The following is a 70,723-nucleotide window of genomic DNA, read 5'->3' on the forward strand; positions in this document are numbered from 1 at the left end:
GATCATACAAATTACACAATTACTATTTAGTTCTAGATGTGTATGATCTACTCGAACTTTAAGATAAATTGTCTTGATAAATTTGCTAAATATTTTTATTAAAAATTCGATCTAAATATTTAAATTAATGTCTTAAACAAACCCCTTACTATTTAACGTTTCACACGATCCCTCACATGAATCATCATCAATAGCTCCGTCTGAAAAACATTATGGTAGCCTTCTTAGTATTGCATTTTTAAAAGGAGCTGTGGAGACAAAACAACAACATGGATTGTTCCTATCTTAAGACGAGTTTACATAGCGAGTACCAGAATTTAGAGTTTCAAAGACAATAAAAATTCACGGGCATAACTGTTTACCCTTTATGATTATAATCTATACTGCACTTAAGTTACAAGTGAAAATTGATAGACCCCCTATGAAGGGCCTCCAGTTTCCTTTTTTTCGGTTGTTTCTATTAGTCGAGTTGAACGATATCTCTCTCCAGGGTCTATCGAGTCAATATTTTATCACCGTTGTAACTCAACGCAAGTAAAATAAAAGAGACGATTATTGATTTTATAAGACTGATGGAGTGAAATAAACCGGAAGTTTTTTTATCAAATTCTTTTGCAACTGAAAAATATAGCATAGCCACCATGAATGGCGCAATATCAGAACATATTCTACATGCTCAATTATTTTCAATAGAGAAAACCGATGTACATGAAAACAGAGAATAAGATGGTCAAATAAAAAGGGAAACATGCAAGTTTCTCGTCCACTTGAATGTTACATAAAGACTGTTATGTTACAGTGCTATGGTCCATAAACGGGCGTCAGATAATGTAGGTCATAAAATGCTTAAATTGAAGACCAAAGCGTGTTTTTAATTGAAGAGGTACGCGAACATGAGGCTGGGATCCCATCTATAAATAGATTGTTTTTCTAATTTTAGAATCATAACACTGCAGACGACGAAGTGGCATTTCCCAGTTATAAACATACGATAATTGAAGTATTTCATATTAATATGGATATTTTTAAAGCGAGTTGCATGTTAATAATAAAAACCTATTTCAATGTAAAGTTAGTGTGGCACAGATTGTACTTACTAAGTCCAGTTTCAATTCCTCCATCAATTCCTTGGAAGGATTCGTTGTCCTGGTTAAGATCAATAATCTCCTTAAAAACACCTTGTGGAGATTGAACTGGCGGACCTCCACCTGTCTGTGTCAGAGATTTCTTGAAGGTTTGATTTTGAGCCTTTGATTTCCTTGGCAAGTTTTCCCATTTAGTTTTTACTTCCTTCACAGTCCTATAGGCATTACCCACTTCAGACACTCTGTGGGCAATACCTACCCACAGATCATTTTTCATGCTATTTGAGAGTGTTGTGCCCTCAAGCCCACTTCTTACTTTTTGTATTCCTCAAGAAGAGTAATTATTTCACTTGGAGAGAAGTTATTGCTTCTGTTTCTCTTAATTTTTGTTTCAGCTGTATCAATGCACTTACTGTCAGCCATTTTGGTTTTTTTTGCTAACAGGAAATATGAATATGGCCTTATGGGATACATTGCACTGATTTTTTATTGTTAAAAAGTTAACGTTTCGTTTAGGGATTTAACGATTCGTTAACTAACAAAAGTTTTAACAATGCTTTTAACAACTGAAAATTTAACGATTCGTTACCTAACGAAAAAGTCAAAATTTAACGCAATTTATGCTAACGATTCGTTAAATTTAACGAAAGTTTTGAACAACTGGGCCACTGTCTTGTCACAGAAATCTCTGTGAACTACGTTACCATTTTGAGCTGAACATTTAAAAATCAATGCGTATGTTGTTACGTACTATGATCAGTCTCGAAGACAGTCAAAACATAGAAAGGGTACAATAAGAAATTATTTCGTTCGTGTCTTGATAAATCTAAAACAAAATATTCCCTTAAAATAGATACGGAGTTAGTTTTACATTATTTTGTGAACTACGTTACCATACATTACTGCTTTATGCAATATAAACAAAGGTATGCCTATTTCTCAATTAATGCATATTAGTAAACAGTATAATATTAAAGCAAAAAAAGTTTTACTGTGCATCATATTTATTAAGTCAGACAGACTTAACCTATTTTTTTATGAACTATGTTACCGTGAACTACGTTACTATCAAATAAACAAAATGTGTAATATTTAAATCTAGGACTAATATCTTGGGGAGCAATACACATGGGGACTGACTACACTTCACGGTGTTCTGTTTAAACAAGGATGCTGCATCCCAGGTGTGATTTCATCAAATAAAAGTAACTCAAACAAACATATATTAACCAGTCGTTGTTTCGTAATAGATCAAGTAAGTTAAACAACTGATATATATCAATTTTCATCATTTTTAGCTCACCTGAGCACAAAGTGCTCGGGGTGAGCTATTGTGATCGCTCACCGTCCGGCGTCCGTCCGTCGTCCGTCCGTCCGTCCACACTTTCCTTTAAACAACATCTCCTCATAAACCACTAAGCCAATTTCATCCAAACTTCACAGGAATGTTCCTGGGGTAAAGCTCTACAAAATTGTTCAAAGAACTGAATTCCATGCAGAACACTGGTTGCCATGGCAACCAAAAGGAAAAAACTTTAAAAATCTTCTTCTCAAAAACCAAAAGCCCTAGAGCTAAGTATTTGGTGTGAAGCATTGCCTAGTGGACCTCTACCAAATTTGTTCAAATCATGACCCAAGGGTCAAAATTGACCCCGCCCCAGGGGTCACTTGATTTTACATAGGAAAATCTTAAAAAATCTTCTTCTCAAAAACCAGAAACCCTAGAGCTTAGATATTTCACAGCAGCATTGCCTAGTGGACCTCTACTAAAGTTGTTCAAATCATGACCCTGGGATCAAAATTGACCCCGCCCCAGGGGTCACTTGATTTAACATAGGAAAATCTTCAAAAAATTTCTAAAAATAAACCAGAAGGCCTAGAGCTTAGATATTTCACATGTAGCATTGCCTAGTAGACCTCTACAAAGTTTGTTCAAATCATGACCCAAGGGTCAAAATTGACCCCGCCCCAGGGGTCACTTGATTTTACTTAGGAAAATCTTCAAAAATTTTCTAAACAATAAACCAGACAGCCTACAGCTTAGATATTTCACATGTAGCATTGCTTAATGAACCTCTACAAAATTTATTCAAATCATGACCCTCGGGGTCAAAATTGACCCCACCCCAGGGATCACTTTATTTTACATAGGAAAATCTTCAAAAATTTTCTGAAAATAAACCAGATGGCATATCTCTTAGATATTTCACATGAAGCATTGCCAAGTAGACTTCTACAAAATTTGTTCAAATCATGACCCCTGGGGTCAAATTGGTCCCGCCCCATGGGGTTACTTGATTGTACATAGAAAAATCTTCAAATTTTCTAAAAATAAAACAGAATACCTAGAGCTAAGATTTTTCACATGTAGCATTGCCTAATGGACCTCTACAAAATTTATTCAAATCATGACCCCTTGGGTCAAAATTGACCCCGCCTCAGGGGTCACTTGATTTTACATAGGAAAATCTTCAAAATTTTCTAAAAATAAACCAGAAGGCCTAGAGCTTAAATATTTCACATATAGCATTGCCTAGCGAACCTCTACAAATTTTGTTCAAATCATGACCCCGGGGTCAAAATTGACCCCGCCCCAGGGGTCACTTGATTTTACATAATTTTTTCAAAAAAATTCCAGAAGGCCTAGATCTTAGATATTTGACATGTAGCATTGCCTAGTAGACTTCTACAAAATTTGTTCAAATCATGACCCCGGGGTAAAATTGGCCCCGCCCAAGTTTGTTTGATTGTACATCAGAAAATCTTCCAAAAAAAATTCTAAAAATCATCAGTTTGACATTTGAAACATGTAGCTCATATTACTCTGGTGAGCGATCCAGGGTCATCATGACCCTCTTGTTGGTGGCAATATGATGACTTTTTGGTGTGTTACTGCTACATTAAATGCAAGCGTATCGATAATACATGGAGAGCATGCTAGAGATGGTAACGTAGTTCACAAAATGGTAACGTAGTTAACATCAATTGATTTCTGATCAGAATTGTTTTATCATTTTAGAAAATGACGTTGCATTGTTGTTTCATAGACTTAAACAGACTTAAACATTATGTCACATGTTTAACTTATTTGTATTAACTTTAACGTATTGCATTTCTATCATAAGCAAGAATACAAATATTACAAATAAGCATTTTAGTTAACTACGTTACCAAATACATGTACTAGTCCGCATTAACTTTATGTCCTTTTCGTTCCCTGTTCTTTAAATTGAGTTACATCTAGTTCACATTCTTTACGTTAACTGTCACTACTTTTACTTTTGATATTAAGCGTAAAGCAGCACTTAGCGCACAGCTGATCAAAACACTCTCAACTGAAATCCTTATACATAAATGTTGGTTACACTTCTTACTAGTTATATAGTTAGTATTAGCTATTGCCCCATACATTCCTCTTTTTATTGTGGTCCCTAGTCAATATTCGTTAACTGTGGTGAATTTATGTCTATTTTGAATAAATATGGCAGGATTCTTTACATCGCAGCTAGTCCAGTTACGTTAACTCATAAATTTCATAATCCACTATTCTTAAAGTACTCTAAAATAAGAATTTTGTGAAAATATAAAATGTATAAAATTACTGTATTGCAATATAAAATTGTGAAGAAGGTATTTGGCTTTAGTTATAAAAAGTTATACAACATAAATTAACGGCAACGTCATATCTATAGCCTTCAAATTATAGAATGGCGAACTACGTTACCAAACACCATTTGTTTTTGTATAGCGGATTTCGCTTCTTCTAAATTCCAGTACTGGATTATTCATAACGTGAAGTCATAATACCTGTAACTAAATGTATTGTCCTGTATTGAAACATTATTATGATATCCACAGTTAAATTTCAAAATACGATATTTAGAAAATGGTGTAAAACAGAGATATTTTAATCAGACACCTTTTAAAAGGCAAAAATCTGACAAAAATATATGTCTGTGGTAAATACATTCTGTTAAAAAGTTTTTTTATTGTTTCAGCAAAATGTTTGAAGAAAGAATCGTGTTTTTAATGTGATTCTAGTTGTCATACAGGTATAATGAATGTATACACTCACTATCAGGGATGTGCCTAATTATTTTCAAAAATAATTAATTAATTCCAATTACATTGAGAAGATTGCTAATTAAATTAAATTAAATTACAAGCTATTTTCAAAAAGTAATTAATTAATTTCAATTATTTTGCCAAAAGTATTTAATTATAATTAATTATTTTATCTCTAACAATTCAGTCATTTGCAAAACCATTTTTATTATTCAACATAATTATTTACAATTCCAACCTTTGACAAAATGTGCATAAAAGCAGCCAATCAAATCATTTACTTAATGCATGCATGTTAAATAATTTGAAGACTGTAGACTGCACTTGTATTCCCTTGAGCAGTGTCTGCATGTTGCTTGAAAATTTCCACTAGTATCATTTGGATGGATAAAATGTTTGAGAGCTGATGAATTCATGATGTGCACTATGTGTAATACCACGACAGAATGACAAGTTTCAATACCAGTTTTTCAGTACTTTCCTAATTATTAGGTTTAGTGACTAAAATGTTCATCCAGTGATCAAACTTAATAGAACTGAATAGGGATTAACACCTCTAACACCTGATTGTTGATACAACAATACCTGTCAGCTATTTACTGTCACTGTGAAAATTAAACACGCCCTTTGATCAGTAAAATGTAAGATTTAATTTACAATTACTACTCAATTCTAAGTCAGTAATTAATTAATTTCAATTACTATAATTTAGTTTGTGCTTAATTATTCATTATTTTCAATTAGATCAAAATTTGTAATTAATTATAATTAATTAATTACAATTATAATTAGGCACATCCCTGCTCACTATGTAACGTAGTTCACATAACGAAATTGGTATGTATAATGTTGTTTCCAAAGAAAAAATATTTTGCCAGTATTTGCAATTTTTTTTAAATGTTGAAATGGTTAGCAACAAGGATGATCTGACGAAATTAAACGAAAAAATATCTGATTTATGTAATTATTTTCTCAAAAATTGTTTTCATTTCTGGTGTTTTGATGCTTTATCAAGACGAAAAGGCAGTCCAAGAACAATGGCCTATTAGGCCAAGCGCATGCAGGGGAATGGCACGACCAAGAGGAGCATACCATGCGTTTCCTAGTAATGTCTCTGGGCAGCGACAACAGAGAAACAGAGACAGGCTGTACTCAGACACTGGCGATGCAGAGATATACCCGCCACTCAAACCGATCGTTTTACATGGAACATGCAAACGCCAGCATTTCTAGAAAGAAATATGGAGCCTGTAGATCTGCGTGAGATTTTCTTCGACAATGAGGTGTGTTCAATGATAAGGAATCATACGATCACTTACGTCCAGCAAAATGGTAACCATACTTTTAGATTGACTGTAGAAGAAATGCGCTTGTTCTTGGCCGTTCCTCTGGTCAACGGTCAACGAACGATGCCTTTTTTCTACCCGGGTAGCAAAATTTGTCAGTTGATGAATCAACGATACCATACTTCGGAAGACACAGTGTGAAACAGTTTATTAGAGGAAAGCCAACACGATTTAGTTACAAAACATGGTGTCTGAACACGTGACTCGGGTACCTCGTGCAATTTGAGCCATACATAGGCGCTGGTGCTGGTCAGCATGAAATGGGATTAGATGGGGGCGTCGTGCTTGACCTTATTTCCGAGCTGCCACCAAATCAGCATTGTCTCTTATACTTTGACAATCTCTTCACAAGTATTCTTCTATTGGACAGGCTGTATGAAATGGGAATTGGTGGGACAGGAACAGTGAGATCAAACATAATTGAAAAGTGCTCCTTACGTCCTCTGAAGGGATTACCACGTGGAACGCTTAACTACAAATATGACAATCATTTCCTGTTAGTCGAATGGAATGATAATGATACTGTTTACATCGGGCCAAACTGTTTTCCAGTTGAGCCAACCCACAAGAAAGGAGGTTCATTGACATCGAACACCCAAGACTTATTATATAATCGCTGCATGGAAGGTGTTGACAGAATGGACTTAAACATACCGAATTTCCATCAGGCCAAAGAAATGTTGCCATTCTTTACTTTTATACCAGATATGGTAATGCAGAACGCTTGGAATTTATATAGACTATGCCCAAATTACCATAATATCGTATGCAAATGAGGTATTCGCAGAGAGCAACTGCTGGAAGACCCTTGGGGAGACCAGCAGCTTTGAAGAAGAGAGTGTCAGACGCGGTCAGGCGAGACGGATTTAACCATTTCATTGTACCAGGGCTGACGCAAAGAGTTTGACAGCAAAACAAAATCAACACGCTATAACTGTGAACATTATAGATCATACAAAATCGTTCATTGATAGAAATTAATTATATCATTTTATTCAGTTTAGTGGTCTCAGAATTGTATTCGTTCTTTGTGGCACTGGTTCATTTTATACAAACTAGCTAAGCACACCTAGTTTCGAGTTTAAAAAAATACCATAAGAGTAACAAAATAATATTTTAGAAAATACTGAGAGACTTTAAGACCAGATCAAAACTGATTGGTACATTTGAATTGATTTAAAACATATTTTTAACAAGATTTTATCATTTTGTAATATTCTCATTAATATTCATGAATATGTAAATTAGGTAATTAGCATAAAAAATGCTGCTAAAGACCAATGTCTTAGCTCCATTTTGTCACCATTGTTATTGTTTTATCACCAAAACTTACCAAGATATGGCTAATTATCGTCTATATGGTTGTCCTTTTCCAAACAAAAGAACAATTGCCATGGAAACAGTGAAATCATATATAGTTCAATAGAGTATTTTTGTGCCAGGGAACATCTTTTTTTAAAGAGCTGGTGTAGCCGTACAATTTGGTACTTTAAAAAAGTCTAGGGAGGGGTGCATGTAGATATTATGGGCCCCCATACTTATATGATCTCGTATTTTGTCACTAATGTTGAAGCCTTTCTCTGCGGAGACTGATTTACACTGTCTTGTCTAACATGTTGAAAATAAGGTAAGTGCAAGGTTGACATGCCCTGAACGGGTTTAAATCACCAGTTTCCTTTTTATATGTTACTGGCCGTTCCAAAGCGGTGCCCCTATTTTCAAATGGTTTTCTGTCTATCTCGCACTCTGTGTTGTGTATGTTGTCATGTTTGTTTTAGCGTTTCTTTCTTTTTTCTCTTTACTATTCTTAGTACCCCATTCCATCCCGTTCCCTTGCATTTATGCTTCCTTGCATTTTCTGCCACTCATTTTAACCTGAGTAAGTTATCGTGCCCACCACAATTTTGTCCGCCGGCCGTCCTTAGCTGTTTTTACCTGTTTATGTGTGTGTTTATGTGTATCTGTGCATGTTTGTCACATGGTTGTTTTTTCTAACATGTCTGATTGTTTATAAGTTGTGTGTGCACAATCTAGCCTTACCTTTTATCTTTCATAAACTGTGTTGAAAATGCTTACATTTATAAGTCAGTTGAATTGATAGATATAAAAATATTGGTACTGATATTCAAAAATAACCATGTGCGACGAACTTCGCGGGACGTCAGCAGTTTCTCACGAGTCAGTGCGCAGATGTGGCGGTTCGACCTCGTTAATAAATAAATGTGGTTACTCCATAACGTAATAGACGCGACCATCAAAAAATAAAAATAGCGTCAGTTATGTTATGGTAGCCAGAACTAGTAATACAGTAGTTCGTATTGTACAATTCTAAATAGTCATCAGCAGTAATATTATCGGTATGGTGTATCTATCGATTTGATGAATTAATGAATTAATTTGCTGAAATAACAATGCCTGTTTTCCCATTATTAATTATAATAATTCTAAATATTTTACCTGGTTTTTCAAATCTACAAAGCACTTCTCTGCATAACTGGCCTCTATAGTCTTGTGTCTGTATTTTTCAATCTTTTCTGCAAGACTTTTTAGTACGTCTTCGTTACCAGGATCAATGTGTTGATATATTCTCACCAAAGTGTCTTCTACCTTTTTCCAAAATTTCTCAAATTCAACACTTGATAAACAAGTCTTGTTGCGATGTGCAACAATTTTGTTCCGAATCGATCGAAGACGTAGTAGATCAGCAGATATGGAATTGTCTGTTGCTGCTGGTGTCTTGCCCCATCCATTCACAGGCATTGGAAGAATATGAGAAAACAAGGAGCTCACAAGTGTTATCAAGATACTTAAGTCAAAATTGTCGGCATTTTGAGCAGATTTGACAATATAAAACTGGGATTTTTGTAACACTTTCTGTAATTGTTTGGCAACTGTCTTAGAACAATTAGGAAATATAATGATAAGAGGGTCTTTTCGCTGGCAGTAATTAAACACTTCTAAAACCGTTTCCGTTCCTATGTCAACAAAGAAGGCTACGAATCGAAGAAAATTGTCCTTTTCAGTTATGTTTTCCGCCATTTCAATGCCTGTAAACAAATAAACAAGAGAGACATGATGGCAATTATTCACTCACCTGAGCTGCTTGCTTAACAGTTGAGGTGGAGTGCGACCTTTAAAAAAAATTAATAGATCTATGAAAAATTAAGGAGGAAAATTGAGGATATTTCTTATTTCCGTTTAACGTTTGGCTCTTATTAAAGTCACATTAGTTTGGTGCGCTGTCAAACTTGGCCACTAACGGCACTTTTCTGGCGTCATTTCTTGGCGTCTTTCATTGTTTTTCTAAGGTTTTCAGCATGTCTCTGTTTAAGTTGGAAGCGGGCACGAATGAAATTAATACATTTTTTAAAAATTTCAAATGTCTTTCTTGTGATATAAATTTCGTGAATGACCTATGACGTACGTTAAGATAATGACGCATCAAAATGTAAGACTTGCACAAAGCGTAACGTAGAGTTTAGCTGGAAAATTGTCCGTTTCTCGAGTATAACATTCTTCCGGGTCTAGAAATTTTGTTTAAATTTCAATCATAAATGCTCAAATATATTTCCTTGCGTTTGATTAAAAAAACATTGTATGTCACCTAATTCGTTTTTTCAGTACGACCGATTTTGTTTCCCCATCCACTGAGCTAAAATGCGACGTATTTGGTGGTATTTTTCAAATTACGGTAATGTTTAGGAATATTTCGGAAAACTTCTACCGTAACTATGGAACATATTGTCGACATTCTATCGTAAAAATATACGTTCAATGAAAGCATATATTGAAATATAAGAAATAACACATATATAGTAAATCGAATTATAATAGAAAACTAAGTCCCAGCTAGGTTTGAGCTCCGAACTTTTGATTTTTACTTCAATTATAATAAATTTCATTAGCATTCGATTTTGATACGTGAATTTAATGGAATTACTTCTGTCAAAAAGCAAATCATTAAAATCTTTTATTTTTTTCATTATAAGTATTTGATGTAAATATGATATGTGTTATAATGGACTCATGCATGTTACCGTTTCAAAATTTTCTAAAGCACAACGAGACTGCACATACATGGACGACATCAATGTAAAATATTACCACTGTGCGCTTTTAGATATCGGATTGTTGCTATATGTATGAGGAGTATAGAATATCCAACAAGTTGAATTTTTATTGTTAACGGAATTTGTTCACTTTTTCATTTTTAGTTTAAAGAAATATTCTATATTTTTCATCACTGATATTCTGTTTGTTATTCGAGCTCGATTGCTCATTTAACGTTTCTTTCATTACATATTAGAAAGAAAACTTCAAGATATCAAACAATACCTACTTCGTTGTAATCTGAATTCTTGCAGGAGACATATCATGCCCACTGTGATGTCGAAGATGCATATGAACTCTTTAAAGTGTATCAAGCAGAATGGTTTGATCAAACACTCAAGTGTTCAGTTACTGTAACAGTAGAAGATGCGTTGAAGTTCACAATCACAAATAATGTCGCAGAGATCGCGACTGACACTCAGAAATTTGCAGCTCAGCTGATATGTTATGGAACAAAACGTCGTATTAAACAATCAAACAAACAAAAAGAAATGATGGTGAAGCATGAGAATGCGATGGCGAAGTGCTACAGTACTGTTTCGCAATCGTATTGTCGTGCTTCACCATCTTACTGTCACGCTTCGCCATCAAAGTGTCACATTCGCATTGTCATTCTTAACCATTATAGTGTCACCATCGACATCGCACTGTCGCGCGTCACTATCGTACTGTCATTCTTCGCCATCCCAGTGTTACCATCGCTATAGCTCTGTCACGCTTCTCCATTGAAATGTCCTCATCGTACTGTCACGCGTCGCCATCGCTCTGTCTCGCTTCTCAATCGCAGTGTCACCATCGAACTGTCGAGCTTTGCCATCGCACTGTCGTGTTTCGCCCTTATTTTTCTGTTTATATACCTTATTTGCAATGTACTGTTCAATTTTATCAGTTGGTCTATTGTTTTCATGAGGTTTATAAAATAAATATCAACCGGTAGACTGTTGTTCAAACGAATACCACCCGACCGAATGTTATTTGTAAACAAAATATTGTATTCAAAATTAACCTCTCTGCTGGAAAATAAATAATGATACATGTAATTGTAATAACTTGTTTTGTAACAAGATGTTTTTAATCAGCTCTTATATTGCAAGCCATGGAACGTTAAAAATATTTGTTGTCAGGTTAACATCATGAAAACTACACTTGCGACAGTGCGTTAGCGAAACGCGACTGTTCGTTGGTAAACCGCAACACTAGGATGTTGATACTATGATAGTGAATGGTGAATTGCAGATCGCTACACTACGATGAAGCGCGACTGTTGATTCCGAAGAGACTGTCGCCATCGTACTGTCGTGTTATCGCCATTATACTGTCGCGCTTCGCCATCGAACTGTCGTACCTTCGCCCTTCCCATTTACAGGGAGTAGGCGCTGGCCCTAACGGAACACCATAAATCCCACATTTAAATCGAATACTAATAAAGTTGAAAAACATTATTTTTCTTCATATGATGCGCTTTCTGACAGGAGTAATTCAATCATAATCACACATTAAACTCAAATGCTAATTAAGTTAATTAAGTTAAACAAAACGAAAGTTCACAGCTCAAAACTAGCCGGGACTTCTTTTCTGTTATAACTCGAATTATAGTCCTATGTGTTATTTTCTTATATTCCAGTACATGCCATCAGTAAACGTATAAATTAACGAAATCATGTCAACAATAAGCTCCATAGCACAAATTTTCCGAAATCGTCCGAAACTATCAGCGTCACTTTAAAAATACAACCAAATAACATCGCGTTTACTTCATTTTTCTATTATATTTCGATTTACTGTATAGACCTTTTTCAGACAACTACTTCCTTGGCAGCGGGAAACAATTTTCGCGCATGCGCACTCTACGTAGGGCAAAAAGACATGACTGCGCAATATAAATTACATTAGAGTTATATTGTATTTTCATCTATTCGAGCAATAATGAGTTTGTTTTATAGTAAATACCCACCGAAAGACAAAGGAAAATGTATGTAGATCTTTGTAAACCAAAGCTTTAACTTATGCGCATTATCATTGATGATTTTGGATTAATGGACTATTTCTTCGGCATTTTTGATCTCGACAAATTTAGATTAACAAAACTGAAATAGAAATATTTTCCATGAATTATTAAAGTAATAACAAAGATTTTGTTTACTTTCCTAACGTGATCTCACATAACTTAACACGTGTTGCAATTAGCTTACATGATACTTGAAATATATATAAAAGTCGAAGTTGAAAATAAAATGTTCAATTAAGGGGACGCATTCTTTGAAATTAGAAAAAAGTGGGTGGGGTATGATAAAATTTACCTGCAAAAAAGTACAAGATTTTGGTACATGAAATGGATACTGTTTCAACTGTTATAAGTACATAAAGGATTGCTCACTAAAATAAAAATGAGAAAAACTGAAACAAGAAAGTTATTGTTGAATTACATAAGACTTATTGTGTACATTCAAAGTCAACAATTAATACTTTTTTGTGCGAAAATAATAGTGCTTCACCTTGTCCAAACATTTATCAATCTCCTACAGATTCTAATTTAAAGAAAGAATGTGAAATAAATTCACTGTCTTGCTTTTCATTTCGTATATGTAAGCTAAAACACATTATTTAGTTTGTTTACAAAGTAGTGCATAAGAAAAGATACGGTGGTCAAGGAATGCCACATTCCAAAACTTAAAGAGTATATTCCCCTTAATACATTAAACATTTATCGTTACAGAAATCTAGTGGCTTACAATAAGGGCCTAGAAATGTTGCCATTATTAATTTTTAACATGGTATTCATGAACTACAATGCACTTAAATATCAAAACACATTCAACAAACTTTTGAAAATGTATTGTCTTAAAAATCCCTAAAATAAGGTATGGAATTTGGTTGAGAGATCCAATCAATGTGTATATGTGCAAAAGTAACATTCTAATATTGTTCACAAAACTTACTAATACACAGCAGGAATGTCAATGATCAAAACTGGACGAATATACAGTTATCCTCACTTTAATGTCATTTATAATTTGTCCTTGAATTCTCCACCATACTTTTCATAACTGTGTTTGCACGAGTTGCACGAGAATGCTGTCATTCACGTAAATAAACGGGGTCAAATAAGTTGTAAACGCAATATCATCTAAACGTAATTAATGGATTATGCAGTTCAAGATAAACTTTATCTCATAACGTAACGAACATGTATAATGTTGTAACAACAACTATACTTACACTGATTTAAGTAGCAATCGGTTTATAAGTGACTTTATTGATTCATTTTGTGTTTTGTTATTGTTGTCAAAAAGTATAACGGAAGTGCCTCACAACTGAAGCGGAAACCAGTTTGATGCGCAAAGTAGTCCACTGTAAGTAATATTTTTTGATAAATGTCCACAGAAATTAATAATTTTCTAATATTAAAAACGAATATCTGAATAGGATTCATTATTTGATAAGAAATTATAATCATCGACATGTTTTTTTTAAAAATCGTACACATGCTGACACCTAAGTTGTCTCCCGTTGTTTATTAGAGTTACCTTTCGTCCGGCGCAGTAATACATCTGCAGTGAATCGCCGAGAAGTCGTGGGAAAATTAAAAACCATGTAAATAAACTAAAATTAACCACATTTTCAAGATGAATTTCAAGTGATCGGCATTATGCATTTAACCCGCCTGACCTGTGTAGCATCTTAGATATCTGTTCTAAGGTATTCATTGTGTAGAATGTCATGTTATGCCCTTGCAATGCTAATCCCACTCTGATTTTTTTGTTTACATTTTTTATCAATGAGAAATATGGCGTCCATCCCGAGCTGAAATGGCGTGGCGTTAAATTTTTACATGTTTAGGCAAACCTGGTGTGTTAGAAAGAAAATTTCATCCCTTCAACATTATTTGGAACACTGTTATTGTAAAAAAACCTGTTTTTTCCTTATACAAAAGCTTAATATTTTGTGTTGAATGTACTTTCACAAAGACCTCTGTTTTCCTATTACATTCATAGTACCTCATCCTTATCCACAAAGTACTGAATATTACAGGTGTCCATCAGTATTATATCAGTATAGGAATATGTTTTTAATTTTCCCACCATCGATTTCTTGAATAGGCACCCCTTCCGCATTTCTGTATGAACTGTGAATGTAGCAATATGCGTCCCCTTAATAAAGTTCAGCCTTTGGTTTTGTATCCAATTATACTCAAATGGGGATCAATTCATTCAGTATTCAAAAATATTAATAATCATCTTAAAATTGTTATTTTTATTTCTATAGTGTCTTCGAATTTGAAAGTTTTTTATTTGACATTACCAAAGTAGTTCGAACGGTGAATGCAGCGGTCGGATTTAATAGAGGAGGCGGGTAGTGGGGAGGGGTGTTCAACACTAGTCTTACACTCTTTAACTGTTATATTCTTTGCGGAATTCAAGGTTATCCTAATTTTCTATTAAATCACGGATAATGACTTCTGTGCACGATGCATTTTCGATATGAAAATGATCCAGCATGTAAACATAAGAAATAAAAATATAGAGATTTATATCAGGTATTTTCCTTCAGTGTGTGGTTATAGTCCTTGATTCGATTCATATCTTATAATAAGTATTAATATCTTTGTAACTACAGTTTCATCGTTTTAAAAGAAAACGTATATTAAAGTTCCAAAGTATATTCTTATAGATTTTAAAACTACGTCAAATGTTTATTTTTTGATTCACAAAACAGCTCCGTCACGTGCAATAATAATCCGGCATTGATGACCGAAGGCATTAATGTATATCACATCAAAGCCATCTTATTTGCTTCAATAACTTTTATGATCCGCTCTATTAGGGGACACTATCGACATTAAGTTACGGTCTTGATTACTCAGGTGTCCTATGTTTTATCATGCCATTTGTATAATAGTTACGCAATGATTTCCGGTATATCACTTAAAACAGCAACTCCAGTGACAGGGAACCGCGACCCCAAAGTATGTAGATGTCATTCAAGGCGCAGAAAATATAACAACTATTTGAAGTTGTGGGAAAAATAGATATAATGAAACGATATGAAATTTTTAAAGGTAGGGAACAAGTTTTATATTTGTATGATGTGTGGAAAAGACTAGAAATGCTTGTTCTTTTCTGACGAAAATAAGAATGAAGCAAGCGTTTCAGGTAAGATATGTTTAATTAACATGCATGTCTTTAATCAAAATATAATGCATGATAAATTACTTGACTGAAATTATCTTTATAATGACAAAATAATTCGTAATATACTGCTGTTTGCAGATCAACTTGCCCCTTCAACTTTTTTTCAAATCGATAGAGTTGCACGTTTACATCACAAAAACGGTGAAGCTGAAGCTATTTTCGGAGTAACCCTGACAGGTTAACCCCGCCTCATCCACAGTACATTATTCATTTACATTGTGAAACTTTTTTTTCTAAAATATCTTGACGTCACACAAAGCGCGCGCTCTGACTCTATCTTTGAAGTATCGCCGTACTTGCATACATTGTAAAGTGCAATAAGGTGATAATGAATTTGTTTTTAGAATATAGAATATTTCAACTACGTTCAAATGAAAACAGCGTTTTTTTGTTTGTTATGACAATTATTATCGACGTAATTTCCAACCACGCAAGGTATACAAGGTTTTATAGAAAGGTATCAGTGAACCTTCAAGCTACGTAACACTTGTAGATCTAATTGTCATATCCACAAAAACTAAATTTATTTGATATTCAAACTTTTGCAGAGTCTTCCGTAGCTTAACTATCGCAAATCTATCTCCATTATAGATCTAGTTTTTTGGGGTTTTTTTTGTTGGTGGGGTTTACGTGTATGTGAATTTATCTACTATTTATTTGAAGTCGTTTAAACCCTCTTTCAGTTATTTACATACAAGCAGTTGATAAGCCCTGCCTTCGTTCATTGGAAAGAACCAGTTATAGACTCACATAAATCAAAAAAATTCGATATTTAGTTTGCTTTATATTTGTGACAGTCACTCTAAAATGACCAAAATAATTAAGGATAAATAACAGCACACCGTCATGTAAAGTTATTGGTTGTATCACTTGCACTTTATGCGTAACGTTACTCGTGTTAAGGGGAATTATGATAACTTTTACATAAATTAATGAGGACTTCTAACACGATCCTATTCATTTTCCTATTAAACAAAGAAGGCAGAAAGCAGTCAATTATTTTACAACAAATCACTGTTCTGACGTCACAATTATTACGTCATGACGTCAAATGGCATAGCGGCGCGCTGGAAAAGAAACCGATTGAAAACGGGCAAATATTTAATGAATGTCGTCAAGGATGTATTTAAAAAATCCTTTGTAACGTGTTAGAATCGAAATAATATATCGCAATTAGTGATTTGCTATTGAATAAATCATTGTTTGTCGTTCATTATTATATCACTCGGGCTGCGCACTCGTGATAATTCCTTCGCATCTGAACTCCAAACAATGATTTATTCAATAACAAATCACTGGATGAGATATATTATTTCTTATTTCAATCCCCCTTTTGATTAGTCTAAATAATGAGACCTTGGGAAGACCGATTTTACATTTTGATATTTTACGTTGTCTACCTAAAGGGGATATCGACCAGTAGAAAAATAAACGATATTCAACTATTGAGTACAATTATTTGGACTACCTTTTGAAACATGTAAGTTTTATTTGAATTTATCTCAAATTCGCAACAAATTCAGCATTTAAACCCATATCTAGCGATGACAATTTTTTTCGAGTGGAGAAAATAACTCGTAACTGTTTCCTAGAATCGCGTCAAATTAGTTAGACTAAGACTGACATATTCCATAAGAAATTGCCGACGTTTTTTTCAACTAAAGAGTCATGGTCGGTTCCGGGATTCGAACTTATGCCCTTCAATCAATGATGAGCGAATCCAATAACTCGAGTCAGGTACGTTTTATAATTATAGTGAAAACTAAACACGAGATACGTTATTTAAAAGAAAATTCTGCAGCAAAAGATACTGAAATTCAGGCAGAAAAAGGCCTGTAATGTGTAAGAGTGTGTCTTTTTTTTTCACATCCACGCTACCTAAATGTAGTGTGCATTGTGGCAAGATTCAATGAAGATTAGATTTGGTACATCTGTTACAATCCGGTTAAACACCCGTTCCAACAGTATTTAAATCATCATTTCTCGGTGATGCAGTCAATTCAGTACTTTTTACTCGTATCGGAAAGGCGGAGTTACCCGTTTAGACGAGATCCAAAAATAGCTTCAGCATCGCTTCTTTTGTGACGTAAAGGTACAAGTCTATCGATTTAAGAAAAGGCGAAAGGGCAATTTGATCTGCAAACAGTAGTAATGATAATTTTATGTAGGTTTTCTTATTGTTGAGAGTTCTTTTCCACACGTAAACAGCGCATGCGCGTTTAAATAAAAAAAAAATCCGCTGATTAGCATAGCAAACAATAACTTGTGTAAAAACATCTATATGTGCTATTTCTTATATTTCAGTATATGCTTTCATTGAACGTATATTTTTACGATAGACTGTCGACAATTTGTTCAATAGTAAAAGTTTTCCGAAATCGTCCGAAACCGTAGCGCAATTTGAAAAACACCACCAAATAACGTCGCATTTTAGCTCCGAGGGTGGGGAAACAAAATCGGTCGTACTGAAAAAAAAAAACAAATTCGGTAACATGCAAGTTTTTGTTAATCAAACGCAAGTTAATATATTTGCGCATTTATGATTGAAATTTAGACAAAATTTCTCGACCCGAAAAAAATGTTATACTCGAAAAACGGACAATATTCCAGCTACACTCTTCGTTACGCTTTGTGCAAGTCTTATATTTTGATGTGTCATAATCTTAACGTACGTCATAGGTCATTCACGAAATTTATATCACAGGAAAGGAAATTTGATTTTTTTTAAGAATATATTAATTTCATTCGTGCCCGCTTCCAACTAAAACAGGTAAATGTTTTGCCACTGTAAAGATGATTTCAGTCAAGTAATTTGTTCTATTATAGTATGCTTTGATTTAAGACATGTATGATTTTTATCATATCTTACCTGAAAAAGCCTGCTTTATTCTTATTTTCGTCAGAAAAGAATAAGCATTTCCAGTCTAATTCTACACATTATACATATATAAAACTTGTTCCTTGCACTCAAAAATGTCATTTTTCATTACATCTATTTTTTCTACAACTTCAAATAGTTGTATATATTTTTTTCTGACTTGAATGACATGTACAAACTTGAGGATCGCGGCTCCATGTTACTGAAGTTGCTGTTTTAATGATCTACCGGAAATCAATACGTAACTATTATGAAATAATACATGATCAAACATAGCTCACCTACGTTATCAAGATCCTTTCGAGGTCCCCAAAATAGAGCGGATCATAAAATTTACTGAAACCATAAGATGTCTTTGATATGATACAATCTACTGTCTTCGGTCTTCAATGCCACAACGTAAGAACGCACACGGATTAATATATCATGTGGCGGAGCTGTTTTGTGAAACAAAATTAAGATGTCACGAGATACCTAGTATTTTAAAATCTATAAGAATATACTTTGGAACTTTAATGGACATTTTCATTTAAAACGATGAAGTGTAGTTACAAAAATATCTAAATTCATTAGATATGAATCAGAACTTAAACTACATACTGAAGAAAAACACCTAATATGAATTTCTATTTATTTTATTTCTTATATCTCCATGCTGGATCATTTACATATCGAAAATGTATCGTGTGCAGAAGTTATTATTCGTAATTTAATAGAATAATTATGATAAACCTGAATTCTGAAAAAAAAAGAACAAGAATGTAAGTCTAGAACACCATTCCCTGCTACACGCCATCACCCCACCACCTCTTTTAAATCTAACCGCTGCCACTTTCAAATTTTCAAATAAAAAATTTCAAATTCGAAGAATCAAGAGAAATGAAAAATAATACTTTAAATTTAAGATGATTATTATTTTCAATACGGAAGGAACTGATTCCCATTTGAGTATAAGTGGATACAAAATGTAAGGCTGGACTTAATTGAACATTTCATTTTCAACTTCCAATTTTAGTTATATTACAAGTATCGTGCAACCTAATTGCGGCAGGTGGTAAATTCTGCGAGATCACGTTAGGAAATAAGACAAAAAAACATTTGTTTAAATAATTGATCTATAAATGTTCTCCATATATATCTCATGATTATTATCCATTTAGGTAATACAAATCTTAGCCATTTCGGCTATTAAATAATATTCTCCATTTCGTTGTAGTTAATAATTATTATCAATTTTAGTAATAAGTTTTTTAGTTACAGGTACGCATAATATACATTACCTAAGCTTCGCCTGGCCGGTCGTCGACTACCCTGAAATAAATATTTATTTATTTTGTTGGGTTTAACGTCGCACCGACACAATTATAGGTCATATGGCGACTTTCCAGCTTTGATGGTGGAGGAAGACCCCAGGTGCCCCTCCGTGCATTATTTCATCAGGAGCGGGCACCTGGGTAGAACCACCGACCTTCCGTAAGCCAGCTGGATGGCCTCCTCACATGAAGAATTCAACGCCCCGAGTGAGGCTCGAACCCACATCGATGAGGGGCAAGTGATTTGAAGCCAGCGACCTTAACCACTCGGCCACGGAGGCCCCAAAAATAAATGTTATACAATATCTCCATTTCGTTGTAGTTATAAATTATTATCCATTCCAGTAATAAGTTTGTTAGTAACAGGTACACATCATATACATTACCCTGACTTCGCGCAGCCGGTCGTTATTGTTCATTTTAGTAAAAACGTTGTTAGTTACAGGTATGCATGATACATTGTGTATATATTACTGGGGTTTCGCGCGGCCGGTCGTCGGCTTCACAGAAATAAATATTATCCATTTCGTTATAGAAATCATTCTCAAGTTTGTTGTAGTTATAAATTATTATCCATTTCGGTAATAAGTTTATTAGTAACAGGTACGCGTCATATACATTACCCTGACTTCGCGCAGCCTGTCGTTATCTACCCAGAAATAAATATTATCCATTTCGCCAATGAAATGATTCTCCTTTTCGTTGTAGTTATAAATTATTATCCATTTCAGTATAAGTTTGTTACTTAGTAACAGGTATGCATCATATACATTACCGGGACTTCGCGCAACCGGTAGTTGGTTACCCGTAAATAAATATTATTCATTTCGTCAATGAAATAATCTCCATTTTGTTATAGTTATGAATTATTATCCATTTAGTAATATACACTCGTTTAAGAACCCACTGCTGTCTGCAGTAATAAATATTTTATGATCATGCGATGTCATTTCCAATTACACGTAGGTTACTCTGAAAATGTTGTTTATATCGAGGGTTGATCGTGAAACTATTGTATCTGCATTTTGTAAAATTTTCAGGAGGAAGGAAAAACCATTTAATTTGAAGACGTAAATGTTGTATGGAATAAAAGTCATCAACATAATACGAAATACTTCTATAAATATATCCTTTTTGACAAAATGTTAATCTTGAAAGTATTTTTCAAGAAAATTGGAAAAATATCAGATACAATAGTTTCACGTTGAAAATGTTCAAAAATCACCCTTGAAGTTCAGAATGAAACTATTGTATCTGCAGTTTAGTTGATGTTTTCTCTGTAAAATGACTCTAATTTCAGTAGAATCATTAATTTATAAGTCATTATCATAGTTTTTTTTTGTATTTTGTTGCATTTTATACAACTGTTTTTGTTCATTGCGAAACTATTGTATCTGCATGTTATTGTAAAACAGATCAATTTAGTTATGTCTTAGGTCAGAGATGGAATTATTTTCAATTAGTCTAGTTATTGGAATATAATTGGAAGAGAAACTATTTCAAATAGAAACTGCTGCCAAACTTGGTCCTATGGATGGATGGGGGACCCTTAGCATAATTATATTTATAGTAGTCTCTGATTTGTTCTGGTTTTCGCTATAGTAACTTACTAGAGATACAAGTTCTTAAATCATGTCAGTTAGCTTGACTGTTTTAGTAAGTTTAAATGTTAATTATTTCTTTGATTAAGGTATTAGGCATGTAATAGAGTACGTCCTTTTTGAAGAGTATTCAATTCCTACCATAAACCTACTTTGACTGCAATTTTCAGAGGTGCGTAGGTTCAAGTCCCACTAGGACCAACTTTTTTTCCTTATTTTCATTTTTTCTAGTAAGTGTTTACTTCTTTCAAAACTTATTATTGATTTAATATAATTGTACAAGAGTGGAACAAAATCATTTTATAAGCAATATTTTGCTGTATAGAGTGAATTTATCTCTGAAACTGAAACAGAAGGGGTAGAGTTAGACATCTTCAAAAATACTGAGTTACATGCGGTAAAAGTTCTCTATTTTGCATAAACTCTTTGAATTACATATTGTGGAAGAAATGCAGGTAGGTTTTACTTCTGCCCCAAGGTTATTTTGGAATGAAGTTTGCAAAAGTCAAAACAGACCTACAGGATTCGACCCTTATTTTTCAATGATGGAGTTAGAATTTTGTCTCATTAAATCCGTTTACTTAAGTCAACCTAGAAAAAAGTATATTGACAGTTTTATTTTCTGTTTTATAATTGCTTACCAATAGTTTGATGTTTTATTTTATCAAAGCTAATGCCAAAATGAATTCTCTGCGAACGTTTTGGATAGTGGCCATCACTTTGAAATTTGTCTCTACTTGAGCTTGAGGAAATATCCTGAACTATACAAAACTTACAAAAAAAGTTGTATAAAAATTGCAACAAAGTGAGAAACATGGTCAGCTTTAAGAATATACCAAGCAAATGCCATTCTTTAAACATTACTATGAGTGGCCCAATACCTTAACTTAGGTTACATAAACTAAATTCAACTTGTATTTAAGAAATAATAAAATTAATGTTTTCCTGTATTTTCTCATTGAATAAAATATAGTGATGGACTATATTTCATTCAAATATCAGAAATGGAAATATCAATTATTTTGATTCTAATATTTTCTTTAAAAATACCCTGAGCTATGCTGCATGCATAGCATCATTTAATTGTAACTTAAATGAATCGAATGCGATTGGACGCACTTGTTTACATACATCACATTGTTACATCATTTACTACAAGTTAGCCATGCAGACTGAAATGTACTGTACTTTCGTAAAATAATATTAAGGTTGTTTGTATGAGAGGCTGAGTAATGAGCCTTAGTATCCTTCATGGCAAATAGAGTTTTTACAGGAACTCTACTCTTTTCCGGCCTAGCATTTGACAGGACTGATATAAGTACACAGTAAAGGCTTTGTATGACAGAAAATCCTGAAATCGCTTACAATTTATTCTGAACTGCTAATGAGTGGTAACACTTGAGCCACGTCATGCAAAACCCAGTATAGAGCTAGACTTGTGAAGTTTGATCAGAATCCATACTGTTTGCTGGCCATAAAATGATACCTATACTGACTGAAGAGCAGACATTATGGATCCGGATCAGACTACACAGAATGTTTCGGCATGACGCAGCTCACATGGTGCCATTCAACATTGTGTGCAACAGCAATATTGAGAACAATGTGATGTATGTAAACAAGTGCGTCCAATCACATTCCATGCTTTTAAGTTGCAATTAAATGCTTCTATCCATGCAGCATAACTCAGGGATTTTGTAAAGAAAATGTTAGTATCAAAATAACGAATATTTCCATTTCTTATTTTGAATAAAATACAGTCCATCATTTGAATTTTAATAATTCAATGCAATTTTGATTCATTTAGTAACTATGCATCAGAACTCCTCACTATATTTCATTCAATAACAAACAAATACAGGAAAACATTAATTTAATCATTTCTTAAATACAAGTTGAATTTAGTTTATATTACCTAAGTTAATCAGAGAAATAATTAACATTTAAACTTACTAAAACAGTCACGCTAATTGACATGATATAAGAACTTGTATCTCCAATTATATTCCAATAACTAGAGTCTAAAAGTGGAAATAAATCCATCTCGGACTTAAGACATAACTAAATTGATCTGTTTTACAATAACATGCAAATACATTAGTAATGCAATGAAAAAAAATGTTGTATGAAATGAAACAAAATACAAACAAGAGCTCGTCTAACAGGAAATGCCCCCTTGATGCATTCAGTAATTGCACAAGGAACAGAAATTATAAGCTCACTGTAAACAAAAGTTCTACTGTTCTGGTCCAATCTGACCTTGACCTTTAACCTGTTAACCTAACAAGAGTAATCTTGATTTCTGACAACTGAGCCATTTTTTAATGTTCCAAATTTTAAGACTAGCTCAATATCAAAATCAAGGTTAAATTTCATTTCGGTACGAAACACTGTGCATGTGGTCCAAATTTGAAAACTGTGGCTTGAGAAATGTGAAAGTAGGTCACTAGATCATTTTTAAGGTCAAAGTTCATTTCGGTAATCAGAACTATGCATGTGCTTCAAATTTGGAGGCTGTAGCTTGAGAAATGTGAAAGTAGATACTAGGTAAACATCAATGTTAAATTTCAGTTCAGAACACAAAAATATGCATGCATTCCAAATTTCAAGCCTGTAGCTAGGCATTGTAACTGAAAATACAAATTTCAAGTAGGATCTATCTATATTATATATATGTGAAGTTAACTGCATTAGAATACAAGGACTGAAAAAAAATATTGAAATATCATTTCCTGAAAAAGAGTTATTTGAGCTGAAAAAAATGGTCCCGGATGAAATATTTGGAAAAAATGGAGACAACTCCGCAAAGACTTTATGATAGGCTTAGGTGACAATTGACCTAGTACCTCATCCAAACTACCCACTTTTTAACTCTTACCATGAAAAAAGCATGCATATTTGCCATATGGATTAGCAACCTTAATACAAAGCTATGTAAAGATCAAATAATTGATTGCCTTGGGGAAAGTAGGACATTTTTTGTGGTGAAATTTGTCAACAAACAGACGATTTTTTTTTAAAAAGTCAAAACCCACAGAATTTCACAAGGTGAAATATGTTGAAAAGGCTACTGCTGGAAAGAGAACAATCTCAACTACCCATACATATGCGTCAAAGTATGGGAAAAATATCTAGAAATATGAGAAAATCGAAGAAATCAATTTCAAGACTGTTAGATGCATAACTGTGTAATTATACATGGCATTTATCATAGATAGGTTACTTTTCCTTTGCACTGATATAACATGGGCAGGATTAGGATTAAGAAACGGGGTTCACTCAACAATTTCACTATATAATTAGATTGTTTTCCTTGCGTAAAGAAGGCTTAGGGTAAATCTCTACTGTAGCTTCAGAAATACCAAAATAGGTCAATAGGTCAATCTCAAGATCAAAGTTCATTTCGGTACACAAAGCTATGCATGTGGTCCAAATTTAAAAGCTGTGTGTGTGTGGTGTGTGTGCGTGTGCGTTTGCGTGTCTGTGTCTGTGTGCGTGCGTGTGTGCGTGCGTGCGTGCGTGTGTGTGTGTTCGGGTTTAACGTCTTTTTCAACAATTTTTCAGTCATATAAACGACGGTGTCTACTTGTAGCAGAGAGCACAATGCCCAGCTTTATAGTGCTGTCTCACTGGAATAGCACGCCGTAGACACGTGGCATGATATTCCACCCAGTCACATTATACTAACACCGGACTGACCAGTCCTAGCACTATCCTCTTAATGCTTAGCGCCAAGCGAGGAAGCTGCCAGTTTAAACGTCTTTGGTATGACGCGGCCGGGGATCGAACCCACGACCTCCCGCACTCGAAGCGACGCTCTACCTTGAAGGCTGTAGCTTGAAAAATGTGAAAGTAGGTCACTAGGTCAAAATCAAGGTCAAATTTTATTTCGAAACATAAAACTATGCATGTGGTAAAAATTTGAAGCCTGTACCCTCAAAAATGTGAAAGTAGGTCACTAGATCAATAACAAGGTCAAAGTTTGTTTTGCTACACAAGTCTATGCATGTGATCCAAATTTGAAGGCTGTAGCTTGAGAAATGTGAAGGTAGGTCACTAGGTCAAAATCAAGGTCACATTTTATTTCAGAACACAAAACTATGCGTGTGGTCCAAATCTGAAGGTTGTATTGTGCTATTTAATTGACCTGTCAAAACATGTTCCCGGCTTTCATGTTAATCTTACATAGGCTCGAACAGAATATAATGAAAGCCGGGTCCATTTTTTGACAGGTCAAATAAATTGGACAATAGCTACAGAAATGTGTAAGTAGGTCACTAGGTCAAGATCTAGGACAACTCACATCAAGGTTCATCTTGTGATCCAAATTTGAATGATGTAAGTTGTAGACATGAAGATTCTAAGGTTTTTTCCTATATATGTCTATATAAACCATGTGACCCTCCAGTTGGGGCCATATTTGACCCTAGAGGGACAATTTGAACAAACTTGGTAGATAACCACTAGATGATGCTACATTACAAATATCAAGTCCCTAGTCTTTGTGGTTTGAACAAGAAGATTTTCAAAGTGTTTCCCTATATAAGACTATGTAAACCATGTGACCCCCAGGGCGTGGCCATATTTAACCCTAGGGGAATAATAAACTTAAAAGAGGACCATTAGATGATGTCATATACAAAATATCTAAGCCCTAGGACCTGCAGTTTTGTACAAGAGGTTTTTCAAAGTTTTTCCCAATATAAGTCCATATACACAATGTGACTCCTGGGGTGGGGCCACATTGGACCCTGGGAAAATAATCTGAACAATCTTGGTAGAGGACTACTAGATTTTGCTACATACCAAATATCAAAGCCCTAGGCCCGGTTGTTTTGCATAAGAAGATCAGAAACCTTTTAACTGTTCATGGCAAATGTGGCATTGACCTTTGACCTAATGACCTCAAAATCAATAGAGGTCATCTACTGGTCATGACTTACCTCACTATCAATTTCTTGACAATAGGCCTAAGCGTTCTTGAGTTATTGCTTGGAAACCATTTTATTGTTCCTGGTCACAGTGACCTTGACCTTTGACACGCTGACCTTAAAATCAATACGGGTCATCTGCTTGTCATGACCAACCTCCCTATCAATATTCATGATCCTAGCCCAAGCGTTCTTGAGTTAACATCCTGAAACAGTTTTACTCTTCAGGGTTACTGTGACCTTGACCTTTAACATGCTGACCTCAAAATCAATAGGGGTAATTTGCTGGTGATGATCAACCTTTCTGTCAACTTTCATGATCCTAAGCCCAAGCATTCTTGAGTTATCATCCGGAAACCGTTTTATTAATCAGGGTCACTGTGACCTTGACCTTTGACATACAGATCTCAAAATCAATAGGGGTCATCTGCTGGTCATGATCAACTTTCCTTTCAACTTTCAAGATTTTAGGGACAAGCGTTCTTGAGTTATCATCAGGAAACGGATTGGTCTACATACAGACCGACCAACCAACATACAGACCGACCGACATCTGCAAAAACAATATACCCCTACTTCTTCGAAGGGGGGCATAAAAACTATGATAATGACTTATAAATTAATAATTCTACTTAAATTAGAGTCATTTTATAGAAAAAAAAACATCAACTAAACTGCAGATACAATAGTTTCATTCTGAACTTCAAGGGTGATTTTTGAACATTTTCAGCGTGAAACTGTTGTATCTCACATTTTTCTAATTTTCTTGAAAAATACTTTCAAGATTAACATTTTGTCAAAAGGGATATATTTGTAAAAGTATTTCATGTTATAATGATGAGTTTTATTCCATACAACATTTACGTCTTCAAATTAAATAGCTTTTCTTTCCTCCTGAAAATTTTACAAATCTGCACAACTATTTCTTATATTGCAGCACCTTTTTTTTAAATTCTGAAGAGAAGGTTTCTATTTCAAACATTTTCAACTAATATAATGTAAATTTAAGTGATTTAAGTGAATGCAGTTACAATATTTTCTTTTTCTACAGAGCAAAAAGACTTTTATTGTGAAACTATTGTATCTGCACTGTGTCAGATACAATAGTTTCACGATAACGAAATATGATGATACAGAAACAATATATTTCACTTTTTCTTGATTTACAATGAAAAGAGAGAAACTGAATTCTAATATTTTGTCACATTGTGGGTATTAATAAGGCAGTTAAGAAAATGACATAAAACCAATTTTGGTCAAAATGTCAGATACAATAGTTTCACGATCAACCCTCGATATGGATACAGAAGACGACCATACTACTGGTCCGCAGTGAATGCAGTCACTTTTGCAGTTCTACATTAAATTGTGATTGGTCTATTCGCTTGAATTCTAAAACGAAAATGCACGTTTAGTTAACCATAATGAAGATTATAATTGTACAATCTTTTATCGATATTCTTAGCGGGTGCTTGCAAAACGCGAGTCACGGACAATACCTCTACCATTAAACGTTTAAATAAGAAACCATGGCTTAATACCGAACGTTACGTAGCCAGGGCTCAATTTGAAAAAAAACAACAACTAGAAATGCCTTTGTTAAAAATAAAAATAGTGACCAGTTACGTACAGAGTATATAAATGCAGAAATAACTATAATAGAAAAAAAACGAATTCAAAAGAAAAAGTATAATTTTCAAGAAAAAAAAGCAACCATAATAAGATGAGTAAAACACATCCTCGTAAATTCTGGAATAAAATCAGACAACAATATGCAAAAAAGGGTAAAAGTGCGGAAACGTTAACAACAAATGACTTATACGAACATTTTTAGAACTTTGTATAGTACAGATACGATAAATGGTAATGCAACGTACGACCAAAATATTATAGATAAAGATCTAGGTAAAGAAATAAGCATGCCAGAAATAGAGAAGGCAGTCTTTTTACAAAATAATGATAAAAAGAGCGGCGAAGATAAATAATTGCAGAAATTTATAAATATTTATTTCATGAGACATCTCAATTTATCCTTACTCTTTTTAACCGAATATTTCTCACAGGCGAATAACCTAAGGCGTGGGGGTCCGGAATGATTGTACCAAATACATAAAGGAGGTGACGTGGAAAATGCTAAAAACTATCGAGGCATAACTTATATATTAAATATAATTGCAAAATTTACTCCCAAGTACAAAATGTACTACTAAATCGTGTATCAACATGGTCAATAAAACATAAAAAATATAGACAACCAATACGGATTAAAAACAGGAAAATCAACTGCATCTTTATATTACACTCTATTATAGCAAAAAAGATTAATCAAATAAGATGAGATTATGAGATTGTACGTAGCCTATGTGGATTTTGAAAAGTGTTTTGATAAATTGGAACGGTCTTTCGTTTTCCATAAACTTATTCAGCAAATTGTTAATTCAAAAGTAAAAAGCAATCCAAGGTATGTATAGCTGTGTAAAAGCAGCTGTAAAATACAATAAACAATTGTCGCCAAGCTTTGAATTTAATATAGGTGACAAACAGGGTGACCCATGTTCAAGTCTTTTGTTTTTATTTTTAGTAAATGACCTAAATAACAGCATTATTAGAAATAATGAAGGATTTTTTAATCTAGATGATTTACTATTGTTCCTGTTATGCTATTTGCAGACGACACTGCCTTATTTGTCCATACTCATGAGGCATTGCAGTCAATGTTAAATGATTTACAGATATATTGTCAAACTTGGAGCTTAAAGGTTAATATAACTAAAACTAAAATAATGATATTCGAACAAGGTAGACATTCTACTCATATTTTCACGTTTAATAACCAAATTTTAGAAGTATTTAAAACCTTCAAGTATCTAGGTATTTATCTTTTTATAAACGGGAACCGGTATCGAACCCATCAGCATCTGGCTCAGTTTTCCCTGTATACATTACATAATTTACGATACCCTGGTAAGACCTATTTTACATTATCACTGTGGCGATATCCTGGATATGCAGGGGTGCAAAATGGCTGCGGAATATCTCGATTCAGGTAACATTATTCATTATTACTGTCTTAATACTTAACCAATTTTAAATAACGAAATAATGACGAGTGCCCGCTCTTAAGAATACTACATCGTCGGCTATAAAGCTTGGGCTCCTGAGTTTCGTAGTTTTTGTGAAAAGTGCAACGGCGCATTCTGACGGAAAAATGTATCTGTTATGGAGGGGTCCATTTTTATGAAAATGACTAAACCAACTACCCCCGTGTGTTTCGAAAAACGGCCTGTAGAGCGGAACTGGGCTTGGCATGTTCCAAAGATGTTGTAGAGCTTTAGAAAGTAAAATCGCCAGTTTTCGGCAATTCTGGACGTTTGATAGGAAATGCTATGTGGGGAAGATGTTTTCATTATGTTATGTGGGGTTTATTTTGACATGTGACTTAACTGGCTGCTAGGCTGCTAGAGGCACACAGCGATATAATCATTTGATATAAAAAGTAAACATGGATAGAAATTATCTCAGCGGAAAAATCCTTTTCAAGAATTTTTCATTTTGAAGGTGGATGTGAAGTAAACATATAAGCGCCTTCTACGGACACACTTGGGTACATATCTCTGGAACAGATTGGCAACTCCGTCCGCTCAGATTCGTACTTGTATTTTGATAATATTCCCTGTGTTTTTATCCCCGTATCCGTTAAATTGGGGGCAATATCTTTGTTGGCGTCTCTCTCTCTCCCCCCTCTCTCTCTCTCTCTCTCTCTCTCTCTCTCTCATACTTTATTCTTTGTCATATTACCCTAACATTGATATATAGACATGTTATCTTGACCTTCAAGATAACTTTTTCACAGTAAGACACTTGTCAAGTTTCCTATTTATCAAATTAATGCTAATGTAGGATTCATTCGTTATATATATATATATATTTGAAACTCACACATGCTTCTACTTTTTCATTACTGTATGAAATCCTTCTATATTGACATATCCCATTCATTGTACATGCCCATTACAATGGTAAATAAACATTTAAGCTTGCCTTCGTTTTGACATATTTACACGTCAAGTACATTGCTTCTTTTCCAGCTTCATATTTCAACGGGGGCATTGTGCTTCAAAAACACATCTTGTTTTTCTTAGTTTTCTCATATACTTATAGCCAGTTAGCGTACTCCATGTCCCACCTACCAAATATTTTATTTTGTTTTCGGTGCTACGAGTGGCATGGCAGTAATGTTTCCTTATCTTGAACTTTGAAAAAAAAGAAGAAGAACGTGTTAGTATATTTATTAGTTATAACGTAAACGGAAATATATAGTGAAAGTCAAAATCGTAACATGATATTTCAAACCGAATTGTTGTATATTGTTCCGGACAGAAATAGCCTGTGTATGTGAAAGAGTTTGACCCATCAAAATATTGCTCGAACGGCCAGTTATTTCCCCTATGCACTAGCAGTAAATTTATACGGGCCCACACGGTTCTTGCAATTGAAATAAAAAGAACTGAAAGGTTCTATTCAATAATATGATGTTTTACATGCAGTTTCCTTTTTCAATGAGGAAGAATATAGTGATATCAAAATGTTTAAAATCGTTATTTGGACAAGTGCTTATTGTGATTAAGTGATTATTTTAAGTTTCAACTGTCATGGCTACATTTCAGTACAACTTCTTATGCCACCTGAAATATTTTTTTTCCAATTTCTTTAAAAGATTTTTTTATGAATGTTACCATCGCTGTTCCTGGATGTGGAGATGCAGCCGATCAACTGATAAAAACCCCGGTTGCAAAATTCGCAAAAAAATCCAACAGCGGCAACGGAGATAAAATATGTTTTAGTAATATACGTCGGGGTTAGTTTTATTGAAACAGCATTTGTATTTCAATTTAAATTTTACTATTCTCACATGACATTTGCACCGGTGATAAACGAGATCGTGAAGAGTTTTCTTCATTAAATGAAGACAATCTGCTAATAAGGTACAGTTACCTGCCCTTCGTTACCCCAATTAAAGGAAGTGTATCCGAGAGAAAAGAGTCCCCTTATCTCATGTGGATTTGATTGTAAATAGATATCCTGAGCTTCTGAAAGTAGCCAAATGTTATAGATCTGATGTAAATGAAGAAATATGGGTAAAACAAAATCTGAAAAATCATGGTTTCTTTTTTAAATGACTGTCTGCGGATTTGTACAAAACGCAGGCTGGACCGCTTCACTTCGTAAAAATGCAATACACTATTCATTCTGACAGATGTGACGAGAAACGTAGCAGGTCAACAGGTCACTTCAAAGTGATTTTTGTGTTTCTCACGGTGAGATTTCTAAAGAGAGGGTATTTGCATTTGTCTTCAGAACATTGTGTCAAAGTCTTGCATTGATATATTTGTATGTAACCCTATGGGAAATTAAGTGTACTTTTGGGCCTGATATTTGTCGTATAATAGCAGTATAGCATGCACTTGCTTTTATGTTGAATTATGAGGATGATGATAATCAAAACAATGAAACAATAATATATCATGCGTACAAAAATGAAAGAGTAAGTAAATGGAAATTACTTTTCTGCGAGGAACTCTGCAAAATTTATTTATAACGGTACATTCGTGACATACTGCCCGGTCGTTCAAAATCAAATTATGTTACACGTAAAACTCGGGGTTGCATGGCTATAAAATGTACAAATGCTTTTAACGATTTAGTATGATGGAAAAAGTACGAAGAAATTAAACATAAATATATCTAAAACTTTTCTCTCTTTTTATGACATAAGAAAACTAGAGGTTTGCGAATTTCGCGAATTTCGAAATTAAAGGTTATTTTGTAAAAATTAGCTATGACATCTGCGGTATATATTGAAGCTTCACTTTGCAAAAAAAAACAAAAAACAAACAACTCATGAAAATAGAATAGGCAGGTTATAGTAATTGGATAAGTATAAGTTAGCGTAAGATGTTTATTCTTAAATATAAATATTCATTAATATTTCATAGTATTAATGGTTTATATTTCAGGTACAGCATAGAAATAAAGATGAAGACCAAGCGCTCATCAAACCTAACGTTGAATGCCAAGAGCCGGCGTCGTAAACGTACAGCTAAAATAAATATGAAATACCAACTTCTGATGACTCGAATTTTATGGCATGCGGAATGCACATTAATTCCTTAAACTATAGGTTTAACTAGAAAACCTAGGATCTAAGGCCTCTTAAACCCATAGTGCAGATATTCTCGCTCATATGGGCTTGTACCCGGCAGCGAGTATAAATAAACTCAACTATCATCATTAGAATTTAATATGCATTTTACGTCCTAACTGTGGTCTAAATGACATTTAACTAAGGTTTAATCTTTAACATTTTTGTGCGTTTTGACCATTAAACCTTAGTTTAAATTATTAAACAAGAGTTTAAAGTGGAATATATCATTTAATTGATTAAACAAGTCAGATGACAGTTTAAAACCTGATTTTAGCTCGGCTGATTGGTTGTATGTTAAACTATGGGTTAAAGAGACTTTAAACCGGGGTTTAAGACTTTAAACCCTTGTTTAAACATTTATGTCTTAAACCGTGGTTTAAAGTCTCTTAAACGCATAGTTTAAGAGCGGACCAATCAGTTTAGCTAAAACCGTAGTTTAAAGTGTCACGTGACGTTGTACTGCTGCATGTAGATTTAGCAGTGTAATGCATTGTACATTCGTATAATTTATGAGATATTTTTATTTTAAAAGCTAATAAAACGTATTGATTTGTGTAAAAGAAATGTCTATTTGTTTACGTATTTATTTCTAATCAAAAGTACTTTAATGATGACATTTTTTCTAGTTCTTTGAGTTAAACCACTAGTTTCTCCTAATACTTTTATACTGATAAATGTTGCCGGAAATTACTGGTGTATTTGGTGTAATCAAATATATATTATTATCAAATTTATAAAATTTGAACCATTTGTCACATTACAAACCTATCTAAGAATTAATGTTGATGAAAATCTTATTATATATACACTTAAGGCCATAAGTTCTGCACGGTGCATAAATTAACGTATCCGTTTAACCTGTATTTTAATTTGATACCCAAATAAATTTATTTTCACACAATAATCCCAAATTGGAACAAAATTTATCCGGTAAAAACATTTTATGTAGCTTTTGTAAACACTACCACCAAAATCAGTTTATCACTTAAATTTCAAGTACAGCTGAACTTAATCCCCGCTAATAACGGGTATGTCCACCGCCTGCATTGTATACGGCTGTACATCTTCTTTTCATTGAAGAAATAATTGTCTGCAAGAATCGCTGATCCAAAGCAGCCCATTCACGCTGGAGAAAATTCCTTAATTCCGCTGCATTATGGAGATTGTTGTCATGGAGTTTAAGCTTCAGGTCCTCCCAGACGTGCTCTGTTGTCCGGGCTCATGGCAGGCTATGGATCAATAAAGTCCACGTTATTTTGACCCAGGAAATTTCTTGTCAGCTCGCTGAATTGGAAGTTGCATTATCTTGTTGTAGAACGAGTCCAGGATTCCGCCGCATGTATGGGACGACAACAGGACGTAAAACTTCATCGACGAAACGCTGAGCTGTTAGGCAACGTCGTCTAGCTCCGGGGTTAACGTTATCCAAGAAAACCAAACGTATTTCCCATGGTACGTAAATCCAGCCCATACCATTGTACTTGGGCCACCGAAACGATCTCGTTCCATGACACAAGCGTCGGCAAACCTCTCATTACGACGTAGGTAAACGTGCTGACGTAGGTCGTTTAAATCAATCTGAAATTTGCACTCCTCGGTAAAGAGGATGTGACGCCAACGTTGTAATGGCCATCTTTGATGACGTCTGGCAAAGTCATTACGATTCCGGAGGTGCCTAGGTGTCAAACGGGCGCCGCAATATGGACGTCTTGCACGTACTCCAACTTCCCGTAGACGACGTCGAATCATACACGCGCTCACATAACGACGGGTCCTGCCTGGCGTGATCCTAGCAGTATGAATATGAACTTCTAAACGCCTTCGTAGATGAGTTAAAACTATCCACCTGTCCTGCTGACGTGTAGTTTCACGTAGACGTCCTGTACGTCGACGGTCGTTTACTCTCCCGGTAACGCCGTATCGTTGTCTAAGACAACGAATGGTATGTTCGTGAACTCCAAAGGTTCTTGCAACTTGCTCCGCAGTCATCCCACCTTGCAACTGGCCTATAGCGCGCATACGTTCCTCATTTGAAAGTTTCATTGTGACGTTAACGTCAAGATAAATTAAAGATATGCACTGGCGAATGACGTGTCAGGTTTAGTCAAAGCAAGATAAGCATAAAAACTCAAAATTACATTGCGAATCTACACACTGTACATTGCACGTGAAATTCGTGCTCACCATGATCACTCAACCGAGACATTGTCGCTTACTTGAATTTTTAGAACAGTAATTTGTAGATTTGTGTGGGAATTAAAATAAAACCGGTTTTAGGATAATTGGTCAAAATTTGAAAATGTTATTACACTTCTAAAACCCGTGCAGAACTTTTGGCCTTAGGTGTATTGGTTGTTTTTGTTTTTTTTTCGCATATTTTCAGGATACAAATATTTCGCAAAATAACGGAAACATCCGAAAATATTGGCAAAGATTAATGAGCATCAGGTCAATACTAAAACGAAAAATGTAGAGATAGACTCAAAAATTCAAAAAATTTTCAATGACAGAAATACATTAAATAAAGTCTAGACTGAAATTGTTTTCCAAGTCCTTGAAATAAACAAAACTGATTTCACAAATGTGAGATTTATGATAGTTTTGTTAATATCAATAACAGAAGTTTTGATATTTTATTTAAGTTGTGATCCGCAAAGACTAGCAACTCTTGCCTTATACGGCTAGTACTTATAAGCAGAGATCTATGTCTATTACTTTACTTCCCTTGCAATTACACAATTGAGTGGAAAATAAAGAGGGTTTAAGACACAATATTTTACCTTTTTGCACAACAAGAAACATTTAGGATTTATTCACATGTGTTTGGTTTACCCCCTAATCCTGCTTCCTGATTTTGTCAACTTACTTATGGTAAAAAATTAACTTTTAACAAGCAGATAATAAAATGGAATACCGGTAAGTATTTCATAGTGCAGATAATACAGTTTTGCTGTATTGTATCAAAATGTCACACTAGAAGCACTTTTGTAATACAGAACACCTGGTAGGATTAGTAAAGGTGCAGTTATATTGACCTCTATGTCCTATGTCTAAACAATAGGCAATATCTGTGTCAAGTAGCATTTACAAATGTACACTAATTTTTTTATATAAATGAAACATTTTGACCTTGGAATTACGATCGTCATGTTTACATCTACAATAAGCTTGAGATACGGCTCAGACTAAACAGGGAGGGATAGAAGAAGAAGATAATCATCATAATTATTTTTGTTATATTATGATGATGATGATGATGATGATGATTATGACGATGACGATGAAGACGACAACGAAACCGCAAATGCAAAGCCTGGAACTAAGATTATTATGAAAATGTTTATTAAACACGCAACCGAAGTGTGAAGTTGTGTGTTAAAAAGATCAAGCAAAAAAAAAAAAAAAAAAAAAAAAAACAATGAAGCAAATTTGTAGTCTTTTCATTTAGTTAAACAGAAAAAAACACATACGGTACCATTTTCGGATACATATTTGTGAAACATTGAAACATTGAATTTAGGGAGACCATACAGGTACGTTGTTTGTTTACAGAGAAATACTCCCAAAAATAATAGGCTATCAAAAAATGCATTTATACTGACGTATTAGGCAGAACGTTCATAAACATTGTATTATCATTTACCGTATTTTAATTTACCTCTTATTCCCACAACCATATTTTTTTCTGACTGGAGAAAGGAAAGACTTATTAATAAAATAATTAATAAAAACTATCAAATAATTATGACGTTGTCAGTAACTTACCTCTTACATCGGTGTTCATAAATTGGGAATTCCCGCGGGCATGCGGTAACAACTCGAGCGCTACGCACTCTCTGTGTCACAAATCTCACGAGCGCGGGTATTTTCAATTCATAAACCCCTCCTACTCGGTTAGTAACCTACACAGAGCTTCAGCATCGTAGCGTTGTCTTTTTGTTTCTATGCAGTTTTGCTAGAAATCTATCAATTCATGCTTCATTTCAGGACACTTTTATCTCCTACAATATGCCATATTTCATTATTTTTCTGTAATGATATTATAATATCAAAAGGCACGGCCTTATCCCATTCAATTAGCATTTGTTTTTTATAGTCAATAGCCAGAAGCGGCAGGCTGCTGTTACTGATATATGGTTTAAATATAGGTCACTTCTCATCATGGTTAAAGTAGCATGATTTTCAGAGTGCGGGCGAGTCTGTCGCTTTTGATGTTCATGTCCTACCGATAAAATGAAAGAAGTTATGCTCTCTTGAGAAATATTTTTTTGTTATTTTTCATTAGGCACACAAGAGTTATAATTTCAGCTTCTGGTATTTCAATCCTGTCAATATAATATAACGTGCCACGATTAATTAACTTTACGCACAAGCACTTCACGGGTGTGGTCATTTTGGTCAATTTATGTTTCAAACCGGTTCATTCCTTTACAAATTACTAAGCAGGCAAGTCGACATTTCGTGTACAAAAATACCCACCCACCTTACCCCAAAACTCTTATCATGGTTTAAACAACGTGACTTTCAGAGTACGGGCATGTCTATCACTTCTTATATTCATGTCCTACTGATGAAATAAACATACAATTTCTACAGGCCAATTTTATTTCTCTTTTATGAGTTAAATAACATAAAAGTATTATAGATAAATTTGGATTGTATTTGAAGAGTTTAAAAAAAACGCCCTTGGTCCAGAAAAAAAGTTATATTATGAGAAAAATCGTCTTAGCAAATCAACGGCTTTTCATAAGTATATAAAAAGTAAGTTTACTTTAATTCATGAAGTTCATGAATATATTAAATACGTCAGTTAAGATAAACGTGTTATATTCTTTTAAAAGATAATTTTTCCCTTTTAGAAATATTTTAACACGGACCTCTTCAACAATAAATCTGCTTGTTGGAACTAGTAAATCACACACTCTTTCCTTTCATAATCTAGTGCTTACTTCAACTTTAGGGGATGATTCGTTGATCATATTATATTGACCACGCAAATAAAACTCACAGCTTCTGCTTCGATGGCGGCCTCAAAAACATGAAATTGTTTTATGAGAGTTTAAGAAGTTGTAATGTGGGAAATTTCAATTGAAGTTCAGAGTTTCATACATTATGCTTATGATTTTCTTTTGTTGGTTTTATCATTGATTACAACCAAAGATGCACCATCGCCTAATCTGAAATCTATTATATCTTATACGGAAACCTTTTGGCTGGTCAAGTGGTATAAAGGTGTAGCACTGATTGGAAGAGAAAACTAGAGTTTAGAATAGTGTGTTGAACTGGTATTAGGGTTTTAACATAAAATGAATCAACAACATATCACAAATATGTTCAAGCTGTACGATGCGTTTAAAGAATTAAATAAACCGAATAACTGATATTATCAAATATTTGTATTCAAATTACTTATGTTTTGGAGCATTTACCCCACAGAAATAAATGTTTTCTACTCACAGATTTTTGTGTAGAAGTCCAATTTGGTCGTTGTAAATTATTAACTGTACTGATGAAACTTTTACTATGTAATATCCATTTTCTACATCAAAAATTTAACACACGATTTTCTTATTTTGCTGTTAAAATAGCTGTGCACAGAATATTTGTCTAGGCTTTAATCCACTGATATAACGATTATATTCTTAAAGAATATGAAACAAAGGCGGTGAGAACCCGTTTTATACACTGTATTGTTTAATTGCAAACTTATAGTCATTAATCATTGTAGATGTTGTAATTGACAACGTTGTTAACTAAAGTATTTGTTTGAACAAAGAATTGATGCGATTAACATGAAACAGTGTAATTTTGGAAGATGACACATAATAGGAAAGATAACGGTCACACGACATTTATTAAAAAGGTAATACTTTTATGACGAGGGTATACCGTTAATTGCACAATATTGATATTATCTAGATATAAATTCGGGATCGCTGGCACCAAAGCAGTGGCTGTCACATATATTCTTTTTATCATTTACGATCTTTGTCGGTATTTGCTTAAAAATGATAAGAAAACAACTTGATTGAGTCTCCCACGACCTACATGTGTCATGTATTTCTTAAGGGTTACCGGACTGTCATACTGCCAACCCCTGAAGAGGAAAGAGCGGTATTAAGATAACACGATGCAATAGCACCACAACACAACGAAATGGAACGATAACGCGATACGACAGCACGACAATTAATGCGACAACAAGACAACACGATTCGAAAGCAGCATAGCACGATGCGATAGCCAGACAACACGATGAGACAGCAAAACATTAATATCAACTTTATCGCATCGTATTGTTGTGGTGCCGCATCGTGTTATCATGCTGTCGCATTGTTTTGTCGTGGTGTCGCATCGGGTTGACGTGCTGTCGCAGTTGACAGTACGACTTTGACATCGTGCGATAGCACTGTGCTGTCGTTGTGTTATGGCGGACACCAACCTTTATTGTCCCTAGTGCAATACTGAAAGTAAAGATGTTCAAAGCATTCAACTATGTAAACATTCTATTTGAACAACTGCTCTACTTGTTTTTACATAACTCATAACTCTACATCCTTAAGGAACTTTATCAAAAAGATGATGAAAAACGGTGACTTTAATTCGACATGTGTAAAACTTAAACTTAAAGATGTATTATGTCTATGTCTGCAACGATAAAAGAATACTGATAGAAAGCTTTTAACCCGATCCTCACCAGTGTTTTTGTTGTTGTTGCTGCTGCTGCTGCTGCTGCTGTTGTTTGCCACTGAATATATCTATTGTCATACAAATGTACAGACATTAGTTATTTAAAAACATTGACATATTTATGTCGCTATTGCACCTTATATAACAAAATGATATACAGGAAAACTTTTATTTCGTTTCAGTGTTAACGACCAATATAGAAATAGAGGATATTATACGAGTGTCTTTTCATATTGAATTTATTAAACGAGTTGAATAAAATAATAAAACGCGAGGCTCTGTCGAACATTTTATTAATTTTATTCAACGAGTTTAAAAATTCAATGTGGAAAGTCATAAATGTAACATTCTTTTTATCACATGTTAAATATTTTTTTATCACATGTTAGCGTTTCTTGTCAAAAAAAATCGACTTTCTTTTACTATATAAACAAGACTAGTTGACCGACGTCGCTATACAATAAATGACGTCGACGTCAAAGCTTTATTACTCTACTGTATTATCATTTTTATTCAATGACTTTACATGTGATAAAAATGTATATTCCAAGATATTTTAGAACTCGTCCAAGAACATTCATAGCTTAATTCAAATAAAATTTGTTCTACACAAAATTATTTAGCAACCGGTGTTTATATTTTGCTTAAAATGTTTCAGATAAGAAATGAATATTAAATACCTAATTACTCAATCGCATAATGTCTTTGTATTTATGTACATTTGAAAGCCCGCCCGCTTAGCTCAATAGGGAGAACGCAGATCTACGGATCGCGGGGTCGCGAGTTCGAGCCCTAGGTGAGGATAATGTTCTACGTGACGATTTAATAAAATACTTTGTGTCTGAAATCATTCGTCCTCCACCTCTGATTCATGTGGGGAAGTTGGCAGTTACTTGCGGAGAACTGGTTTGTACTGGTACCGAATCCAGGAACACTGTTTAGGTCAACTACCCGCCTTTATATAAATGAACTATTGTCGGAAAACGGCGTTAAACCCAAACCAATCAAACAAACAAATATTTGAAGATGTAAATTGTATCTCCAAAATATGCTGTTTTCGAGTTTTAAAGACTTCGAAGTGCGCGCTTAGCGACCTTAACCAGTGCAAGCCATATTATTTAATAACTTATTTTATATTAAATATTCCCACCGGAATTCATTCCCGTCGGAAATATTTCCCATGGGAAATATATCCCATAGGAAATATTTCCCATGGGAATAATCTAAAAGTCTTCCCATCGGAAATATTTCCCATAGGAAATGATTCCCATAGGAACGTCCTCCCATGGCCGAAATATGGGAACGGTTTCCCATGGGAAAATCTGTAAAATAATAAAATAACAAATAACTTTTTCCAAAGTCATGTTATGATGTGCCTGGTGTAGAATAAGTTTAAAAGTTATTTTCCCATGGGAAAATGGATTTCCCATGGGAAAAGACCGCATTCCTATGGGAAAATAGCATTTCCCATGGGAAAGTTAAGTTTTTAATGTTGACTGCTGCTTTGTTGGTGGCATAAAATCAAATTGAAAAGTATGGCGTGCATCAGAATTTGAAGTACTTTACTTTTGCGAAAGAATTTTTAAGATAACATGTACAGAAATACTTGCTGTTTTTGCCACATATTGGCGTGGCAAATTAAAATTGGCGGGCATTTTATATGGATGTAGAACTCAAACATTTTCCGGAACCTTCTAATGTACACTGACGAAATGAAATCCAATGTTTTCGCATAAGAGCGGCTTCTACGCACAAAACGGTCAAAATTTACTTCCGATGCGCTTGAGCATTTTGTGAGTTATTCAGAGTTCTGTACGTTGGCTCAAAAAACAATATTAAAAAAAAATTCTTTATATAGATAAAGTGCACAAAGAAATCATATGCACGTGATTTTGTTTAATTAATAAAGCAGTAGACTAGCTCCTACACAATGATATATATTTGTTTTACTATTTTTAAGATTGTGAAAATAGTCAGTCTATTTATAGATCACGCCACGGCCTAGTGCTCATATAGCTACCTCTTTGTGGGGTTCAAGACGCTCTACAACAAGGCTCACGAGGCTGTGCCCCCTCTATTAAACATATGACCAATTTATTGTTGAAAATCCCTCATCTGCTACAATATTTTTTTGATTGAGAGGTTACATTTGATTCCATTCTCTGAAGTTATATTATGCAACCTTTTAAGACTTCATGACGTTATCTACTCATCACTGGTACAAGAAGTTTAGAATCTAACGCAAAATACAAAGTTGGAGTTTCTTTAATGATAAATCAATTAATTGTTGTTGTTGTTTTCTTTTCTTTTTGATAATCAATTTTGATTTGAGATTTTCAAATAAGTGTATACGAGAACGCGAATCCATCCCGTGATTTCGTATCGCATTGGACTGTACCTAGATTTTAAAGACCAACTTTTTTTACTCATAAAAACTTCATGAAAATCCTTCTTGAAATATGGATAATATACAGTTATACTTTAAGTTTACAGGTGGACAATTTAGGCCTTTCCTGAATAAATTTGTTTTTACAACTTCATCTGCAAACTTATGCAATCAACCTCTTTTCAGCATAGTTTCAAAAACACAGATGAATGATTATCTCACTGACTGTAGAAACAAAATGTGATTCAAATTTCACTAAACACACTGATTTTTGTACATATTGCTACAGTTATTTAATAAAATGCTAAGACAATACACACATTGTCCTTGCCTATTATATGTCACTGTCAATTTGTAAGTATATACTTGATTTTTCTCATTTTCTTCATGCAAAGCATGTAGAATTACCATCATGGAAACACAAAAAGATACAGTTATATTCATCTATGTTTTTGAAACTATGCTGAAAAGAGATTGACTGAATAAGTTTGCAGATGAAGTAATCAAAACACATTTATACAGGAATGGCCAAAATTGTAGTACAACTGTATATTACCTGTATTTTAAGAATGATTTGCATGAAGTTTTTGTGGGTGAATAAAAAAAGGTCACTAGGTCGTGGTGGGTCTTAAATTAAATGTAATGACAAGCATTCGTGCAAATAAGCCTCTACCTTTCTACTAATGTTTCGTTGCCGTTTCATATTCCGCTTTCCGCGGAAGGACCCAGAATCAACCAAACGCAGAAAACGTGTAATGAAATAGTTATGGACTTCCCAAGAAGATCTTGATAACCAGTAGTAATTGTAACTAATTCTGTCAGTTCCCGGGCTGAGTATAATTTGTCCTAAAGAATTTCGCTGTAGAGGAAAGCCTTTCTGTCCAAAGGAAATGATTTGTGATGTATTCGTTTCACCGATAATAGGTCAACGGGGTTATTGGTATTTTTGAACTAATTTAGCAACAGACTTTACAATATCGATATTTTCTGGATTGGCATATATTGTGCTAATTGCCGAATTTATACGTATTTAAATTATTAATATGTTAAGACTTTTGGGTTGCCGTTTGTAATTGTTCACCCACAGAGTACTGGTCTCTTTGAAATAACGTTGGCGATTGCCTTTCTTGACAGAACAAAAACAAACTTTTTTTTCCTAAAAAGATCAAAATAACTTCTAGTTAGTATTAGGGGCGTATGTTTATTTCCACATTTGACTCTTATGCTTTATCAACAGTAATTCTTTGTGTACTTACTTCCTGCGGTTCTAGCTGTCAAAATCTCTTTACCAGTCTGTAAATGCGAATAGGAAAGGCTATTGTACAAGCGCAAGGACACATTTAACCACGGTATGTTTAACATACCATACACAAGTTTCCATATCGTGCTAATTTTGCGTCTGAGGCTTAGCTGGTGTGATCATACATTTTGATATATCTTTACCGGTATAAAACAACAATATTAGCATCCACAGACATCATGCCAGTTTCATTTACTGAATATGTTATGTCCATTTTACGGAACAGCGATATTTGTTTTAAGGGTTTCACATCACAATAATTGTAATTGGTCAATAGCACCGGTATAAGAATGAACGAATGTAGTACGTAACTGCTAAATGTGAAAGTGAAATTAAGTATGGAAATACTTGTTATTCTTGTTTACTCTATACTTGTGTCTCTGCTTTTTCTCTGCTTCATATTAGTTTTTAATAGAAATTCTTGCATAAAAACTACTTTTTACCTGGATTCGCCCATGTATGCACGGCAGAAAATCGTGTGCAAACAAGAGAATTTACGTGCCGTAAATACCTGATTTTTATTTTTGAAATGCTTTCCCAGGAACGTATATGTATTTCTGCGCAGATTGACATCTGGTATCTGCGTCTTGTTTCTTTCATAAAAAAAACCCCTCTTCTTGAAGCAAAAAAGATGCAGTTTAAACCATAGAATGTTTTGCTGTAGCAGCTACCTACGCCAAATGCGCTGGCTCCAACAATGTTCGTACTCGCTTCTTCCCTTGTTTACTCCCCTTTTAGAACTAAGCGTCGATTAAGATTTTGTAGAAAACCGTGAATGTTGAAGAATCGCGTGTAACTTGTGCGATTGTTTGTTTTTAGGAATCATATTTATGATTTTGGTAAGTATCAGTCGGTATGTTTGCATCAAATTTCTGGAAAAATCTATATAAACAGTTTAAAGCTTGTCACTACGTTTGTACTCATCCGTACTCCAAATGTGTCCGTACTCAAAACAAATCTAATGTAAAATAAATATTCTTCAAATCTTGCTCCTGTTTAACAAATGATGAAATTATGTGAACAATTTTTGCTAATTTCATGTTTGTAATAATGAGAGATAAAAAAATCGTGTAAAAATTTTCAGTATGTGCATTTAGTTAATTTGTTGTTTATTTTTGCGCCCTGGTTATGGATATTCAAAACATGTTTACCGTTTCCAAGAACAACAGAATGGTAATAAAAAATGTACCGGAATCGTTCGTTCTCGGTCACAAACAATCCCGCGGGCTTCTGCAGACTTTAACACACACACACGCGCGCGCGCCCGCACACACACATACACACACACACGCACGCGCGCGCGCACACACACACACACACGCACACACACACATGCGCACACGCACACACACACAAAACATGTGTTATCTCTACAGAGTAATCAAAGAAATCACTACTTCGTTCAAAAATTTGTGAAAAAGTCCACATGTAGCATATCAATATACAATTTTTGAAGGGTTGTGAGTTAAAGTTCAAGCGTGGCAATGGTACTTTTTTCTTTTGTTAATCTATTTATATTTTCTGTTATAAAAGATTAGTATCATTAAATATCAACGAGATTCTATATTTCATTTGCATTTAAATGCGAGCCAGCATAGAAATGACTTCATCAATACAATAGTTTTATTCTACATTTGATTAAGGATATACTGTGCACATTTTTACGTACATATTTCATCATTACACATTGATTTTAAACACTTGTATGTATATGTGCATTTGTGATAAACAGAAATACAAGCGTTCGCTAGAATGAGTTCACTAACTCAGAAAGATTCGTGAAAAAATCCTCATGTAGAGTTATATTACACTACACTAATATGGCGAGATGAGGGTGATTTTGGTTTTCAGATATATTAATTTTTTAATCTGTTAGGATTGTTCTTAATTAGATAACATTATACAATTATTGACTCTTGAGCCATTGGATATAATGTGATATTCACCGGAAGATGGCAATATCACATCATATCCAATGGCTCAAGAGTCAATAACTGTTTTATTATATTGGTTCAGGTTTATGAATAAGTAACAAGTATTTGCTGCAACATATTTAATGCTTGAAAGTAACAATAACTGTGTAAAAACGTAATAACGATTAATTAAATGAAGACACTTAAATTTCCTGGAATCATTCAGTGTGTATACAGTTTTTGTGGGCAGCGAAGCGTGACCACAGATTTATCATACCACAAATTTACAGTCAAAATGCTTATCCGAAACCGAAGAACAAGTAGTTCCATGTTCTCCATAAATTTTACGTAATTCAAGTCTGTTCAACTTTATCAAAAAATGCACTGCTGAAGTACAAATTTGCCGTAATGTATATTTTGTAACAAAAACAACGCGTATGAAAATGAGCATGCTTGCTTTGATCACATGACCAAAACAATTCTTCATCACGTGACCAAAATAAACCATAAATAATCTACGAAAATATGGTGTAGTAGGCTATTCAGCACCATCCGCGTACATCTATAATCGGTATTAAAACAAAATCGCGTGATTTGTGAACGTTTCAAATAAAAACTTAATTCCTGCTAGAACAGTTAATCGAAATTTTATTATCACAACAACACCAAAGAGCTTGTTTTGGTCACATGATCAGAAAACATCTAACTAGCAGGGCGTGCGTTCTATTTTCGGATAAAATTGCACCCAAGCATCCGTTGAACTTTGTAGCATAGAAATGGGTTTATGGAAAGATATATTGCATGAAAACAACATAAGGGGTGTTAGCCTATTTATTTTTCATAGAGAAAAATACGATCATTTCATAATATTTACGTAAATATTTTTTTATTTGCACGACTTAGGAAAATAATTGCAGCCGTAACGGAGGGGCGAAAAATTCGTACCTGTTTCCTGAAAATACGATCGTGTGCACTTCAATTTGATTTAATATTACATTCCAGCTGGTGTTTGTGATTGACATATCATTAAAGAGTATAATTAATTCGAAAGAAACATTATTTTTAACAAATTCGCCTTTTTAATCGCCGGTAGATTTGCGGTATTTTCGTCCCCAAATATTCGCATTCTGGCGTACGATCTTTTCTCGGATAATTATACAATAGTGCGATTTAGAAAACTGCAATGAAATATTTTGAGATCATTCAAACAAAGTTGGAAAAATTCCAGTTTTTAATATTTGAATTTGAACAATAATTATAGAATTATATATATTATATAAAATTCGTAAAAAGATCCTCTGGATACATAGAATGCAGCCAAGAAGAATAATAGCAGCAAGACTCGGTTTGATTGAGTCTGTTCATGAGAGGTAATGAAATGTGCCCCTAGCGCCAGCTTAAGCAGAACTTTATTACACATATGTTGAATGGGCTCCATGATCCTAAACGACCAAGAAATATAACAACACTAAAACATGCATATTGGCATGATTATGATCGAGGCATATTATATTAGTCTACAGCTGAAAATTGACTAAATGCAACCCGAAGATCATGATGTGTTCTGATATTGGAGATAGTAGTAGTTGTTTTGGATGTTTTAAAATTGAATGAAACATTTAATTTCAATGTAAATATTCTTTTATGTTTGTTTTTAGTTTATTTTGAAGTGTCTTTTATCTATGTAATTTATGTATAGTATATCCATAGCCTGCTTTTACCAAGATGAGATCTCATTTGGAAAAAAATCACATGTCAATGTCACAGGGGCCTGAACATGGAAAACCCGTTTCTGATCAATAACTTGAGGAACACTTGACGCAGAATGTTGAAACTTCATAGGATGATTGGACATGTAGAGTAGATGACCCCTATTGATTTTTAAATCTCTTGATCAAAAGTTAAGGTCATATGAAAACAGTTTCCAACCAATAACTTTAGAATCATTTGAGACAGAACATTCAGTCACGATGATAGGAATTACAAAGTCGATGGTCCTTAATGTTCTAGGGGCACTTGACTTAAGGGAAAGGTCACAGAGGCATGAAGATGGAAAAGCTCTTTCTGGATCACTAACTTGAGAATCACTTGACCCAGAATGTTGAAACTTATAGGATGATTGGACATGCAGAGTAGGTGACCCCTGTAGATTTTGGACAGGGGCCTGAACATGGAACACGATTTACTTGAGAACCATTTGACCCAGAGTTTTGTAACTTCATAGGGTGATTGGACATGCCAAGTAGATGATCTCTATTGTAGCCAAACATTAGTGTCTCTTTGTCTTTCGCTCCTATCCTCTATTGACTTCTTGCCTAGTACGACTATGCATCGGGGGACTAGAGAGACATGGACATCTTCTAATTTGAAATTTAATTGTCCTCATTCGAAGGAGGAGGGGTATATTGTAAATATTTATGTCTGATGATGGTCTGTAGACAAATCAGTTTCCGGATGATAACTGGAGAACGTTTGGGCCTAGGATCATGAGATCGTGAGATTTGTCATGACCACCAAATGACCCCTATTGGTTTTGAGTTCAGTAGGTCAAAGGTCAATATCACATTGACAATAGAACTTTTTTGCCAGAAAACCAGATTATGCTTTGGTCTAAGATTACTTTAGATACGGAGGTAATTTAAGACTGGTAAATTACCCATGATTATTGATTTAAGATCAATACGTTAATTGGCCAGTAGCAGTGACCAAATAATTTCTGTTCCTTGTCAGTTAAGTCATACAGGTGCTCTACAAGCTTTGTTATAACTAGACTCTCCAAATAACACATAATTATCAATTAGTCGATGACCTTTGCTAACATTTACTGTTATTCCCCTTGTTCCGGTAAACGCAGGGTGTTTCCCATTGATTTTTTGAAAAAAAAACGCTTATAATTCAAAAAGGGTTTTGAGCAAAGTTACCCAGCACACGTTAATAAGCACACGAGCTTTGCTCATATATTATTTTATCACCTTTGACACAGTAAAAGCAAAATTTTACCCCTTGATTTTGGTAAAAGAAAGGTTGAAAATGCTTATTAATCAAAAGTAGTTTAACTAGAATCACCAAAAATTAAGCTAACTGTTCATGCCCATTACCAAAAGATGTCAACCGCTGCCCACCTCAGTCCTCTCAGTGCTTTGATTTAAGTTACCGCTGAAATATATTGTAGCTGACTGTTATCATTTGCTGGAGTAACACCTGTAGCTGAATTTTCCACTGTTTATATAGTAACTAGAGCTACATGTCAGTTCATCGTCCATTCTATTTTTAGAAAGTAATGTTAAATGGGGAAAACCCACTAACCAGTAAACATGAAATATATTTTGAAAGATGATGAGCGGTTTCGGCCAATGAAATTCGGGTTATGTTTAGAACATATAATAATAGTATCTACGGGACTTTTTACTTTATATACATTTTATAACAATGCATTATGGAAATGTCTTCATCAAAGCATTTGTTTTATTTCGCTTTCCTTTAAAGATATACTTGCTCACCTAAAACCGAAAACAGTTAATCATTACATATTGATCTATATCTAGAAAATCCTCATCAAACATCTTTAACTTGGCTAAATAAATAGACTGTGTATGCAGTAATCATGATAACATGTCTGTTTAGTAACAACCATTTGTTCCATAAAATTCCCAGATTTTTAGTAGCGTAACATTTTCATATTGTTTTTAATTACACATTTATTAGTATATAGCATCTAAACCTTAAACACTACCTATCATATTCACAAACATGTTGGTTTTATTATCCCATAGATATGATGCGATCCTTCTTTATATATCTAAATATGAAATTTTGACATTATATATTTTTAATTTTGTATAAATGACGTTATATTATTCAAAATAACATAAAGCAAGATAATTAAGAATGTGTAGGATATATACTACCAAACAACTCACTTTTATCATCAAAAACAAACAACTCTGATCAATCATTTTGAAGATGATGACAGATGTATTTTTTAAAAAATGGCCGCTAATTTTGATTTGGCTCTAAACAAACACACTGGCTCTAAGCAAACACACTATAATTAGTTTCGACATATTTCAAGACAACATAAGCTCACGTGAGCTTTGAACCGGCTAGCAATAGTTTTCATAGACTATATTTTTGTCAAGTGTTTTACTTTTAAAAAAGAGTTTACTTCAGTAATATGAAATAGTATTTTTCACTGTAGTTCAAATTTTTCAGCCTTGATATGATATGCATTATATCAATATCATACAAATTTACAATGAAATACCTAGAATTAGTTCACAGACAGACTTGAATTCTAAGTCTTGACTTAACTCAATGCACTACTTAGCTAATGAGTCAGTGAATCAGGGCCCAAGTGCATATGTGTCACACACAGATATATCCGTTAGAAAAATAAAAAACATTTCCCAATGTTCTAAAGACGAACTTTTAGTTTTTAGAACTTTCAGTTCAACTTGCTTACTAGAGGTTACTCCATGGACGAAATTGTCTAAACATGAATCTACTCGTACGGCAATTCAACAAAGCGGATGCAGCCGCATTGGTTACGAAAAAAAAAAGATAACAAAAGTAGGCTTGTCCACCCCCTGGTACGAAATACTAGTACCCAATGATTTTGATGACTATAATGTCGAGGTAAGTAGCATATACATGCACTAATAAAAATGTAATTTCTTTCATGGTCTCGATGATTTATTTTACAGACATCAGTTTGTAATTTGATCTAACTCTGCTTTGCAGTCGTTCGTGATATTAAAAATAACTACAGGGAAAAAATGGACAAAAACCCTTAATTGTGCTTGAACATTGTCAAACTAACGCGTCCAGTCGCAAATGTATATAGCCATTTTCAGGTTAACGAGTTAGTTTGGTTATGAGTGTACAGCACAACAGTTCAGTGAAGGCGTTTTGTCATTGATGATAAAAATTTATACAGACATTCCGTCACAAAACTACCTATTACTCGAACGTCACTTGATGGAACATACCTAATGAATTGAAAGTATTTCTCTTTAGCGAAACGTATACAAATGTACTTTTGTTGACGACTATATATATATGCTCAGTGGCTTATTATATATACATCTGCGTCATAACATGTTTCTGGATGTTAGATGATATTTCACATGTAACCATCCTCTGCCATACACCTTGAATCCAAAATATCATACATTCAAGGAATGAATTTGTAAGTACTTATGCATCAGTGCATCAGTGCTCATGCATCAGTGGGGAAGTGCGACTACAGATGTATATCTTCCTCGTTTAATTGCCTCAGTAATGAAGTGTATCCTGTCCTCGGGAGGCCCGCAAAATCCAGAAACAGTTACCCTTGTCTGACCCGTGAGTACCGAGAAGGGGAACCCTCCTGACCAAGCAAATGATTGGTCGTTGAAAAGCTTGTACTTGGGGTCCCTAACATCGATGTGTTTTCCAGTGATACCTTTAACGTATGGTTTGTGTGAATTTGCGACCACTTTCGGTATTCCAGTACTGCCCGATGTTTGGAAAAGGAGATATATCTCTTTCGGACCTACTTTTGGAAGATCGACATCCGAATGATTTTCGTTCAGAAGATCACTGAACTTTAAAAGTTTTGTATCTACTTGGTCAAATGAGACGCCTACAAAATATCGTAAGAACGGCATCTTCTCACTTCTGACTCCATCACTGGCATTACATTCGTCTATAACCTGTCTGCATCTTTTCCATCAGTGCTATAAGATCACTTGCGTCCGTATAGGTGAATGAAATGCTAATTGGAATTGCTCCCGTCATCATAGATCAAAACGAAGCGTAAAGCCATTCTGGACAGTTCCGGATATTCAATGCAGCGACTTCATGATCTTTAAGACCAAGATGAACAAATGCCTGTGCCATTTTTCGGGACATTTCGTACAACTCCGACCACGTAACACTCTGGCGTGTTCCGTCCGTTGACACAAAAATAACAGCCTTACTTTCACCATTTGTGTTTGCATAATGTTTTAAACTGTCAAATATTGTAAGAAACTGCAAACTTTCACTTTCCTTTGCGATAACGTGAGGCGTTCTTCTATTGTAAGTGTAAATATTAATAATTACAAAAAGAAATGAACTGTTTATCTCGTATTATCTATCAAATAACATGATATTTTTTGATAACAAAGTCAAGGACTTTACGTTTGACACACTTCTCATTGAACCTGCGTGCTGTGAATACAATAACAATTTAACTAAACATACTGGTTTATTTTTATATAAAATACAGTCATATAAACTAAACGCAATGCATTAGCGTGTTGCCACTTGATAGGCTTCATGTATGCACTAATGAAACATCTCCAACGTCTCATATTAAGCTTTATTCGATATTTCTGTTTCTGATCCCCATACCTCGAAAGTCGAAATCATGGAACTACGATGGTAAAAGTCGAAAACACCATGGTGAAAGTTAAAATTACGATAGTGAAAACTCGAAACTACGCTAGTAAAATTTGAACTCACGAAACCACGATGATGAAAATGCGGTATTATTTCGCGTTTTCAACACCATGGTTTCGAGTTTTCAGGATCGTGCGTTCGACTTTCGTCATCGAAGATTCGGCTTTCAGCATCGTAGTATCGTGTTTTCGACTTTTATCATTGAAAGTCAGAAGTCGAAAGCACGATAATGGAAGTCGATAGCACGATGATGAAAATCGAAAGTCGAAACTATGATGATAAAAGTCGAAAGTCGAAATATCGATGGTTAAAGTCGTAGCACGATAATGAAAAGCATTGTAAGTCACATTAGAACTTGAATTACTTTATTTGCTTTGCAGAACACATCACCATGATTTGCACCCTAATGGATGGAATTCTTTTTCAAGACGTATTACCATTTCGGGACCTGGCGTGTGTGACGACACGCTATTGGCACCATACAGCTCTATCATATTTGATATAATTCTTACAAGAAAAGACATATAAGAATCGCATTAATTTATATCTTCGCCCTCGTGGAATTATCATGCCCGACGTATAACCGCCCAATGTATATAAATAGGGTTACAGTTTTGCTATAAATTATTTCTTAAACAAACAAACGGACCAAGATGGCCTTATGCCGTTTATCTGTGTAATGTCACTTCAAAATATACTTATTCAGTCAAACCACGTTAACACGGTCAGTTGAAATATACAGTTCAAAAATGCATTTTAAAATGCCTGCGGAAATTTAGGATTGATTTTGATAAAAATGACGAGCAGTTTGCGACAGCCATAAAGTCTTAAATGGAAATATGTCTGTTGCCGCCAAGTTAATAATGACCGCAGTTATAGCAGTTGCATTTATATGTTAATACCAGCAGGAAATAAATATTTATACATGCGATTTTATCAGTTGCATCTATACTATGTATGTTAGTCAGCAGGAAAACGTGCCTGTTTGCGCTTTAATTACTGTCCTCCAGCTAGCATTAGCAGCATTTAACTGCTGTAACTGCCGCCACAGGAAGTTGATTTTTGACTTGAACAATACTAAACACAGTTGTTTTATGTCAATTTTGAGGAAAAGATATATTTTAAGATGTTTTGAGTGACTGTGCAAAATCTATTTTTGAGACACAATAAGACTGGTTTCTAAATCCAATATGGCGTCTTCTTTCAAGATGACCACCGTTTTATGTGAAAGAACTAATTTGCCATTAATACTGACGTTCCTAGTTGAATCAGTTTTGATGTAATAGTCGAATAGCATATTTAGCGTGTTGGATGACAGTTTTTGTCTCGCCTGTGAGTTTAGGAACTGACGGTGAACTAAGGCGTAGGTTTACCGGCGAGACGGTAATGACCACGACAGCTTTGGCGCCAACGTTAAGTTTTATGTCAAGTCCTTATCTCAGAACCTACTCTGTTTATTGGGTTGAATTCACAAATGCCTTTGTGGCCATTAGGCGCTGTACCAGGCTAAGTTTCATCACTCTGACATAGATTTTAACAGAATTATCTCCCTTTAAATTTAAAATTTTAACGTTAGGTCTTCGTATTAAGTACTTTTCTCAGAAACTATAAGGTTTATAGAGTTGGACCTTCACACGCGCCTTTATGGTCATTAGGCACTTTACAAAGCCAACTTCCACAGCTCTGACATGAATGTTAACAAAATTAGAAATTGTGAAGTTAAGTGTTTGTGTCTCTACATGGAATTTTATTCAATTATGTCCATTTATGACCGTCACTGCTGATAGCGCAGACATTTTTAAAATTAAAGTGTATTTAGCATTCCACGTAGACACATCAATTTGCAGCTGTATAAATCCATAAACGGGAGTCCAAAACGATTGCATTTACACCTAGAGCAACATTGTTTTACATGCACATTTGGTCAGTTCGTTACAGCTATTTGCAACTGGTGGGTTGTTTCTCCCATCCCCATTTAGTAGGATTTTCGACTTCCATTTGGCAAACAAGGCCTGTCCCCATATCCAACCAGCTTAGTATGCAGCACGCTTTGTGTGTTTGGCAAACATGTCCGGTCTGACGCCATAAATATCTGCTATAGATCTTGACCTGTCTTATATAAAGAGGACAAGCTTTTCACGACCCCCCCCCCCCCCCCCACACACACCCCCTGTCCTAATTAGATATCACTGGGTGATATACACTTAAAATCTTAAAGACATCTGTCACTTCCGAACAAACATTCCAAGTTTGTCAAACAGTATTTTTAACTTTTCCCCGGAAACCTGACACTACATCAAAACTTGTAAACGCATGAAAGTATGCAATACCATTTGCTTTCTCATGGCCAATTGATTCAATGACATCATTTATAGGAATCCATCTTAAATTTGTTCCCTGTCTAAAGGCTATCCACAGTTGTTCAAGGCTACCATCTTTCAGCTTCGAAAATACTTTAATAGCGATGGCAACTAAATCTGTGTCTGTATTTTTACTGGCAAGTTGTTTATGACCCTCCACAACAGCATGCATGCATAACCATCCGTATATCGAATCCTCATGACTGCATGGCGTCAGACCTTCAAGACTAATTCTCCTAACTGCATACTGTCTTTTTCTCTCTAGTTAAAATTACAGTTATTTGTGTGTGCATTTCAGCATGCCTGTCGGCCGAAAAATAAAAAGATCAATCTTGTCATCATTATCCCCCCAAGGAACTGCACCAGTTGGATGGGATTTTCCTGTTTTTAGTAACCCTTCGTCTAGGGCCATGACCTCATTTTGTTTTTGTTGTCATCGTTTTACATCTATTTTCTCAGATGGAAGGGTTTGGCCTTGTACAGCTGTGGGTAGCCTTCAAACAATGAACAAATTTGAACTGGATTCTCATACATGATGTCATTCAATCATTTGGCCATGTCAATCAGTATTGTCAGGTTTCCGGGAAAAGGGCAGAAAGGCTGTTTGTAGAACTTGGAATGTTTGCCGGGAAGTGACAGATGTCTTTGAGAACCAAGGAATATATCGGATAGTGATGACTTATGAGGACAAGATAGTTTTTGAAAGGTTTGTCATCTTTAGCGTGACAGACTGGACATGTTTGCGCCAAAACAGAGGTCATATCCCCCCCCCCCCCCTACACACATACACTCAAGCAGCCTTTGTCGAACACACAAAGCGTGCTGCTTACCTAGCTGGTTGCATATGGGGACAAGCACAGTTTTGCAAAAAGGTAGTCGAGAATCCTGCTGAATTGGAATGGGAGAAACATAGTGACCTTTGGCAGATACACTGGACAACAACCCACCAGTTCCAAATAGCTGTAAAGAACTGAACAAATGTGCATGTAAAACAGAATGTTGTGGTAGGTGTAAATGCAATTGGACTCCCGTGTACAAATCTATACAGCTGCAAATGTGAGAACTATTTGGCCAAAATATAAAGTCTTGAGACATGCTTTCCAGAGGAAACAAGTACGGTAGATCTGCATTGTTTCAACTATGACACAAAGCAGGTATTTGTTTATCAAAATTGATGTGTCTACGTGGATTGCTACAAAAAAATTTTATTCTGAAAATATCTGCCTTATATAAAGTTTGACTACAAATTCCAGTCAAGCAGTGACGGCCATAAAGGGACATAATTAAATTAAAATATATTCCATTCAGAGACACAAAACTTATCGTTACAATTTCCAATTTTAAAAGGGGGTAATTTTGTTAAAATTCATGTGAGAATATGAAACTTGGCTCTGTACAGTGCTTAATGACCATGAAGGCATGTGTGAAGTATCAACCCAGTTTAAACAGTAGTTTCGGAGAGAAAAAAAAACTTAATACGAAGACTTAATGTTGAAAATTCAAATGTTTAAAGGGGGGGGGGGGGTAATTTTATTACAATGTATGTTAGAGTTATGGAACTTGTCTTTATACAGCGCCTATTGATAACAAAGACATGTGTGAAGTGTCAATCCCATAAACAGAGTAGTTTCTGAGAAAAGAAAACTTGACATACAACCTTACAATTGGCGACACCATCGCCGTCGTCATTGCCGTCACCGTCGGAAAAGCTACGCCTCTGTCCGCCATCAGTTTTAAAAGTTGCAGGCGAGACAAAACTGTCCTTCAAAACTCTAAATTTGTTATTTGTCCATAACATTAAAATTGATTTGCCGAGGAACGTCAGTGTTAATGGCAAATTAGTGCTTTTTTACATGAAACGGCGGCCATCTTGAAAAAAGACGCCATACTGGATCTTGAAACCAGTCTTTTGTGTATCAAAAATAGGTTTTGCACAAGCAAAGCATCATAACAGATATTTGTTATCAAAATTGACAAAAATAAACTCTGTATAGGTCTGTTCAAATAAAAAATCAACTTCCTGTGGCGGCCATCTTGAAAAATGGCTGCCATTTTGAATTTTCAAGTGGCTAACGGGCTTTTTGAAAAAAGTAGACTTTGACGAGTAAACATACCAAATTTCATGCTTGCATCATCAAATGCAGTATTGTTTCAATTATCTGCCTAGCTACAGGGTGCGGAAGATACAACAATTGCGAGAAAAACACACAAATTAAGTATTAACGATGTTAATAAATGTATAAGATCATTGTTTTCAGTTCAAGACAGGTTAAATCGACTTATACTGTTTTTGTACACCCTTGCTAACGCAATCACCTTCGACCTGTTGCTATGGATACCAGTTTCTATTGTCACTGTGATAATGAAAGTCGTCAACAGAAATAGTATCGAGAGCAAAGACAACAGTTGGTTTCCATTTTTACATAAACGCAACCAATAGTCACATCCATAAGGTGGTAGAAATTTACCCGCTCACCTAGTGAACATGTATACTGATAAGTTAATTTATACAGATTGTATTGTTAGTTTCAGTTTATTTACCGGCCTGGGCATTGTGTCGGCTCAGTAGAGATTAAAAAAGCTCAGTGACGGTCAAAAAGCTTCTTATTGTTTCACAAGTTAATAAGATGCCAACGCTCTAGACCGAATTTCAATTGGAAGACAGAACAAAAATAAGTTTGTTATAGAGGGGGTGTACACAGGACGTGCTAAATGGTTAATAAATGAGTTTCTGAGAATCTTAACAGTTAGAAAACAAAATGTTCGCTTTTACAGAGTGGTATTTACTCTTCAGAAGCGTCTTTTAACAGTGGCAATACTGTATACAAATTTACCGTTACTCAGGTGTCCCTTCCCTACAGGTGACGGTATATAAAGTTTACAAAATGGTTGTTTTAGCGACGAAAGTTAATGTTATTTTTATATTTAAGTACAAAATGTATCTACTCACTGTTACTTGCACTATGGGCTCATGATGGCTCATGATAGAAGGCATTTCATCTGGATGGCGAAGTTGCTTACAGCTTCTGGTGGAATCATTTCGCCTCTGATCACACAATCTTTCATAAGAGAGCCTATATGTAATTTTCTTATCAAACTTTTCTTTTATTTACAGAATTTTTCTCTTTATGTATAAACTCTACGAGCAACCGGCAGGATATTTCTAAACGTATTTGTTCAGTTAGGATAAAGTTCGAACACAAACTTATGTCATAGCAGCAAAAGAATCTACATACACTATGTATAATGGACAAAATACTGCTAGGACGCTCATCATATTGCACTTTCATCATAAATCATACATACGTTCAGGCTCTTAATTTGTTAGAGCAAGATACAGATTTATGAGAAAGATGCTTGAGTTAACGTTTTAGAAATATGAACACGTTTTTATGTGTTTTATTTGCTTTAAACCGAAAGAGAAGTTTATAAGATACTAAAAATGTTGTTTAAAATATTTTTATTCATTTATTTACATCCGTTTACAAAGCACTGTTTCATGACATCCAAGAAGTAGCAACCTTTGTTGTTGTTGTCGTTGTAGTTTTGCTTTGTTGTTGTTGTTGTTGTTGTGGTATTTCATTTCTATTTTTTATAAATATCTATGGCTTTCTATTTCAGAGGGGCCATCGTTTACAAGAAAATAAAGATTAACTATGAAATCGCAAAGGCAGTTTTTGGTAACATAACTTTAAACACCTACAAATTCCACTAACATTACATCTGTTACGTAAGATTTGCCAGCCGGTTTTGCATATTTACTCAGCGCAGATAATATAATATAGTGTCATAAAATAGGTAATTGCTGAGAAACGTGATTTTACATAACGTAAATATTGTGACGTCATCAATTTATATAAAGTGTGGAGTTATAAAATGTCAATAAAATAGCGATCTTTAGAAAACCTAGCTGAAACGTTCTGTAAAAAAAAATATGGAATATATTTTCGGACGGTTTTTGAGCATATATCTAAATGTGTACTGAAAGGCAATTGTCTTACAGATGGGTTTCTCATTTGTTGGTCATACACTGTCCTGTTTCTGAGTTTATCTCCTGTTTGACCAATATAAAACTCATTACGTCCATTACAAACCAGTACATTTAGTACATTTGAACTGTGAAGTCCATATTTTCTTTAACATGAAATATTCTACTTTTTAACCTGAAAGAAGATCCTTCAATAATACAAATACATAAACTACATCTAGGGCCATTGCATTTTTGTACTGATGGAGAAGTTCTGTTTTCATTAAATTCAGATTTAATATGAAGACTTTTTAAATTAGGAAATTGTCTTTTACAATTTATAATTTTTGTGTCTTTTATTATTCTTTTCATAGTGTGATCATTTTGTTAAATATCCACACATATAGCATGGTTAGCGGTGGGGTCACGTACCTAGCTGCTTACTGAAGAAGACATCAATGTGCAATATGCTTTTATGGTAGCTGTATTACGTTTTCTCTGCATTGGTTCCCTTTATCGTCGACGTTCCCGAGGAACGTGCTATAAATAAGACCACTCGTCAATACAGCAATGAAAGTATTGACAAAAACACGCTCAAAAAAGACAAAGCCTAGAGAGCAAAGCAGGTATTAGGCCCTTCGTTCTTCAGTGGAAGAATATTGCTAAAGTCACGCAATATTTCCGCTGAAGAACTCGTGGATATTACCCGATACAAAGCTAATAACCTATAATTACATGATTTCTCAAAACTAGGTCAGTGAGTTATCAGTAAAAGAAAATGCTTCAGGGGAATTGACAATACATTATTTGTTTTATTATTATAATTAAGAATACACATTCGCACACCTTTGTGTTCAATGTAAATTTGTATGTCACTAAAATTGATTGTAGCAAACATGTTATGAGATACATGTTTCATTCTGTTTATAAGAATACACTTACGCGTACGTTTGTGTCCGATATACACCCTATATATATTATATATTTTAAAAAAGGTTTTCCTATAGCTGGTGCTGGCTTTGTTTGGATTTTGAAAAAAGTTCATCGTACTGTGGTGGAGGATCGCTATAGTCGTTCCCGTATGGATGTTGTTTGTTTGTCTCTGAATCTGATGATAAAGTATGTGTGTGTTCGTTTTGACAGTTCGTGTCCTGATTAAAACCGTAAATTGGGCGAAGGTTTTCCTGTTGGCTCGAATCAGTAGCAATGTTTGGTGCTGTTGCAAGAGGATATGCAGATTGGCTAGAGTTGTAAGGTGAACCCTGGTTAATCCCGTACATCGGTTGGTTGTATACTTGTGGAGGATCATCTGAATATGGTGCCGGCGTGCTCTGTAAGAATAAATAAGAACAGAATGACTAAGCGAAAATCCGCTTGGCTTATCAAATGATGTTTTAACCACTTTTGAAATTATTTGCAAATAGATACATATATAACAAAACGTAAACTGTTAAACGACTTGCAGCAATGTTTTCAGGTCCTGCCTTGTATTATTATTATTCGAAGATTCACTGCTACTACGCTCAGTTCGCCTTAGTTCAGCTCGCTCAGCTCTCAACCTTTTTTTCGTATTTTGCGTAACATTAAAATGTATTTGTTGGATTTTTGAAGCAACCTGTCTATAACATTGTTCTGCTACAGCTTCGTTTTGTTGAAGGCCTGCTTTGCAGATGCATGACTTTATAGCTGTGTTTGGGGTGCTCGGTGCTTCCGAGAAATCTACCCTTACCTTTTATTTTTATAGTAAATTGCTGTATACTAGATACTAGTATGTGAACCGCCATTTTTCCTCGGTTCATTAGGCAACTCGGCAAGACATACAATACAATGACAATACAATAACAACAACTCGGCAAGACATACAGTACAATGACAATACAATAACAAATTGAAACACACACACGCAATGCTTTAAGAAACAGTCACGCTATCGAGGTTATTAGATCTTTTTTACAAATGCAGCCAGCTAACACGTAATTCGATAATTTGTACAACATACGTTTACTGTTTGTTGACTTTCTTTCTTTTCTTTTGTTGGATTTAACGTCGCACCGACACATGATAGGTCATATGGCGACTTTCCAGCTTTAATGGTGGAGGAAAAATTCAACGCCCCGAGTGAGGCTCGAACCCACATCGATGGGAGGCAAGTGATTTGAAGTCAGCAACCTTAACCACTCGACCACGGAGGCCCCTCTACTGTTTGTTGACATCATATGCATAAATTTATTCAGATTTGACAAGGATACTGGCAAAGAGATACTTTCGGTGAATTTCAGAATAAAGTGGGCAATTTAACAAACAGTGATACTCAGATTCAACATTATTTTGATTAAAACATTTGCAAATACGATTTTCTCTATCAATTCCACTGTACTGGTTCGAGTCGTGAATTCGGCCAGGTCGTAAATATTCGGCCACCCACTTTAAAGCATTTTTTTCGAGCCAGATGCTTGGGAACTCATCTGTGTCATCACAAGCACTTACGTTAGCAACAAAGTCGGCAAAAAACAACAAGTTGAGGTGACGAGAGAAAAAGTTATCATTCGCTAAAGTTGTATACTCTAAGTAGCAAATATTTTGTCTGGCGGGTCGCGAGACGTCATCGCACGCGCTCGTTTCTGCTGAGGCCCGGCAAGAGTTAATTCAAATCTAAACTTTATAACACGAAAAGAACATGCGCTAACTAGCATATAACGCGTTAAAACCAAGAAAACGAATATATTATCCCTCGACGTCATTAAATTTCCATGTCTACGTTGTTTTTTCACGTTGGCGTCATATCCTTATGAATTATCATTTTCGGGGCCGTAATACGTATATACTTTGCCACGGAACGCGCATACAATTATAAAAAAAAGGTGTTATAACAGCACGTAAGTGCGAGAATTTCTTTAATTTCCTGTTAAAACACCCCCGAAAAGTGACTTGATGCAGTTTTATGCTAGAATGCGTGATAAACAGTGACGTAAAAATTAAACTACGTCATACTGGTGTGAGAAGGATGACAGGCGCTTTTGAAATCTCTGTTGGCAAACATTTCCCATGAGGTATGCTATTGAAAAATGATTGCAATTTGTTGAAAAATGAACAATTTGGCTGTAATATCGATTTATTTCCAAGACAATGTTGAAAATATAACCAACTTTATGTTTAAAAAGTGGCCGAATACAGGGGCGTAACTGGGCCTATTTTGAGAATACGCACGATTGCTAGGGGGGTTCGGGGGCATGCTCCCCCGATATTTTTTTTTCTTAGAATGTGTCTGGTGCGTTCTGGAGGGTATCCAGATGACGAATTTCAATATAAAAATCATACAATTCACGGTAGCAAATTTGATATAATAGATCTATCTATTTTTATATCTTTAACAGCCGACCTGAACAATAAAAATATCTACCACATCGTTATAAGTGACCAGAGAAGGTCCATCACTAGATCTCACATATCAATTAATGGCAAACTGAATAGCAATGGTTCTACGGCACAGTGCTGAAAATCATCAAAATATGCAGAACATTTTTTTCATACACGTTTTACACGCTTCAATCGTCAGCATGAAAAACAGAATTCCCGTGGCTATGGTCGACGGGCTCGTGTCGTATCAATCATCAGTGTGACATTTTCTATTAACATTGTTATATAGAGCGGGTTCGGGGGTGTTCGGCCGTTTAATTGATTCAATACCATATGGGGAATATTCTAGTTTCGATTTCGTATTCCAGTGAGTCTAAATATATATCAGACTGTCCCGCACATTTTCAGGGGTTAATTGCAGTAAAACATTGTAAGAATTGACAACCAGTCAATGCAAAAACTGTCTAGTATCGTCGGCCCATGTCGATGTCGGCCGTTTTCGATGCTGGCCGGCCACACAGTCGGGTTTCATCGGCCGTAACAAAGTTTTTTAAAACGACAATGCTGTTTTGATAGAAAATGTAATAATTGTTTAATGAATTAAATTAAGCACTCAAAATTCATTTGAAACATATCTACGACATAAATTCGCAGGAACAAACATGTAAAACATGTCACATGCTGTAAATCCTTTAAAAATTAATTCCGAATCAATTTCAGGATTTAATAACGTAGACAAAGTAACAGAAGTAGCATGGTCAGTATCCTTAATCATTTAAGATAGTGACCACGCTCTATGTGAAACTTCTGTTACTTTGTCTATATTCCTAAAATCTGAAAAATCTAATCATCAATAGACACACACAAATAATGTTACGTGTTCGTCATTCAGTTTCAACACAATTTCACACAAATACAACACATGCCAAATAAACTCTGGAACACCGGATTGTTGGGTTAAACGTACGTCACACTGACACAATGGCGACTTGCCTGCTTTTGATGGTGGAAAAAGGCCCCCAGGCAACTGGGTGAAGGGCAAGTGGTTCTGTGTCAGCGACCTCTACACTCGGCTACAGAGGCCCGCGGTCGGCCCTTTGCACACTGGTTACTATACCTCAATGCCGACTCGTATATAAAAGACAGAAAAATAATGAAATATTTTTTTTATAGAATTAGAGTTGTCCCAAAGATTAATGCGATTGACCCTCAATGTCCACAAACGTATTATAGGCTAAATCCAGGCAACTCATTTGTGTACATTTACAGATCAAAACACACAAAGTAGAAGTTATAATATGTTCTTTTCAAATATGTAGATCTATATTAGTCATAAGAAAAAAATGCAACAGTTTGGGGTTCGCAACGAATAACAAACAACACTGTTCTTGAAACAACACTGCTCTTGAAAAGCATGGGAATCCAGTCTGAAAATTTCTAGCTTTTTTTTTCTACCTGCAAATTGACAAGTTGATAATCGACGAATTAATTATAAACTCGATGGATGCCAATTAACACTAATTAGAGCAAATTAAGTGGGATCTTTAATGCGTGATTTCTTCTTATTAAAACAATTATTTATATAGCGATATATAACATTTTATTATAGATATCATAATAATATTTAAAGTACTTTTTTCTCTTAAATGATTTTTTGTGCAAGTGTCCGAGTTGACAAGAATTGTAAAAATTTCGTCGGCCTTCCTCGGCCACTCTAAAAATAGATTTGAAACAACTTCAACCTTCATCAAGCGTTTACGAACATAGATTATACGATATCGATTGATAAGATCTCGAAACTACATTTTGTTTGACCTTGAAATTTTAATAAATTATACATGTTAAATGTTAAATATAGATAAGTTACTGCTGCTAAAATTAAATCTGTCGCTAAAATACTGAAAACGTACTGAATATCATTGATTTTCAAATTTTTTAAAATGGCGGACTGAAAACTTCCCTATTTGCGAAAATTGACTCAACAACGGCATAAATAAAGAGTGTTTCTGCCCAGTGGCCGGTTACTGCCGACGGCCGGCCAGACCCGAACCCGCTCTATATTCAAACACGGAATAAAAGTGCCAAACGTTGGCTTTTCCTGTTCGCAAATATGTCAACAACATGTCAGCACTAATTCCTCGCTCTCTATTATGTACTCATTGTACTGCGCAGATAGGTCTACCCTTCTCATAGTGGAGAAGGATTTCTTCTGCGGTTACAGTTGAGACTGGCATCACTAACAGAATGATAAGACATTTTCTGATGCTTGGGTACATATCGGCCCGGTGACATCTACCGGCAGGTTGGCATTGTAAGTAGATCTACTAACATTGGAACACTTGTGATACACCGTTACGTTGCACCTGAAACAAAGCGGACGTGACACCTTCAGCTAGTCTGAAAGGGTCATTGTCCACAGGGGGTACTACTTTAAGGTCCCCGAGGGGCTATGAATATACTCAACCGTAACCAAATACCCAATGGGGACATTGTAGTATGCTCAATTGAAAAAAATACCAATAACGCCTGCAGATACAGTGTTCTATACATCTGGGACAGCTGATTAAGGGCAATAAAAATAATTTTAGATATTTTCTAATTAAATTTAAATTTTAGATATTTAATTCATATATTTCAAAAAAAAGTATTTTGGAAGACATTAGTTAAATCAAAATTTTTGGGGAGGCACGAGATAACAGTTCTTAGATAAATTCTGGCCCTGATGCTTTTCTTACTAGTTAGCAGTGCTTTGTCCCTGTTTAAAACATTGGTGATTACTCAGGGGATGTTTTCAGTATTTTGACGGGCCCGCAGTATACTCAATGAAATGTTTTGCTTCCCGCACAAAATACAAGTTAATATATCTCAATTATTTCATGATACTGCGACGAAAGAGTATTTTCAATCCTTCCTGTCCCCCTTCATAACAGCCAAAACGTTATCTGCAGCAATAGTCTGCTGAACATGGTAAGGATGTGTGTCATGGGTCTTTAATCCCCGTGTATTGTTGCTGAAGTCTGTGGCAGGTTCTCTAGAGAGCTTCTTATTACGTGGGCTGTGCTCACCAAATAAAAAGCAGTTGACGCAGTATACACTTTAAGACTTAACCGAATATCGCAACAACTTGTAATTCATAAACCACGAAGCTTGTGCCTTTCGCATTTCGTCACTATTATAAAAAGAAAAAAAATATATATGAGAATTGATAAAACGTATCTCGCTGGAACGAACCTCGAACCCATAGATCCGACAGCGGGTGCTCTACCAAAAGAGACTATACGATTGCACAATATATTATTGTAGTTTTTAACCAGTTGCTGTACCCACCGTAACAGTTTGCTAAAATTCTAATGTTTACATGTTAATTAACACATTACTGACATACATATAATTAAATAAATGCACTTGTAGCAATTCAAAATTATGGCAGATGTTCAATTAATTTACTATCATGATGACTGTGGAATATAATTATATAGATCTAGATCTAACCAGAAGAAGAGATTCTACATCATTCTAAGTTAACTTATACGTGGAAATCAAAAACATGGACTTGTTTCCATTCGTGAGTGAGTATTGCCACTTTTCATCTTTATTACAAGACCCTTTCAAAAACGTCAGCATAAGGAGTCACACGGTGTGCATGCATATCGGATCCCTCTCTGTGGTATAAATGAGAAAAGGGATCCCTCTTTGTTCGCGCACAGGACCTTCTTTGTAATAAACAATGATCTCCAACGTCAGGGAGCTCGGAAAATCGGAATTTTCATCCTTAACACAGGTTTCTGCATAAAAAAAAACATATGAACCACGGGAAGACGTAGCGGATATACCATTGCTTTTTTATCGTTACTTTTGTACGCTAAAGCGATACAATCAAGGGTTATAAACCGTGACACGAAGTAGGTCTGCTGTCGGCTTTTGTGAGGGGCATCTTCTCATTTTGAGTTAAAGAATTCAGCTGTGATCGATAGGAATTTAATGCCTAACCCCCCTTAGGCATAGAGTTTTAATGCAGATTTCGCATTTTTAGACTTTTTATTTTTTGAACATGCGATTTGAAAATGACGCACGTGCGTATTTGCGTATGCCTAGTTACGCGCCTGGAATATTTACATCCTCTAGAAGGTAAAATGTGGAGGCTAAACATATCCGTTATTTTAAGCGTGGTTTTATTGTTTACCACACTGTGAACGGCCGTTAATGATAACAATAAATGTTGCTTGTATTAAAGCACATATGGTAGAAATTTTGTACAAATCAATCGTGTAAAGAAAGAAATATTTATGAAAAACCGCAAAAAGTGGCCGAATTTACGACTCAAACCAGTATCTACCTAGTTCAATTTCAATACGGTGTGAACTTAACCTAAAACATGAAAGTTGCTTGATTGAAGTTTTATATATGACATAATATTCTAATTTAGACATTTCATTTATACATGAAGACCTATTTTGTAAATACTGGTCTCGTAAACGTCGTTTAAGCACATGGATGTAGTCAACACTAACATCAAAATCAGTTAATAGGTGAGGTAATCCTAAGTTTTCAATTAAAGTTTTCATGCAATTTGCCCAGTCTTTTTTTTTCTACTCAGACTAACTGACTCTTCATTAAATAATTCATTATACAGGTATGGCAAGCCGATTGTCGAATAATTACGTGAACCCTAGTTCACGGTCGAAAAACTAGGATTAACGATCGATAAACTAGGTTTTTCGAACGTAAAACTAGGTTTTTCGAATACTAACCTATATTTTCGAGCGAAAACATAGGATAACGCCGTGAACCATAGTTCACGCTCGTTAATGTAGGTTCACTATTGTAAACCCCAGTTCACGGTCGTAAACATAGGTTCACGTTCGTAAACTATGGTTTACGAGCGTCAACCGGGGTTTACGAGCGTAAACATAGGTTCACGTTCGTAAACTATGGTTTACGAGCGTGAACCGGGGTTTACGAGCGTAAACATAGGATAACGATCGTAAACATAGGATAACGACCGAAACTCATAGTTCAATAGAGAAACCTAGTCTATCAAACGTAAACCATGGTTTACGGTCGATATATTAGGATTATAGAATCAACAATGAATTTCGGGCGTGAACATGGGTTTACGGCCATGAACCTATGTTTACGACCGTGAACCATAGTTTACGGACCTGAACCTATATTTTCGAGCGTGAACCTATGTTTACGAACGTGAACTTGGGTTTACGAGCGTGAACTTAGGTTTACGTTCGATAAACCAGGTTTTTCAAACGTAAAACCAGGTTTTTCAAACACTAACCTATTTTTTCGAGCGAAAACATAGGATAACGTCGTAACCCATAGTTCACGCTCGTAAACGTAGGTTCACGTTCGTAAACCCAAAATTACGGTCGTAAACATAGGATAACGACCGAAATTCATAGTTCAATCGAGAAACCTAGTTTATCGAACGTAAACCTGGGTTCACGAGCGTAAACTATGGTTTACGCCCGGTATCTGATGTTTTCACTCGAAAATATAGGTTAGTATTTGAAAAACCTAGTTTATCGATCGTTAATCCTAGTTTTTCTACCGTGAACCGGGGTTCACGTAATTATTGGACAATTGGCTTGCCATATACAGGTGCCCCGACATTTTTTTCTTACTTTAACGAATACTTAAGGAGGTAGGTTACCTTGTTACCAGGGTAAATTCAAATTAGTTGAACCGCAGTGATTTTTTGTATTTCGTGTAATTAATTGTTTTAACTGCTACAATCGCAGTTCCGTTTATCTCTGTCCCTTCAAGTACAATTTTTATCCAGGAAAATACGGATATTTAACCATTTTCAGTGTATTTTGGTTTCATTGTTATCCGTAGAAGTCTGCATAATTAATAGTTTTACTAGTATGCGCATTAGCTTTCTAATAAAAGCTTAAAATGTGTATGTCGCGGGGCCCGTGTTTCCATGGTAACGCATTTTCTCTCATTTTCAACAATTATGTATGAAAACGGGTTTTTCGACGGCTTCAGTGCCATTCTGTTATTGACCAACATGGAATATTTGGGTAATATGATTAGCAAAATACCAAGAACTTTACATAGTACTATGTTTTTCTTGAAGTTTAGAGTAACCATGGCAACAGAGATGTTTAAAATAGCTTATAGGTTGCTTTTTATCGTAATTTCTTATAAAAATATTATATAAAACCATCTTTCTTCTTAATGTAGCTTTAAAACATCTTATTTCTAACGTTAGTAATATTTTCGTATGAATTGCAGTTAATTTAACAAATTTCACAGCTTAAAATACTTACAGCAGTGCCCGTCGTCTGACATTTTTATTGAAAAATCGTTCTGCATGCTGCTATTATTCTCATGGATATTGTTGAAATGAAAATAAAAAGCCGAAGCTGTGTTCCTTAAATAGACCAGTGTCAACGCTTTTGAATTTTACAATTAGACATATAGGTTACGGGCTTCGTTTCCATGGTAACATCAATTTAATTCAAGACACCACAATTTTATACTGAAATTTGAACAATTTTAGAGCTTATCAACGGAAACTGGGAAATAGGTATAACAAATCAAAGTGCCCAATTTTTATTTGTAAATGACCGTAATAAGTTACCTTTCAGCCAACTCTATTCCCAATCACATCAGTTACCATCATCCATTTTCTTACATTCCGCATAACATTTCAATATAATTATACAAGGGAAGCAAATTATTGATCATTTTTCAGAGCAAAAGACTAATAAAAAGTATTTCAGCAAATAATGGCTGTTTAAAAATAGTTCAAATAAAGAAAAGGCACAGAATAACGTACTTTCAAAATAACAATTATTAATTTTGCGCGGTAACTGACACGTAACGTCATGACGTCAATGACGTCATTTTAAAGCAACAATGTTTTTAAGCGTTTCTGCGGCAATTCATTCATTATTTCTGCATTATTAAACCATTAAACATAAGATCGGAGGCAGGTTCAAGTTTTATTTCTAGAAGAATGGATATACAAACACATTTAGTTTGTCGTAAACGTCGTCGTAAATCGTCACGTTAGCTTCCGGTTGGACATGCGCACTTACAAATATCAAGGTAACCTACCTCCTTAATCACTCTTCCTTTGCATAAAATAGATAATGAAAATCTTCCAAGTTTCCCATATACTGCTTGGTTTGGTGCCAGTTGACCACGTCTAGAATTTTCCGCAGGACATACATGTTATATGTATTTTATCAATTTTTTAAAAGTATACGCTCCAGAAACCTCCGATCCATACAGTAAAATAGGTACAACTATACAATCAAAAAGGTACAATTTTGTTTTAATATCCAATGGAACCCTGTCAAATAATGATAAAAGGGTATGGTACGTTGTTAATGCCTGTTCTGATATACGATAATGGAACATAAAACCGCAATTCACTTAAAACCTTGTTTCGGATAAGGACTGAAACCTTAATTTTTGAGTTTTGATATGATTTGTGATGTGAGTGTATTCGAGTTTAACGTCTTTTTTTAACGATTTTTCAGTCGTATAAACGACGGTATCTACTTGTAGCAGTGAGCATAATGCCCAACTTTATAGTGCTGCCTCACTGGGATATCACGCCGTAGACACGTGCCATGATGCTCCACCCAGTCACATTATACTGACCTTGGGCTGACCAGTCCTAGCACTATCCTTTTAAAGCTAGTACTATTTTTACGTCTTTGGTATGACACGGCCGGGGATCGAACCAACGACCTCCCGCACTCTTAGCGGACGCTCTACCACTAGGCTATCGAGGCGGTAAGTATTACAATTACAGTTAACATGTTACCTGTACTGTTCCGGGAGTGTTTTCATTTCGCCTCCTGCAACAAACACAGCAAACGACCACGCTGACAATTAAGTCTAATCCAACGAAACTTCCTATAACTATACCGACGATAACATCCGTGCTATCGTCACATTCTGAATTATGTGAATTATCACCGCAGGAGTTATTGCCGTTGCATACGAGATCCTCCTCTATACATCTTGAGTTGGCACATACGTGTCCATAGCTTGGACAAGTTTCTGAAAGTGATAAGAATAATTTTAGAAACTAAGAAGTAAAGATTGCATGGATACGTTAATTTTTCAGTAATAACTCGTTCACACCACAGTAGAATATAAATGATTTCGGCAGATGATTTTCGTAGGTATCTTTTAATTGATTTGCGGAGAATTCGTCATGTGAGAAAGACATCTAGCTAGCTTATAAAAACACGGTTGCTTTACCCGCATATATTGCAGGGGCACCTGCTATCTTCCTCCATCATTAAAAGCTGGAGAATTCGCGGATTTTAAGTTGGTGAAACTCCAACTGCCACCCCTCCCCCTCACCCCCATCCCCCCTCACCCCGCCATGTCCATGTGTGTTCCGGAAAATTTCTATGTTTTAGGAATCCTTGTAGTCCGTGCAGTCTGATCATGATCTGCACTGTTTGCCATTCAGTCAGTATCTTTTTGGTAAGCTCTCCTTTTAACAGTTAATGGTACTGTCTAAACTGAAAGATGGACAAGTTCATTATAGATATTTAGCAGGGCTAGGGTTAAAAATCATTTCAACTAGCTGCGTTGCATAATTGACAGCAACATACCACGGCGTCATATGTTCCTATATATTTGTTATTGACAAACATCCAATCATTGGCAACAGTATATATTGGTATTTGATTAAATGACAGTTTTGATTGCACAAAGCTTTTTAAAGTTATCAAATTTGTTCAGTAAAATTCCTGATGGACACAGTTTATCAACTTATGAAATAGATAATAAATAAAACCCATATATAATGGAGAGCCTTTTTCTAATCTCTGGACAGATGAAACAAAATTTTTGATTCTGCGTATGAAAGCAAATGACAATTTAGGGACTACTGCTCAAAATCATTAAATCAAACAATTAGTTCAGCGGTAAGAGGGGTTACCTATACCAGTTAAACAATTTAATTCCCTTAATTGACCTGTATTATGTGGTCAAACTCATGTGTTTTATTTGCTTGGATATCTAAAACGACCTTTCAAAAATGTACAGGTGGAGATTCTAAATATTATAAAACACAAAATTAGCGAATATGATTTCATTTTGAGTAACACGCCACCTCATATGACGACTTTCCAGTTTTGATGGTGGAAGAAAGTCCCGGGTGCCCCTCCGTGCATTATTTCATCACGGGCGGGCACCTGGGTAGACATTCCCTAAGCCATATGGATGGCTTTCTCACATGAGAAATTCAACGCCCTGAGAAGGACTTGACCCCACATCGATTTGAAGTCAGCGACGTAAACCACTCGGCTGAAGAGGCCACACCATATCTTGAAAGCATAACATGTTAAAATTTGACGATGGTAATAGACTTTAAGTTTAACAGTCTATTAGTGAATGTTATTTTACATCGCATAATTATCTCATGCAGAAATGTGCAACAAAGATATGATATCAACTACGGGAATGAACACTTGATTTAACTTGACGAACGTAATGTTGGATATGTCGATTTATTCTATAACTATATGAGCCGCGCAGTCTAGTCAGGATCCATGCTGCTCGTTTTCAAAGCCTTTTGCAACTAGATAAACCATTAGCGAACAGCATG

General features: G+C 34.9%; 1 long non-coding RNA gene across 1 annotated transcript; it reads right to left on the reverse strand.

Moving 5' to 3' along the window:
- Positions 1–8,958: 8,958 nt before the first annotated feature.
- LOC128552006 (uncharacterized) lies at positions 8,959–38,312 on the reverse strand. Its single transcript, XR_008368945.1, has 3 exons — positions 38,184–38,312; positions 19,957–19,987; positions 8,959–9,543 (listed from the first exon to the last, which is right to left on the reverse strand). It is a non-coding gene; the product is annotated as an uncharacterized LOC128552006 (long non-coding RNA).
- Between the last annotated feature and the right edge of the window lie 32,411 nt (positions 38,313–70,723).

The sequence above is a fragment of the Mercenaria mercenaria genome, unplaced genomic scaffold, assembly GCF_021730395.1.
Source record: "Mercenaria mercenaria strain notata unplaced genomic scaffold, MADL_Memer_1 contig_1935, whole genome shotgun sequence".
Classification (NCBI taxonomy): domain Eukaryota; kingdom Metazoa; phylum Mollusca; class Bivalvia; order Venerida; family Veneridae; genus Mercenaria; species Mercenaria mercenaria.